Source organism: Hypomesus transpacificus, unplaced genomic scaffold (assembly GCF_021917145.1).
Source record: "Hypomesus transpacificus isolate Combined female unplaced genomic scaffold, fHypTra1 scaffold_91, whole genome shotgun sequence".
Lineage (NCBI taxonomy): Eukaryota > Metazoa > Chordata > Actinopteri > Osmeriformes > Osmeridae > Hypomesus > Hypomesus transpacificus.
Window position 1 is genome coordinate 781,929 of NW_025814042.1, and position 60,948 is coordinate 842,876.

A 60,948-nucleotide genomic window follows, 5' to 3' on the forward strand; every position below is an offset into this window, starting at 1 on the left:
TATACTGTGGAGCTGAGAAATGGTTGTATTGGAATGATAAAATCGATTGTTAGTATCACACAAGAAGACACAAACAATACATTGGTTCAAGTTCAGCTCTTACACACAGCTCTTACACACAGAAGTTGCAAATTTAGCTGCTGAGGCATCAGTTTCACATCTGAAGATTGCAGTGCCAACTGCCACAAAAATAGATGTAAAACCCAGTGATGCTGTACGTAAGGTTGTTTTCATAGGACAATGTAACAAAAAGATGTGCTATGTGTCATTGCAACCAAATAGCATAGAGCTAGACTAAGAGAAACATGATGAAGGTCAATGTTATCTGATTTTGATACAGTTCTTAAACATTCAAACATTTGTAAAATATGTAAATAGTAGAGTGTTTAGTATTTTTTTACCATTACCATAATCTTAATAATATTTGGCAGGCCTTCACTCGTATTGCTTTATTGGTGTATTATAAAATTGCAAAGAGTAATATGTCATATTGTAATTTGCAGATGGGATGATGGTTGTACATAAGGCTATAGAGCTACTGTGTTTGTGTGTTGTAGGTTACCTGTTATACAGTAGCTCCGCCCGTTAGTGACGCGAGTGCAGTGCGACTCGTTAGCAGCGTGACTAGCATCGAGGAGAGAGTTACGCTGCTAGTTAGAGTTTAATGTTGTGCATGAGCCAAGCGGTGTGCGTCAATGAACGAATTGTAAGTATCTGTATGTGTGTTCATCGATGTATGCTGCTTTTTGTTAGTATGATTGTTATTACCGAGTTTCGTTATAACTCGTGAAGAGCGCCAGTTTTGAATGTTGTAACGGACGCGCTGGTTCAGAAGCTATTGATGTTACGTTGTTACTGAAGTGCGCGAGTCGACAGTTTAGACTAGGAGCTCTGAAGGCAGTAGGCTCTGATGTTTATTTGGTCTCTTTAACAAGATGATTTGTGTATTATTCCTTTGTGTATGATATACATTAGTAATTCTATTTCTCTTATTTCTTGTATACCACACCTTACTTTCACTACTCATTAAACATCCATAAGTCCGATCGTTTTTGGATCCATTTGTGTTCTAACCGACACCCAAGGGCGAACACACTCCGACAACAACTCTAAGGCTTACAGTCCCCTTAGCTCTTCCTAACAATGGTTAAAAAAAGTTAACTAACAATTCAAGTTTTGTTTGACAAGTAGGGGTGGAACGGTACATGTATTCGTACCGAACCGTACGGTACGGGCGTCACGGTTTGGCTCGTGAAATTACACGGAGAATACACGGTATAAAAATTAATAAAACTTGCGTGCAAATTAATTAATGTAATGCCGAACTACTGTAAGATATTCGTGTTCTTTACGGTCTGTAGCCCCGCGTTAGCTCTGAAACTGATTTGGCGCCGCCACCTGTGTAGCCGAGCTGTGCCCCTGAGTGAGAGATAGAGATAGCTAGCAGCAGCAGCATCACTAAAGACGTAGCCTATGCAACACTAGTGCTAAATATAAATGTTCGTAGTGTAAGTATAGCGAAAAATAGCCTAAACTTTCCTAGACTTTTAGCTGCGTTACTAATGCTGAGGGCTTGCTGATATTGCTGTCTTACTAGAACGTGCATTTAGTCTAGCAGACGCTTTTATCCAGAGCGTAGTATCTATGAGTTGTTGCTAATGTGTGCTGACGTTGTACACACCCAATAAATTCCAAATTTCCAGGCCACTCTAGTTTCTACTCTGTCACGATCTTCTGTAGCTTCTCAGCAAGGTGAGTGCATGTGTGCTGCTCATACAGGGGCCGTGTCCAGGGCCGGCCCAAGCCTTTATGGGCCTTAAGCAGAATTGATTTGGGGGCCCCCCTGTGACGCAAATATTATTGATTATTCTTAGTAATGCTTTATTATTCGCACACTATTAATCTAATGCACTAACTAGCAATTTTATTAGTTGTGTTCCTTACATCATACCAATACGATAATTATACGGTTTTTAATTTTAACAGAAGCAAACCCACAAGATTGGTCAGGTGTTGATTTGAACTTTAAGTATTCAAAGTCTTAAGGCCGTTATATGCTACTCCGTACTTCACGATTACGGACACATGGGAAGGGCCTACGCATAGTTGGAACGCCCTGAAACGCCCTCTCCGTCGTCTGCGGGGCCTACGGAGACCTCTCCCGTGCACCGTTGAAATTCCTGTCGATCCGTCATGCCGTGCTATATGCGACGGATACCCCTTGGCCGTGATTGGTCCGCTACGACATCATTTCCGACTTCGACAGAAAGGCGTTTTCTCCAAGGTCGTCTTTTTGAAAGACGTCTGTGATGAGAACTTCTTGGAGAGAAATTTTATTGTGAGCTAGTTTATGCTCTACTCTAGCGAATTCAGAAACGTGAGTTTGTTGTCTGTGCACTTACTGCCACAGTTTAGTGACCTAGAGTAGTACATTGTAGTTTTGACTGTACATACAGTTTGTATGGATATTTTTGTTTCCAATTTTATCAGTCTTTTTGTTTATCATTTTTCACATTGGATTATACACTTGATGGAGAAATGAATTCACAAAACCAGGGCCTTGTCTATATCGCAGGGTGTCAAACTCATTTTCACCGAGGGCCACATCAGCATTATGGTTGCCGTCAAAGGGCCAGTTGTAACTACGATGTAACGTCAGTAACGATGTAAAAACATGGTGTTTTTGTTGTAGCTTTTGTGAACATAGGGCCTATTATGCTGCAATTTAAGTCCGCCTTCTAATTCTTGGACAATCTGCTGTTTTTCTTGGAGGATACATTATTTTATTTTTATGCTTTTTTTTCTTCAAAATTTGCTAATTTTTCTCAGTGTTTGGTGACAAAATGGAAGCGCGCATAGCGCAAGAGCAAAACTTTTTTTGCCCTTCATCTGAACGCAGAATAGCTTTTTGAGCTTCATGTAAAATAAACATTGTTGTTTTCCAATTGGTAAAACGTTGTCTAATGAAGGTGATGTCTTCATCATTTCTGGCTCCAAATTGTCGATAAGGGAAGCAGGAACATGCTAGCTTGGCTGAGTACTCTAACCAAGTTCGAGAGCGATACCAACTTGGGTTGAATGCCCGAGGACCTTGGCTGAAAATGCACATGGGGTACGTTCGCAGAACCGGCTGCATTGGAGTGCTGTCATTCAAACCATGCTCGCCTTCACCCAGTTAAACTTTGTGTTTAACACTGATGTGCATACACTGCTTTCTAGAGGCGGGATGTCGTCACTTTGCCGTAACACAATCGAAATGCATGGTGAGAGATGTCGTTTATGGTCAATGCACGCTGTAAAGCAGCGTAGACTTATTTCAATAGCCCATAACTTCCGCGGGCCAAATGTGGCCCACCACGTCATTTTATGTGGCTTGAGTTTGTCTTTAATATAATATTATGTGACTGCACCTGCTGCACTCATCGTCTGACTAGTGACAGCTGGTAAGAGTATCACACGTGTGATGAGAGGTGGGAGATAAACAACGACGATTTCTAACTTACAAAGACGCAACAAAGCAACGTGTTTTTCGACAAAAAAACGCTTTTCCACCTACTGTTCTGGCGGTGAATTGTTTTCAGCACCCCCAGCCTTCGGAGAACCATAAAGGCAACAGAAATGCAAATTAATCCGTCCTATCCGGCGGCCCGCACATCCGTAACGGAGTCTGAGTACCATACTGGCACCTTTACAGTACTAAGTGGTGTACTTGATGCGTGTACTGAATAAACTAGACAATGCATCTATTGTACACAAGTTAACCACTGTAATAGTTCATGGATTAAACAAGCAAAAACTGAAAAAGTGCAAAACATTCAAATCCAAATAACTTAAAGATTTCTTATTTTTTACAAAACTGACTATATTAAATTAAATACTTACAAAATGACAAAAAATAAACAGATAATGCTTCGAGAGTAAAATATAAAGCTGAATAACAATCAACTAAAAATGAAATACAACATAAACTATATCTTCTTATATAAAAGAAATGCAAATGTAAAAAACATTAAATAAATTTAACAGATACTTATAATAATGACATACATTGTGCACAATAATGATTCAAGAATAAAACTATGTCCAGATGTGCAAAAGGTTAGGAAAACTATAACTCACTCAAAATTTTTCTTTTTCCTTAGAATTTGTGTTTCCTGGCTTTTCTGGAGGCAAAGTCATTTATGACATCACTAAAAGATATCTGATGGCCAATTTTATTATTGATACTAATCAGTGCTAGGCCACTTAGTCTTTCTTGAGCCATGGAAGATCTCAAGTAATTCTTGATCAATTTCAGTTTATAAAAGCTTCGCTCTGCAGACGCAACAGTCACAGGGAGAGTGCAGGCTATCCGGAGAGATACCCAAAGATTTGGGTACAACTCACAGATCTCATTTTGAGAGAGGTAAGTGAGAAGCTCAAATGTGGTCATCTTTGCTTGGGGGAGTTCTGGAAGGCTCTCCATCTCTGTAGCAAGAGCACTCCCATCAACATCAGCCTCTTCTCCAGAGTTCAGTTTGTCTTGAAGAAGCTTACACTGAACACTTTGTGTCTGTGCATCAAGCTGGCTAAAACTGAGAAGCACTCCGAAGTTGTCTCTAACTTCCCCTAAAGACAGAAAGCGGTCCTCCAAAGACTGGATGCCACAGTCTACTACAGCATTAAAAAATGATACTTCCATTCTCTTCATTGCATCAGTTTGTGGCTCATCAGCTGCCTCATAGGCAAAGTGCCTTTTTGTGGACCGCAGCCTTTTCTCCTTCAGCACGGCCTCAGTGCCCATTTCTTCACAGATCTCTTTTGGAGAGACCTGTGCATCCTTAAAACCAGTTACCCTGTAACTGACTAAATTTTCTTTATTTTTCTTAATGAGGGCTACTGCGACATCTGAATGCATGTTGGCTGATTGAAGGCGCTTGCTTGTGGTGTTAATTCTGGAGAGTATGTCATACCAGACCACACAGCAAACTTGAAATCTAAATGATCCGATTTCTTCAGCAAGAGAGTGAGCTTTCACTACAGTCATTAGCCTGTTCCCTGACTTCTAACAGAGCTTCTCTGACCTTGCCTGCTTGGTATCTTAGGGGTTCAATACTGCTAACCCGGCTCTCCCATCTTGTTTCACTCCAGGACTTGAGTGTGATGTCCACATGCTTCTGCAAGATAGCCCACCTTTGAGGAGAACCTGAGAAGAGTCTGTAAAGTTTTTCCACATTTCCACAAAAACAAGTGGCATCCATGGATGCTTTAGCAGCATCTGAAACCATTAAATTTAAGGTGTGTGCTCCACAAGGCACATAAAAGGCATGTGGATTTTTAGCTAACAGCCTAGCCTGCACACCTTTATTTTTGCCCTTCATGTTTGCACCATTATCATAAGATTGTCCGCTACAGTCCTTGAAAGGGATGTTCAATTCTTCAAGCCTGTTGAGAATGAGTTTGGACAAGCGTAGACCAGTAGATTCAGGAGCTATGAGAAATCCCAAGAAGTGTTCCATTATTTCTGGTGTTTTGCCAAGACTAACAGTGCGCACGACAACGGACATCTGTTCTTGGTGACCAACATCTGGGGTGCAATCCAATATTATGGCATAATATTTTGAATCTTTGATTTATGCCACCATTGTGTCCAGTATTTTGTCACTGACACAGCTTATCAACTCATTTTGGATTGTTTTCCCCAAGTATGTGATATGCTGTGCTCCACTGTCGATTCGTCTCAAATGATCTTTCAAAACAGGATCAAATTTAGCTATCAGTTCCACTTCTTTTAGAAAGTTCCCATTGTTGTCTTGATGTAATGTATCAACAGATCCCCTAAGTGCCAGATTCCTTTCTGCCAAGGACTGAATAATACTGATTAGGCGTGTGAGAACATCTCTCCAGCGATTCTTTTCTGCCTCCATGAGGGCCATTTCTGTCTCATCAATAGTTTTCCCTTTTGAAAGAAGGAGTGCAAAATCCTTCCATTTCACCATGTTTTTGCAATGTTCAGGGATATTTTCATGCTGTTTCAGAAGTGCACCTATGTTGACCCAATCCTGTTGTCCCTCCGTTGCCAGTTTTGTGGACTTTCTCGAGAACAATTTGCAGCAGAAGCAGTACACAGCATCACTTCTTTTTGAATAAGTGAGCCAGCTTCGCTTGATTTTTTTCCCATTAATTAATTGTCTGTAGGTGTAGTGGTAGTGGAAGCTTCGGCCATCAGGTTTTTTAGGGAATGAGAAGTTTTCCTTTATAGGCAGTGGCCCCCTGCTTACCAGATCAGTCCTTTCTGAATCGGACAGGATAGATGACCACTCAGCTGGGTCAACTGGATGAGCTGCTGATCCATGGTGTAGGCTGGAAGTTGCTAAGGGAGTAGATGTGACATCGATCCCAATGACCACAGAAGTAGAAGGACCTGTAAGGAAATAACATTAATAACTAGAGAGCACACAATTTCTGGGGAAATTGTGAGGGTGTGCTTGCAGCTGCCCCAGCTGCCCATAGTCTCCTGGTGTTTAAATATTTCAAAAAGCATTTAAATGTATGACTGCAGTTCTGACCATTGTGTTCCCTTGATAATAATTTTGTAAAAATTACATGTATCACTCAGATGGAGGAGAGGTAATGCTGGTAAGGAGGAGGCCAAATGTAGCTCATGAAGATGCAGCGCTAGGTAACTTATTAAATTGTAATCAGATATAAACAACTTGTTGGTTGCCCAACAAGAGGAAGACACAGCATCTGCTTCTTCAACTCCTTAATCCTCTCGAGGCAACTGTTGCACCTGGTTATGAGGTTGTAGGCTATGGGACATCTAATATTGCATTTGTCTAATTATGTGTAGGACCGTATTTCTCAAGTGGTAGGACGTTTTGATTAATAAGAGCATCTAAATGTAGCCTATCAACGTCAATATATTAATGTTTTCTGTTATTTTAAAGCAAGCTCAGAGACGTATGAATGTAGAGTTGCTCGCTATATGGAGTAGCCTACCGTATAGCCTACACCGTGAGCTGACCTCGCAATGCCTAGCCTACGTGACGCCGCTTTTTATGACACACTTCAAAGGTGTAAAGATGGTACCATTTAACCCTGTAAGACCCCATGGTTGTAAAATTACAACGGCACTTTGAACGGTCTAATTGCTCTTTTTTTTACATTATGGGTGGCTCTTAAAAGAGCCGTAGTTGTGTGTGCTGTGGCTAGCACAGGAGTCGTCGGAGACCGTCTTGGATGGTTCCTTAAGAACACATTGTTTCCAACGTGATCAAGGTGGACACCGTCGGGTCGGTACATCCCCACGAAACCGTGTCGTATTTGGGGGTGTTGAATGCTCCCCATCCCACGGTCGGCCAGGAAGCTAGACACCGCTGCGTTGACTCGACGTCTTGCCCTGTCGATACCAGAAGCGCTGGTGCTCCTCTGATACCTCCAGATGCAGCGTTCCAGGATATCCGAAAACACCAGCAGAGTGTTTGGGAACATCTCCATGATGGCCCCCAGGTCTCGCTTCATCCGCCTCGTCAGGTCCAGCCCGGTCACTTGGCTGAGGTCGTTTCCCCCGACGTGGAGCACCATTATGTCCGGGCTGGGAAGCATGCCACGCTTCTCACGGAGCTTAGGCACAAGGTCTGCCCACCTCATGCCCCTCACCCCTACCCATTCAATATGGCACTCCAGTGCAAGGTCGGGGTACAGTCCGACCTCCTCCGCGTGCCGCGCAAGCCAGTAGATCAACGAGCTGCCAACAATCCAGACGTGGGGACGACTGGTTTTCCATGGTGTGATATGATCCAACATCCAACATCTGCCTATTATATACTAGCTGGCTTCCCGCTTCTTCTTTTTCAAACGATACAAGGCTAACATCTGCCTGTTTATTTGCTCCCTGTGTATGTGTTGTTTTTATTCACAATATTCCCATTGGTTGGCCTTGAAGACAAATAGCTCTCTATTATTTCTGAGACACTTGCGTCCTATTTTGTAATTTTACTGCCCTGAATGGCATCATTTGAGTAATGATGGCAAGCGCAGGCTTATTGATTAGACTACTTAAAAAACTTTATGTTTCATGATGCAAGATAGAGGAGTCTAGTTAGAAAAGGATTTAGGAGTTGTATTATTACATTAGCCTATTGTATTGATAATTTTCAGAGTAACCTCAAACCTTTCTTTTGTTTCTTTGACCTTACATTTTCTTTGAGGGCTTATGGTCTCGGTTTAACATCAATATTTATAGCGACATCATTATTTATAGCGAAGAAGCCTACCGGACACTGTTAGCTCTCAACGTAGACAAAGAATGCTCCTGCAACAAAGTTGTTACTTAACTTCATTGCCACAGCCTCAACTTTGTCAATGTCAAAACTTTGTCTGTTCATGAAAATACTTCATTTCAGCCTAAACCGCTAGCTAGGATATACATTTCACTGGGTCTTGCAGCGCTGCTTGATTGAATTAGTCGGTTTTGTAGAGATCTTGGGACGAAGACACTTTTTTGGTGTTTTACTGATGCAGAATTCGGTCAAATAAAATCGATAGACGTAGCCTAATGAGTGGGACATAACGTGAAGTAGGCCTAACATTGCGTTTAATTTTATTTGAGTTTTAATAACTTGTCCAGTGCAGTTGGGCAAGTAGCACTAGCCTAAATTTGTCTTCCAGACTTCGAAAATCCACTCTTCCCGGAGAAGGCTTAGCTACATGGCTAGACTGTTGCTACAGATCAGAATCCTTCATATCTTGGACACCCAAAATCAGCGAATCTTGCAGCCAAATCAAGTAGCCTATATATATAGATAGGCCTTATATGGCTACAAACTTCTGCTGGGCGTCTAGTATATGGTCTAGCTGGCTATTTGTTATTAAGACAACTCTTTAATGTGACACATTAGGCTACTTACATGCAGGTTTTAAATTGGCTAAATATACCAGTGTAAAAAATGACCTAATCATCATTGTAAGTTTTTCCCTTCTCGTGATATTCTCAGGCATTAGTAGCCTACTCATTGCATTGATTCATAAGCTTCTTTTAATAAACGTTACTGTACCAGCAGTAGTATAGCTATCTCAGATGGAATCGCGATTCAAATAGTACCATCTGCTAACTGAAAATATGCCCCCCAAAACGTAAATAAGCTTGACATTTATTTAGGGGTAAATCCCTCATTCATAAAAATGTCAGTGGTAGCGATCATTGTCAGTAACAAGGCAGAATGCGATAAGCCCTGTGTGGAGAAGCTGCCCCGGTAGATTGTACTACATACTAGACTGTTCGTCTTGGTACTGTAGCGATTGCGTTGGTTGAATTCGATTTAACGTTACATCCGTTGTACGGTCTAAGCTGAATGAATTATTTTCATGAACCGATTGACAAAGTTTAGGTTGTGGCAATGGATGTGCCGCTGTTTGAATTCCTACTGTAAACAGCTGTGGAGATGTTTTTGTTAGCTAGCGTTAGTAGACTAGGCTACAGCGTTGCAGCGTCGTAAGCAGTAGCAAACCGTGACTCTTAAACTTTGGCCCTCTGACCCCGATTACTCGTCAGAAAAAAACACGATACAGCGCGCACACAGCAGCCTATGTCCTACTGCGCACACAGCATACAGGCCTACATTAAATTGGCTGGTCATTACGCACTATTTGAGCCTGCCGTTGCGGCACTATTTACGGTAATGACGTTGCGTTGGTACATTTAGCCTACAGATTGACCGGTCATTCGGCACAACACTATAACATCTAGGCAAGGCCTACAAAACAGTGGCACCTGCAGCTTGAATAAAATCAGTTGGCACGGCGACCAAAACGTTTTTAAATAACATACATAGCCTACCTTTGATGATCTTTACTTGAAAACGAAGTCCATCCTTCTGTCCTTCTGGATGAATTTGTTGATGGCTGGGTCATGCAACTGATCCTTTGCTTTTAAGTTCATCAGTAATTCCTTCTCGATGGAAATTAAGGCCAAGTCTGACAGTCGGGCCTGCCCAGTCATGTTTCTTGAGTAGGTTTTTATGCGCTTCAGCGCTGAGATTGACCTCTCCACTGAGGCAGTGGACACAGGGATAGTCAGGATGAGGCACGTGAGAGTGAATACTTGTACCATGCTTTCTTTCAGTTCTGTTTTGATTAGAAAATGATGAATGTCAGCTGAGCTCTTACCCGCAAAGTCAGACATGCCTTACATGACGGTGAGTTCGGTGCAGAGTCGGGGCTGGTCGAAATAGGCACCATAGCTATCCATCAAATTTGATATGGCATCGTTGGGAAAACGGGCACTGTAATGCCCGAACTGTTGTGGATCCAGGAGGGCCAGGAACGCAAGCTTTTTGTGGTCACTAAAGCGGTTGGCAATCTGGGTTAGAAGGCTGTCAATGACACTGCGGTAGAGCTCCCTGTACCGTGCACAAACGTCTCCGTGATCCCCACGGCCGCGCAAAGGGCCGACCAAAGCATGTGTTTCTTCATAGACCCTGTCAAACTTGTGTTTCTCATTTTCAATTTTTCTTTGTAGCTCATCCACTTTGGCCAGGCAGAATTGCATATCGAGACCCTTTTTTTGGAGAATTCCAAAGACAACATCCGAGTACGAGAAGATGGCATGGAAGGTTTTTTAACCAAAAACAGAAATCGAAGCTGGCAAGGAGTGTGATGTATCCATCGGCGCGATGGATAGTGTCATCATCAAACTCTGTGTGGTGGTCTACGATGTGCTCAAGATCAGATGATAAGATGGGTTAGCCATGTATCTCTCACCTAAGAGAGATACATGGCTTTTATGTCAACAATTTAGAATTCCAATAAACACTGATATTACCTTTTCTTACAGCTAATATTAATACTATCAGTTCTTCAGCCTAGGGCCTAGGCTACATGTTTTTATAAGACTATTCAATTTCTCAATTAAAATGTGTATTATTATCATTATTATCATTGTCATTATTATTACTAGGCTAGGCTATCCTACCTCTCTCAGTTCCCTGGTCTTCTCGGCCACTGTGCACACCAAACGTGAATTAAAGCACCAGCGAGTAGGGGCTACTCGTGGGAGCCTACGCTGGCAAATGTCATCCAACAACTTGGTGCGCTTTGCTGAGCGGGAGAAAAAGGAAGCCAACCCGGAGAGTTGTGAAAAGAAGACCTTGCACTCTCTTATCTTGGAGGCTCCCTGTGCCATCACAAGATTGAGAACGTGGGCATAACAGTGAATGAAGAGGGCCTGTGGAATGGTTTCCTTCACTTTTGCTTGCACCCCGTTCAAACCAGAAGCCATAACGGCCGCTCCATCATAGCACTGAGCGACCACTTTGTCAACACAGCCACAAACCCGCAAGAACTCCAGCAGCCGTGTTGCTATGGCCTCTGCTCGCTTGTCCTCTGTCACATCTTCATACTTAAAAAAACGTTCTTTCACTCCATCTTCAGTGACATAGCAAAGCACATATGACATCTGAGCCACATTGCTAATGTCTGTTGTTTCATCCAACATGACAGCCACAAAAGTTACCTTCCTCACCTCCTCCTTTATGCTATTTGATATGACATTAGCAATGGAGCTGATCAGGTCATTCTGAATCTTTGATGAAGTACCACTGAAAACCGTTAATGTGGCGAGGTGAGTGCGCAGGTCGCTGTCATATTCTGACACTAAATCCAGCAACTCCAGATAATTCACCTTGTTTGCTGACAATGCTCCTTCATCGTGACCTTGGAATGGCAACTCCTGCTTGCCCAGAAACACCACGCAGTTAATGAGGCGTTTCAAAATATCCCGGTTCCTCCTTACATTCGCATTGTGAGCAATGCCATCGCGCCGTTGTTGCTCATCCAGCTGGAGCTCTATCCTAGTGTCGCCAAATGTTTTAAGGCGAATAGTAGCTTTCAGATGACTTGACGCATTCTGATGGCGATGGGCTGACTTGGATAAACTTCCTAAATCAGAAAATCCATCTTTGGCCCAGGACCCACTCTCTGCGCCAAACAGCAAACAATCCCAACAGTAAAGCTTTTGCTCCTTGGTTGATCCTGTCATCCACGGGTATCGCATATAATTGCTGGAGTTGAAATGCCTCTCGAATGATTTAGTTTTCTGCACAACACTTAGTTCAGGAGTAGGTCTTCCTTTGGAGATTAACCCCAATTTATCATTAAAAGATAACCTAGAAAATGGCACATGATGTAACAAATGTGACACAATGTCCTCCACAGTAGCGGGAACGTTAGCGGTTGCGGCTTCCATTGTGAAGTGATTCGTGAATAACTAGCTAAAACGAACAGGCTAACGTTCTTTTAGCTAGTCTATTGGCTTGGGATCGCTTTCCCACAGTGGGCGGAACTTGTCATAAAATTAGCGATAACAAAGCCCACCTATTTAAAGGGAAGATATGATTGGTCAATTTTACTGTCAATGGAAATTAGTCTTTCATTGGATTTCTATCAAGCGGCCCTCTGTAAAATTCATAGCGGGACCACCAATCACAGAGCTGCATTTTCCTCCCAACAACGGAGGCAGCAAAATTCTGATAGGGTGACAATACTGGATTTTTTCATTTAACTCTTCACATTCCAACACAAACTGAATAGGCAGAATTGAAGGGTTTATTTCAGAAACATTGTTTTTAGATTGTCAAATTATGAATTGATAAAATAAAATAATATCAGATTACTTTTAAAATATATATTTTTTGAATATATTTGGCACTCTCTGAGGGCCTAGAGGGCCCTGACGGTTCCCCACTGGTCGTGAGCAATACTGGTTTGAAACCACTGGTAATGATAATTTCACCCACAAATCATTTACTTGTAATCTAATGTCATAATATATCCGTGTGAGGAATGTTTATTTTAACGATTGAAAACAGATGCATCATAGACAGCTGTAGTATGTGTTTCCCGGCCAACAGAGGCTAATGTCATGATGCTAATGCTTCAGTGAAATAGTAGACTGTTTCCGAAAGTAGATGTACTTCCTTAATAATATTAGCTTATATTGTACATTACACATTACAACTGTGTGTCATATTACAAAGTAAAATGAGCAAATAGTTATCACCCAGGCCTCTTTGCTTGTGGCGTTTCTGCAGCTGCCTTGCAGTAAAGCAGTTAGCCTAGCCATCTCCCATAAGTTAACAAGCTGCTAAAACTAATGTTCTGCTAGAGATAGTCACGCGAGCTTTCGTGGCGTCAGTGACTGTGGCTAGCAAGTTAGCCACCATTAGCTTCACCTTTTGCCACAAATTCTTAATGTCTACTTAAACCGTGCAACGGAACGTAAATCCCAATACAAGCAACTCAATCGCTACCAAGACGAAACTTTTGACACTTTTGACACATGGTTGTCTATGTAGTCCAAATATTGACTGAGTTTTAGGGGTGTGAAGAGAAACAATAATAATAATAATATATATGTGAGATTACAATGGTTTGTGCTCGCCGAAAGGCAAGCACACCCCAATTATGATTAGAAATATCAATCTTATGATGTTACACAGTTTACTCAGAAAATACAAAGGCTGCTCTGCTGTTAACTTACCTGCCACATCTGCTGAGGTTGAAACAGAGATGGAAGGAACAGTAGGAGGGGATGCAGGTGCTGATAAGTGCTCCTCACCTAAAATAATTTTAATAATAATAAAAGCTAGCCATGTTAGATGTCATATTAGAAGGTAATGCCATTGTCTGTCAAAAACTAAACAAATCTCACATAGTCATGGTTAATCCATATAAATATATATTGATCTAGGATTGTTGAAAACGGACCTGCTGTATCATCATCTACTGTAGCACTAGCACTTGAGGCAGGTGGCGTTGGTTGTGACCCAGCTCCGAAATATTTCAACAGTGCTCCTAGGGAAAATTAATGAGTACATAAAAAAGATTTTACACAGCAGCAAGCCATCTGTACACTTGAAACCACAACTCTTCATCTATAACGAGCTAATTAAGACATAATGATATTGGAATAATATAACAATGTCCCCAAAAGGGTAGGATATATGCAAACTACTCTAGGCAGCTTACGCGTTAGCTTACAACGTAGCCTAGCTAACAAAGTTCAATGTCAATCGACATTCATTTTGAAATGGATTTTGCTACTATGCATTCTCCTAGGTAAACCCACCTAAGTGAATGCATACTAGCAAAATAAATGCACATTTTAATGGGGGGATCTAGCTATTGTTATATTTTGGAAACTAGCTATTCTAAGTGTTACACTAAAATGATAGCTAGCTAGCTAACGTTGAAGGCTTGTTTGTCGCATCTATCACTAGACAGTGAATGTTTATGGTTAAATACTGTAATTAATCATGTAAACATACCTTGATCTTTTTGTTTTTTCTCTTCCTCTGTTTTCTTTTTCCTTTTCTCTGCACCAGAGAAATATGTCCTTTTTTGTGACATGGCTTAAGTTTTTGCCGTGTCAGATTGCGATTGCCGACTGCGACTGTTCTTTGCTTTTCTCGAACAATCAACAACGTCATATTGCTCGTATGAGTGCTGACAAAGGCAGGCCCCCAAGATAATTTCGTTGTATATGTTTTGTTGTATATGTAAGGGACCAGGGCCGGCGTTGCTGCTACTGTATCCCTGCCTGTGTTTGCGCTGTTGCTCAGCTAGTAGCCTATCGTGTCGTGGTGTAGGAGGATTGATCGACAAGCGCATCATACATTTAACTAAGACTTTCATGTACAGTAGTTAGTCTGGAGCCCTGCTTCTGCATTTTGTTTTGCTTTTCCCCCCATTGTACCGAACTCGTACTGAACCGTGATGTCTGAACCGCGATACGAACCGAACCGTGACTTCAGTGTACCGTTCTACCCCTATTGACAAGTGTGTACTACTTTAAAGCACATTTACATTTATGCATTTAGCAGACGCTTTTATCCAAAGCGACTTCCAAGAGAGAGCTTTACAAAAGAGCATAGGTCACTGATCATAACAACGAGGTAGTCCCAAGCATTGCAAGCAGCCAAAACATGAAGCATACATTGTGAAAAAACTAAACAAGTGCCAAAAAGGGAAGATCCATAAGAGCATGCAGTTATACAAGTTACAAATTAAAACAACATGAACCACAAATTGTTTATTTATTTAAATGTAATGTAATGAAGCCTTTGATTACATTCTCACTGTGTAAGTTAAATAAACATTTAGGGTATAATTTCTCAAGTGGTAAATAAATACAAGTTTATTCAAGCCTAGCATGCGGATGGTTGGGATTTTTTGTTGTGGTAATGAGCTCAAATTTGTTTCAATGTTCAGTGGGGAGAAACAAAAACTATCACAGAATTCTGATATATATAGTCTATATTTAAACATTATTTTATGATTCTTATATTTCCATAGCAATCAACATAATCACTTACGATTTCCAATACAGAAAACAATCATGTAAGACTCCTAAAGGATTCTTATAGAAGTGAAAGCAAGTCATTTAAAATCCTATAGGATTCATAGCTTTAATTTGGATTTCCAGTAGAGAGAAACATTTTCAAAAATACTTCTATTAGATTCTTATAGAGGTGACAGAGGTCAATTCTTATAGGAATTTTAGAATCCTATTGGACTCTATCGGAAAATTGCTATGTCCTATAGGACGTTTTGACTAGGGAAACAACAACTGAAATCCCTCGCATGGCTGTTGTAACCGAACTATTTTCCGCAAGTCTTTGCGTTTTTTGACATGCCGCACTTCATGCTGGGTACCCAAGGCGCTGACGCTGATTATCTCGCTGTGCTCCGACTGCGTGACATGATGAGATGCTAGTGACGCGCTAAGGTCTCAGTCTCCTGCATTTAACAAGTTCTGCCCGATTAGCAAGCTATTTTTCCTAATGTTTTGTTAGCGATGGTAATGCAAGCTAGCTAAAACAATGATGGTTAGCTTGGCTAAACTGGTTTTCATAGCAACAGAAATCAACAAATCAGATCAGTCGAACTTTATGCAGAAAGGGGGGGATAGCGGGAACATTAAAAGTATAGGGTACAGTAAAAGTGAAATGGAACGCATCTTTCTGCCTTGAAGCTGCGTGCACATCATCATCAAGACCTCATGTATATGTCAAGATAACATCCAAGCTAACAATTTCGCCAAATCTGACTGCAGCTTTGTATACCTTCCCATATGTACTGTGTTATGGTTGTTTGAGTTAAACAACTTGCTTAATGAATTAAATGTCTGTCAAATTTCAAATCCAACTATAAATGTATAAAAGAGAGTTCCAATCAAATCTGAATTATTTTTAAACCTTGAGGTTTAAAAGACAACCTTTGCCTAAACTGACATGCACCAACTCAGAGAACTGAGTTTCAACATCCATTTACACATGTAGTCTCTATGTTTGACTCTACTCTTAAGGCATAACTATGTTTAACTTATGTCCATACCTCTCTGTCACCAACTGTTTCTAGAGTGGGGGGTAGGGGCTTCGCAGGGTGTCTACAGGTGTGTAAACAAGTTAAATTTCAGACTTAAGACCTTCTAATACCACTTCTAAATGAAACTACAGAGGGTACAATTTCTGGGGAAATTGTAGGGTGTGCTTACTTGCGTCAGTTGCACAGGGGTTTTTTTTATGACATTTTTACAACTGATATTTCGGTATATTTTATATAAAAATGCATAGGGCCTACTTATTATTTAGAAAGATTACATAGATTTAAAAGCATCTCTTTTTTGCTAGTCAGAACTGCTCTTTTTCAGAGCTCCTATCAAATTGGGAGCCTATCAATTCGACGTGTGAGCGTATTCTTATGTTTTCTGATTGATTGTTTACAACTCAAAATACAAGTGAAGTGTAGACTGAAATATGATGTCTTCTCATTTCCCCTGCAAGAGGCATCCTCAAAGCTGAATCAACGAATACATTTGGCAGACCGGTGTAAAAATTTACTTAATCTCTTTGATTTATACGTCCTTTTAAGTTTTCCCTTCTTGTGATATTTCCAGGCATTTAATCTACTAACATTGCATTCTTTCATGAGTAAAGAACCCCCTTGGAAGATTATTCTACGACGTTACCGGCAGTGAAGATGGAATCGCGATTCAAACAGTACCATCTGCTAACTGAAAATATGCCCCCAAAAACGTAAATAAGCTTGACATTTATTTAGTGGAAAATCGCTCATTCATAAAAAGCTCACTGGTAGCGATCATTGTCAGTAACAACGCAAAATGCGATATAGCCCTGCCCCTGTCTGGAGAAGCTGCCCCCGTAAATTCTACTACAGTACAGTACTAGCCTACTGCTGTGTGTGTTCCTCTTGGTAGTGATTGCGTTGGTTGAATCCGATTTAACGTTCCGTTGTACGGTTTAGGCTGAAATGAATTATTTTTATGAACAGATTGACAAAGTTTAGGCTGTGGCAATGAAGTTCAGGTTAGTAGTCGGATAGTTTCACCTATTGAAAGACTTTTGATTTAAGTTAGGGGAGTGCCGAACGTGTTCTGTCGCTGTTTGACTTCCTAAACAGCTGTGTGGATGTTTTTGTAGTGTGTCTCGCGTAGGCTACAGCATTGCAGTGAGCAACACTGGTTTGAAACCACAGGTAGTGATAATTTCACCAACAAATCGTTTTCTTGTAATGTAATGTCATAATAAATCCTACATCAAAAATGTATTTGTGAGGAATGTTTATTTTAACGATTGAAAACAGATGCATCATAGACCACTGTAGTATGTGTTGCCCGGGCAACAGAGGCTAATGTCATGATGCTAATGCTTCAGTGAAATAGTAGACTACCGTTTCGGAAAGTAGATGTGGGCCTACTTTCTTAATAATATCAGCTAATATTGTACATTACATTTCACAATTGTGTTTCACATCACAAAGTAAAATGAGTAAATAGTTATCACCCTGGCCTCTTTGCTTGTGGCGTTTCTGCAGCTGCCTTAGTAAAGCTATAGTTAGCCTAGCTATCCCCCAACAGATGCGAAACGAATGATCTGCTACAGGTAGTCACGCGTGTTTTCGTGAGGTTAGTGACGTTAGTAACGTCAGTGACTGTGGCTAGCAAATTAGCCACCGTTAGCTTCACCTTTCGCCACAAAAACTTAACTTGAGCCTAAAGCATGCAACGGAACGTAAATCCTAATAGAAGCAACTCAATCGCTACCAAGATGAAATTTTTGACACCTAGATTGTATAAGTAGGCCAAATATTGACTGAGTTTTAGGGAGGCGAAAAATAAACATTAATAATAATTATATATGTGAGAGAACAAAGGTTGTGCTCTCGCCGAAGGCTTGAGCACACCCAATTAAAGACCAAACTTACGATGGAAATACAAATCAAAAGTGGAAATATACAGTAATCTTCCCAAACACTGATGTCTGGTCAATATGAACAGTATGGTAAAATTACAACAATCGGTTGAGTTTAAGAACATTAACTAAATGTGTGTAATGCGAAAGGATAACACAAAAATGTAATTGCTGTCCTGAATTATATTTTTTATTAAACAATGGTGGAGCAGAAACTAGCAATTCCATGAATCCCATGGAAACAAAGGCAAATGTGGTAGAAGAACTGATGTGGAGCACAAGTCATCCAAGAAGCAGTACTTCTCTTGAGTGGTTTTTATTCAGATGACTTATTGGATTCAGGTCAAAAGTCTATCACTTGAACTGGTTTCATTATTTAAGACACTAAAAGTCAGCAGCTTGGCATGCTGGGACATGGAAAGGATTAAACATTTAGACTTTCATCAAAGTAAAAAATGCTGGTTTGTCCTTTTCCATCAATGTCCTCAAAAAAGCAGTCTGCAGAGCTACTGTGTCTGTGGGGTGACTGTCTGTCTCTGGAGGGCTGGAAGGCAGGGGCAAGCAGGGCCTGCAGGCAGGCAGTAGGGCAGGCCAGCTGGATAAAGCTGTCCTGGGGTCAGGGCTGAAGAGAAGCTGTCCAGTTAGAGGGGGGTAAGTCCAGAAAAGGATCTGTTTTTCTCTCAGCATCTGCTGTTGAACTCTGTTGAGCAGGCCTCTGCATGACCCTCCAGACCTGTAAAAGTGAAGAAAGGATCCCAGTGTTTCCCCTAGGATTTTTTTTTAGCAGTGGGGGCAGGTCAGGTCCCCCCCCCCCCCCCCGCCAAAACAAAGTGCTAACCCTATATTTCGGAGCAGCTTAAGTAATAGTCTAATAGCTAATGTAATATTGCACATATTTTCGTCCTATTTCCCCTAAATAAATACAATTTGCATACTTAGTCACCTTACAGTATGTTCTAAATGGCATAAATGCTGCCAATGAATAATTGACGTAACAACTTATTGTAAATGCAGTGGCCTAGCCTACAGATTAAGGTAGGCCACTCGGAAGCATGTACACTGTCTGCTTCATTTGATCTTGATAGGCTAAGCATTCTGTAGCAAATAATAACAATATACCCACTATTTATTCATTAAAACTAGGCTACTTAAGCATAATAATGCACCTAAAATACAAACGTGAGCAAGGGCAGCAATCGCTATCGAATCAACAGACGTGCAATTTCGCTAGCAGTTGAAGAATACAAACAAGGAAAATCACCAGTTAACTTGATTTAAATTTGCAAGAACTATAGACTAATACAATAACAGGCTTAAATGAACTGGCAACATAAATTATACGACTTTCAGTTCTCAAGGATGCACACGCGCAATCTCAACTGCGCTGTGAAGCGCGTCTGTGCTATTCTCCGACATGCGCTCTAATGATCACGGCAGATAGACGGCCTAAAATTTTGTACCGTTCTAATTCTGATACCGTGGCGGCAGAAATTTAACCGTAGCGGGCCGACACGATAAAATCAACATAGGGGAAACACTGGATCCATGTCAGTTGTGAAAAATTAAGCTTTTTACATCTACACTTGACATAAACTACAGTTTTGACTGTGAAATGCAGTGGCATTACTTGAACTGGAATCCAAATGTGTCGACCTGATGGAGGCCCGGCCCTGCAAAGTCACTCAAAACGTGGGTTTGATACCAGGCTCTGGCAAGAGTATTTAGCTCTAAACTGATCATTATATATACACATCTGACAAAAGACCAGCTCAACCTTTGCCTGTAAACAGTGATTCTGACTGTCAGAGACCTTTAAATAGGCTGACCGAGTGAAACTAGCCTGGCTAACGTAGGTCGCTTTTGTGGAAGGCTGGTTTTAGGACTTCCCAGGTTGCTTCGTAAGAATAAGGCTCAGGAGAGGTTGGGTTCAGTTCAAAATGCAAAAGCTCTTTATTGTATCAAACAAGGCTGGGGAAACATTCGCTAGACCATCTCAGCCGAGATCAGTCCAAGGCGAGGTCTGTCTCCTCTGACCATGAATCCAGCAGATATATATATACAGAGTATAACACGTCATACAGATAATTGTTGTCAGCCTGCTGACAATCAGTGTTGGGAAATATTCCCCAGATGGAAGTGTGTTGTGTGTTTATTTTTCTCGTTGCTAGGCCCCGACGGTCAGTTTCTACAAGCGGACCATTTGAGTCAGCGTGACCTAGCGTCCTGTACACAACTCCGAGAACATTTAGTTAAAGATAACGTTCCCGAGGACACAGAAGGGGGGCCAAATAAGGGAATGTTCTGGGCATCTCTTGCACAGGAAAATTATTTAGCTAGTTCTTTGTTCAAGTGGCCATCTGACCCAGCCTGGTGTTATTCCAGGAGCTGCTAGTAACGACTTTGTGTCCTGACATGGCCTCTGCTTAAGCTGTGTATTAAAGTAACCTCATCATAGTATGTTATGTTTAAATACAGATTTCTGGAGACCACCACACTTTCTCAGTCAAATGACGAATGAAATAGGCATGTTTTGAAAGATCCTATATACTGGCTATCTTCAGCTGGCTCTTCGTCGACAAAATGCAGCTCTCCCTGACGTTTTAGGAGTAGAATTGAGTGAAATACAATATGCGTTCACACTGCAGCAAGTGATGCGAGCGACAACATGTTTTCCATTAATTTTCTATGGAGCCAGGTGAATCGCTTCCGTGGTGCATTGTGGGTAGCGACGCGATCGAGTTGAGATTTTCTCAATTTTATGCAAATGAGGAGCGATTCTCGCTAGCGATGGCCAATCACAGTGTTTTCTTGTTTCTTGTAACGAAGGGGATGGTAAACATTTCTAGCTTTCAGTTTTTAAGATGGAGAAGCTAATTGCCTGTGTGGCTGCATATCCAGTCCTGTACGATACGTCCCTTTATTTGTACTAAGACATTAATAAAAAGAATGAGGTCTGGCGCAGGTTTTCAGTTAGCCTATGGTACTATTTGAATCGCGATTCCATCTGAGATAGCTACTGCTGGTAACGTCGTTGTTAAAATAAGCTTCAAAGGGGGTTCTTTATTAATGAATGAATGCAATATGAGTAAGCTAAATGCCTGAAAATATCACGAGAAGGGCAAAACTTACAGAGACTAGGTCCATTTTTACACCGGTCTGCCAAATGTATTCGTTTTGATTCAACTATGAGGTTGCTGATCACCATTCCCTCTTGCAGGGGAAGTAACAACTTTGTTGCACGAGCATTCTTTGTTAGCTACAAACGTCTGCTGGGCGTCTAGCTGGCTAATTGTTACTAAGTAACAACTTTGTTGCAGGAGCATTCTTTGTGCATTGCGAGCTAACAGTGTCCGGTAGGCTTCTTCGCTATAAATGATGATGTCGCTATAAATAATGATGTAAACCGAGACCACCAAGCCCTTAAAGAAAATGTTAGGTCAAAGAAACAAAAGAAAGGTTTGAGGTTACTCTGAAAATTATTAATAAAATAGGCTAATGTAATAATAAAACTGCTAAATCCTTCTCTAACTAGGCTCCTCTATCTTGCATAATGAAACAAAACGTTTTTTAAGTAATCAATAAACTTGTGCTTGCCCTCATTACTCAAATGATGCCGATCAGGGTGGTAAAATTACAAAATGGGACACGAGTGTCTCAGAAATAATATAGAGCTATTTGTCTTCTAGGCCAACCAATGAGAATATTGTGAATAAAAACAACACGGACACAGGCGGCAAATAAACAGGCAGATGTTAGCCTTGCATTGTTTGAAAAGCGGGAAGCCAGCTAGAGGCAGATGTTGGATCATATCACACCATGGAAAACCAAAGTCGTCCCCACGTCTGGATCGTTGGCAGCTCGTTGGTATACTGGCTTGTGCGACACGCGGATGAGGTCGGACTGTACCCCGACCTTGCACTGGAGTGCCATATTGAATGGGTAAGGGTGAGGGGCATGAGGTGGGCAGACCTTGTGCCTAAGCTCCGTGAGAAGCGTGGCATGCTTCCCAGCCCGGACATAATGGTGCTCCACGTCGGGGGAAACGACCTCAGCCAAGTGACTGGGCTACACCTGACGAGGCGGATGAAGCGAGACCTGGGGGCCATCATGGAGATGTTCCCAAACACTCTGCTGGTGTTTTTGGATATCCTGGAACGCTGCGTCTGGAGGTATCAGAGGAGCACCAGCGCTTCTGGTATTGACAGGGCAAGACGTCGAGTCAACGCAGCGATGTCTAGCTTCCTGGCAGACCGTGGGATGGGGAGCATTCAACACCCCCAAATACGACACGGTTTCGTGTGGATGTACCGACCCGACGGTGTCCACCTTGATCACGTTGGAAATAATGTGTTCTTCGGAAACATCCAAGACGGTCTCCGGCAACTCCTGTGCTAGCCACAGCACACACAACAACAACTCTTTTAAGAGGGAGTCAGGTGGCTGAGCGGTGGAGAATAGGGCTAGTAATCAGAAGGTCGCCAGTTCGATTCCCGGCTGAGCCAAATGACGTTGTGTCCTTGGGCAAGGCACTTCACCCTACTTGCCTCGGGGGAATGTCCCTGTACTTACTGTAAGTCGCTCTGGATAAGAGCGTCTGCTAAATGACTAAATGTAAATGTAAGAGCCACCCAAAATGTAAAAAAATGAACAATTAGACCGTTCAAAGTGCCATTGTAATTTTACAACCATGGGGTCTTACAGGGTTAAATGGTACCATCTTTACATATTTGAAGTGTGTCATATAAAGCGGCGTCACGTAGGCTACATTGTGAGCTCAGCTCCACATTCATACGTCTCTGAGCTTGCTTTAAAAAAACAGAAAACATTAATATATTGACGTTGATACATTAGGATGCTTTTATGAATCAATATGTCCTACCACTTGAGAAACACTGTCCTACACATAATTAGACAAATGCAATATTAGACGTCCCATAGCCTACAACCTCATGACCAGGTGCAACAGGTGCCTCGAGAGGATTAAGGAGTTGAAGAAGCAGATGCTGTGTGTTCCTCTTGTTGGGCAACCAACAAGTTCTTTATATCTGATTACAATTTACTAAGTTACCTACTGATTGCTACATCTTCATGAGCTACATTTGGCCTCCTTCTCTTCCAACCAACTAGTATCACCTCTCCTCCATCTGAGTGATACATGTAATTCTTACAAAATTTTTACAAAATTATTATCAAGGGAACACAATGGTCGTCACCCGGAATCCAGTCTCCATGACGGCCAACAGCAAGTTTCCCGGTCCCATCCAACGTCTATAAAGGCGAACAATGGGTTTTGGTGTTTCAAAACCCATTGACACTGTACGACTATGTTTAGCTTGTGTTCTGCTCCTCTCTCCTACCAACCGTCTCTGGAGGAGGGGATCCCTCTCTGAATTGCTCCTCCCAAGGTTTCTTCCATTTTTTCTCCCGTTGGGAGTTTTTCTGGAAGTTCTTCCTTGAGGGTTTAGGTTGGTTGAGGGGCAGTTCTATGGGCGCATGTGAAGCCCTCTGTGACATGCTTGCGTGTAAAAAGGGCTATACAATTAAATTTGATTTGAGAACTGCAGTCATACACTTAAATGCTTTTTTAAATATGTAAACACCAGGAGACTATGGGCAGGTGGGGCAGCCGCAAGCACACCCTCACAATTTCCCCAGAAACTGTATGCTCTCTAGTTATGTCTATGATGACAACTTTAGAGAACTACATTCTACATTAGTCTGTTTGAAACGCCCCCCAGCGTGGTGAACTGTGGGAAGGCGAGCAATGGCAAGCGATTTGCGTCGCTGCAGTGTGAACGCACCATAAGTCAAAACAATGTACCCCCGGGACACAGTCTCACTCCACTTGCAAGTTTTCCACAAATCACAAAAACAATCGGAGCATCTGGCTAAACGCACAATTCCCACATCTCCTAAAGGCTGCCCTCCTCGAAATTTTTGGTGTCGACCGAACTGTAAAATGGTGAACTTATGAACATGACGCGACCAAAACATTGCTGCCGCCTAAGCTTATGCGGTCTCCCTGGCGCATAGGCTTATTACAAAGACTTTCACAACCCAATCAAAATTCTGAGCCGACAGGTCTGAGGGGAATCGCTTGTTCTCCTAAAAGGTGCCCTCCTCTACCTTTTTGATGAATTTGCAGAGATGCTAAATGATTCACTAATAACACAGAGGGAAAAAGCTTGCTACTTTTCGAGTTCGGTTTTCCGTCACTGCAAACTCACGATCTAAAGGTCTCAAAGTACTCAAACCTTCACCATAATTCAAGAGTAGTGTTCTTTCCCGAACCCAATAATTGATTCTAGCTAAATATGTGTAAAAATAGGACTTACCGAACGTGGCTGCCTCCAACAGGACTATCAGGCAATTCTAGTTGAAAACAACAATGACCAACATATTTGTGATGGGGAGCTGCGACTGGAAGCAAAATGAAACAGGAGCTAAAGACCAAGGGTGGGGCTTGGTCAGCACACCATTTCCTGAAAGGATGTGTGTGCTTCTCGTCAAGCTCTCGCATGTGTCAAGTAGGGTGACCACCTGTCCCTCTTTGTATCGCACAGCATTTTCAATATGCGACGTGCGGGACAAAGGGTAAAAATGCTCTGCGACAACACAAAGCGGGACAGGGGGTCACCCTAGTGTCAAGGGGCAGGATGAGTCTGTGAGAATTTCGAGCGTGCGCGTTGTGCGCAATTCAATTGAATTCAATCATTATATTGACATACCAAGGTGAAATTGTTCATGGTACTTCAGAGTGATGTCGTCTTGAACCCTAATAGGGTTGAAAAACAATCAGTCAAAATTATATTAGATTTATTGACACAAAGACTTTGAGGCAATGTGGACATTTACATAAATACACCCATTTCAGCCATTTCGAATTGCATTTCTTATTCAATTTGACCCTTTATCAAAACATGTATTCTACACATATGTAACAAATTTCAAGTCGATTGAATCTATGGTTCATGAGGAGAAGGGTTTTGAAGGTTGTACCAAATTTGGACAGTACAGTCAAATCTATCATGGCGGATTTCAACGGTCCTTGAGGCTTTTTTGTTCCCCATGAAAAATCAGGCATTTCGGAGTAATGGGACGCTGGGGAAATCGCGTAGACTTTGGGCGTGTTTTATAGCACCACCTATGGGCTTAGATGGGCCATTAGCCGTCTGGAAGTAATGAGTGACGTGTTGTATCATAAGGCCAAATTGAAAAAAATCGGGTCCAGGACTTTTTGAGTTATCGGGCCATTAAGCAGAGAAATATAATAAGAATAAGAATACTAACAAAAACAACAGGTTTCCTCCTTCCGGAAGAACCCTAATGAGACTTTCTGACACCAAAACACTCAATCACGATGTGATGTGCTCAGTTATGTTATGTCTGACATGGATCTCTCTGTCGTTAGTCGAGCCAACCACTGGACAAACTGTGGCACATACCTCTACCTCTGCTGCCCCTTCTCTACTACGAATGGCCTCAGCCTCGGCCTGTCCCAGCACGGCCCACACTTAATTTGTCCATGGTAACTATTTCAATATTATTATTGGGTAACACTTTATTTTGATGGTTCGTCTGTTGAAACCCTATAGGTTATCAGTAACTACTCAATAGCATGTCAACAATGTATCCGTTTACATTCAACAAAACGGTTTCAAGAGATCGTAGTTATGCATTCAACTAACTGTCTGTAGATTATTAGGTGCATTTCAAGTGTTGATCTACAAGTTTGACTGTGTGTCTTCTCACTTTCAAAGCTTGTTTTCAACAGGTCCATAAACCAATATTCAACTAACTGTCTGTAGATTGTGTGTTGCATTTTGATAGTCCATCTGTTGGCACACTACAAGCTTTAAGTAGCTACTCAATAGCATGTCAACAATGTATCAGTTGACATTCAACAGTTTCAACAGACAAGTACCATGCATTCAACTTACTGTCTGTTGACTATCAGGTGCATTCCAAGTGTTGATCTACAGATTTTACAAAATGTCTGCTGACTTTCAAGGTTTTTTAACCAACATTCAACTATCAGATTCAAGACCCTGGTACTGACCTTCCGAGCAATGAACGGGACTGCACCCGACTACATCAAGTCTCTCCTTCAGCCTTACACCCCCACCCGTCACCTACGGTCTTCCTCAGACAACCGCCTGGTGGTCCAACCGCTCAAGACCGCCCGGTCCCAACACAAGCTCTTCTCCTGCCTGGCCCCCCAATGGTGGAACCAGCTCCCCACCTCCATCAGAGACTGATTGTCTCCCCACCTTCAAGAAAAGGCTCAAGACGCACTTGTTCCGGGAGTACAACGCGAATTAGAAATGCTTGATTGGACCGGATGTTAGTATCCTACAAGATCACAATGACTCTTATTGAGAGACTGGTTGCTCTTGTAGGTTAGTTATAACAAAGTTAACTCTTGTACTCGCTGTGAAATATTTTACTGTTGATTGTTCTTCTACAGGTACAGTCCTGCACTTTTTGGGGTCCATGTTGTTTTAATTTGTAACTTGTATAACTGCATGCTCTTATGGGTCTTCCCTTGGCACTTGTTTAGTTTTTCACAATGTATGCTTCATGTTTTGGCTGCTTGCAATGTTTGGGACTACCTCGTTGTTATGATCAGTGACCTATGCTCTTTTGTAAAGATCTCTCTTGGAAGTCGGTTTGGATAAAAGTGTCTGCTAAATGCATAAATGTAATTGTCAGTTAACTGATATGTTTACTATCAGTTGATAATGAATTGATTCTCAACTAAAGATAATGTGCTTCTCTTCTTGATTATTTACAAGCTATTGATAGGCATTCTTCACTAAATGTTTGTAGATGTGTTTTAGGATCATCCAATTAAAGTGAAAAAAAGTGAGGTGTAGTAGAATGCCTTTATACATCTTTTGATAATATGTTTACTATCTTTTGGTAATGTATCCAGTGTTTCCCACAGATTAGAAATCTAATTGTGGCGGGGAGGGGTGGGGGTTGTCAGACCGGGGGGGGGGGGGGGGGGGGGGGGGGGGGGTCGTAATAATTCCTTCGTTAATAATTTGTTACAGTTAATTTGTTAGTAATTTGTTACATTAAATATTAATCCAAAATGATTCACACCTTCACAAAATTAACAACAACTAACATATCATTTCTGCATTATGCATGTAGCAACACTAGTGCTAAACAACTATTTAACTGGTCGGCTCCATGACGCCGGGTAAGCTAGCTCTTGAGACTTCTCACCAAAAGAACGAAGGGGAAACTTCGAGTACTGTAAGTCGCTCTGGATAAGAGCGTCTGCTAAATGACTAAATGTAAATGTGAGTAAGGTACCTAGCGAAAAGTAGCCTCAACTTTCCTCGACTTTTAGCTACGGCACTAATGCTGAAGGCTCGCTGATAGCTGTCAGTCTTACTAGAACGGCATATGTATGCATTGTTGCTAACGTGTGCTGATGTTGTGACTGTGCATATGTGAGAAAGACGCATGAGTGACAGAGAGACCGAGGGAGAGCAGGGGAAAGGAAATGCAGCTGAACGAATAAACCTGCATGTTTTAGATGTTTCCCTGCTCCAACACACCTGATTCAAATGAATGGTCATTAAAAGGCTTTTGCAGAGCTGGATAACGACCCATTCATTTGAATCAGGTGTGTTGGAGCAGGGAAACATCTAAAACATGCAGGACAGGGGGTCCCGAGGACCAGGGTTGGGAACCACTGCTGTAGTGTGTCAACAGACGGACCATCGAAATAAAGTGTTACCCATTATTGCACTAACTTACCCCACTTGTCTTACATTAGTATAGGTCTTGTCTTAGGTTAGTTAGGTCTATAATGTTAGTATAGGTCAGGGGTGTCGAACTCCGGTCCTCGAGGGCCGTTGTCCTGCATGTTTTAGATGTTTCCCTGAACCAGCTGACCTGATTAGAATGAATGGTCGTTATAACATTCCATTTAATTGAATCAGGTGTGTTGGAGCAGGGAAACATCTAAAACATGCAGGACAGCGGCCCTTGAGGACCAGAGTTTGACACCCCTGGTATAGGTCATTATGTGTATTAGAGGTGTATATTGTATATTGCATACCATTTTGTATATTTAGGAGGTGTATAGTTATATTATTTCTATTCTATTTCAGCTCATCATATAATCCATTTTATCTTATCATGTAATCCATGTTCTTATGCCAAGTTGCTTGCGTTGTCTTGTCCCAAGAATTTCAGTGCCCAGTCTGACCTTGTGTTGTTCTGTGCACCTGACAATAAAAACGTGAAACTTAGTTGCGATGTACATATCTCAGATGTACTTTGTCGCCGTACGTTTTTGATAACACTTTCTAACATAAATCGCCACCGGTAGACGTTCTTTACGTGCACTCGCCATCAAGTCACTGTCAATCTCGTCTGCAGACCCATTCAAAAATCCACACGGTGTGACGGCGATGTATGGTTAAACCTTCTCCTGGTAATCCTTATTTGGCCCTATCCGCCCACCATGTGTGACCCGTCTGCAAAGCTGACACACACGCTACACCTACCATTATGTGCATAATTATCTACCAGCAAAAAGAGATTGGATTAAGCAATAGAGAGAGTCAATATCGGTGTTGCTTTTCCACACTGGTGAGAGATTTAAAACTATTATAGAATTTCTCAATACTAACATGCTAGCTTGCAAGTAGTGAGTACTAACGTTAGCCATGTTTATGTTCATTATGATAGTGTTGTGTGTTCTTGCTTAATGGGACATGGGGTAATTCTTGCAAAAAATATATTGTGGACTAACGCCCCATTTGTTTTGAATAGAAGCTAAAATTACGTTGGCCCTGAAGTGCAAAACACACTCACTAATATGAGTACATCCCCAAATGACAACACTCCCCCAAAATACAAGTCAACTCCCCCCAAATAGGATGACTTTCTCACCTCCCCCTAATACAAAGACACACTCCCCCAAATGGCAAACAACATTACATTGACTCAAAACGACATTACATTAACTCAACAAGGAAAGGGTAGGGACAACACTTTCGGTGCTGATTGGTTGCACAGTAACTAACAGGAAATAAGAAATTGATCAACAGAAGTATGAAATGCTAGCCTGGCTGCCAGCCCAACTTCTCCCCGCCCACAATAAAATTTGGTCGGGAAGTTGGGTCTGGAGGGTCTCGTATTTGGGACAACTACAGAAAACCAGAATCGGGACGGACCAATGAAATTGCCAGGGCGGGCTTTATCCAAAGTGATGGAGAAGGTCGTAGCAATACAGCTGACTGACCACTTGGAGGTCAACCAGCTCCTCCACCCACAGCAGTTTGGTTTTAGATCAAGGCACTCAACCGAAATAGCAAACTGCTGCTTCATTGAAAACTTAAAGAAGTCCATGGATAGGGGTGAGGTGGTAGGAGCAGTATTTCTCGATCTTAAAAAAGCCTTTGAAATGGTCAGTCACCACCTACTTTTATCCAAAATGTCACTGTTTAACATCTCTCCTGAGGCAGTGGGTTGGTTAGCCTCATTTCTTCAGGGGAGGGAACAGTGTGTTAAAGTGGCCAGAGACAAATCCTCATTGCTAAACATCCGTATGGGCATACCTCAGGGTTCTATATTGGGACCAATGTTGTTTAGTCTCTTTATAAATGACTTGCCTTTGATCTGTCCTGGTGTCCGCTGCCAACTTTATGCAGATGATACAGTTTTTTATGGATCTGCCAAGACGCCGGAGCAGGCTGCAGAGGTTTTGTCTGCTTGCATGGCTGAGGTTAGTCAGTGGCTCACTCAAAATAAGTTGGTTTTAAATTTTACAAAAACAGTTGCTTTGTGTTTTTCAATTAAAAAACACAATTTAGAACAAAAATTTCAAATACATTTGCAAAATGATAAAATACAATCTGTAACTCAATTCAAGTATCTTGGGTTGGTCCTCGACCCCAACTAAAATTTGATAAACATATTGAGAAAATATCAAAAACAATAAAACGAAACGTTAATCGTTTCAAATTAATTCGACATTACATTCCGCACCAGGCGGCCCTGCTGTACATGCATGCTATGATCTTCTCTCATATTTCATACTGCATGACAGCATGGGCCCAGGCAGCCCCCTCAGCTACAAAGCACATTGGTTCACTTTATAACCAAGCAATGATAATTATGGATAGAAAACCAATTCGCTTTTATCACTGCCACATTCTTAGGAAATTTAATTTATTACGTTTTGAAAGCTTCAGTGATTTATGTTTTCTCAAATTGTTATTTAAGTGTACCATTAAGTTGGCTCCTGAACCCCTGAGTATATTTACTCAGAGATTAAATAGCGGTAGAGTGACAAGGGGCTCATTGAACCAAAATTGTAAAATCCCACAGCGCAGAACATCTTTTGGTACATCAGCCTTTTCTTTCAGGGCTTGTAAACTCTGGAACTCACTGCCCACAGAGATTAAGATCATTTCTGAGTTTAAAATGTTCACCATTAGGCTTAAGGCATGGCTGAAAGCAAACCAAAACTGTACCCATGTAAATGTCTGAGCGTGAATGAGTTTCAATTAGTACAATTGCATTGTGTACCCTTCGAATTAGTTCTTAGAATGCGTGTGTTCTGAATTTGTATTTTTCTAATCTGTATTTTTAAAATTGTATATTGTTTTTATTATGTGCTATTGTAGAAAGGCCCATCCAGGGACGGGAGTTGAAAATTAGCTTTTGCTATAATCTCTATGTGCATCACATCAGCTGCAAACTTTGCTCTGTAGCTATGTTTAACTGCATTGTCCCTGTCAAATAAACTAATAAATAAAATAATTATACGATGATGGACAGATGATCAACAGTAACGTAATCAACAACGTCACGAAAGAGCGCTTGCGTTGAATTCGTTTTCAACAAACAACATATTACGTTGCTCTGATTGGTTGTAGGTCTATCCAATTGAGCGAAGAGGCATTTGTTTTACGAGTTCGGTTGAAACACGCCCCGTAGTCACAGCCCAACGGAGAGTTTTCAGACTAATATTCTGACTAGAATTATGAGTATGACAACATCAGGCTAATGAAATGCCATAATGACAGAGTTACGTGGACCAGGATAGTTGTTTGGCTATTGATTTTTACGTTTAACATGCAATTGCATAAGTACTTGCTACATGCTTCGATGGCCAAACAACTGTCCTGGTGCATGTACCTGTCATTATTGCATTTCGTACTTCTGTCGATCAATGGAGAGTGTTTTCATTTGGGGGATCTACTCATATTAGTGGGTGTGTTTTGTTCTTCTGGGCCACCATATAAAATAGCTACCTTGGCAAAACTTGCCTACACCAGCTTTAAGGATTGTCATTATTGTAGATTTAACTAAATTCTTCATAATGAGACAAATTAATTTTAGATTGTCAAAACTTGTACACAATGCCCGAGGCAGATCATTTGTTGAATTCTCTAGACAAAGCTTCTAAGAGATCAAACTGGTCAACCTGCAAGAATCACTTTAATAACATGGTTACGAGCAAGATAATATAGACAGATTATGTCTAGTAAGAACCGGTTCAGTTTAATAAATTGAAATGTTTTCATATTTTTCAGCGTGCCCATAGACTGGCATTTTCATCTTCTGCTCTTTACAACCACATTTCTCTATTTTTAAGCTTTTTGAACATACCTCCAGCACATGGGTAAATGTGTCTATAAAGGTAATTTGTCTTTAATCATCATTATGTACAATGATTATACAATATTTGTTGTGAAATTCATGCACATTTGTTTATAACATAAAGACAATTCATGAAGAGCAATTGTTTCTCAAATTAGTGGCAATATCATTGTTCCTATGGATGAAAATGTAGAAACGTCTGGATTTTCTTGGAGCAATTGGCAGACAAAGTCAGGGGTTTAATCCTCGACTGTGTCCTTCTTGCTGGTCTCCTGACCCTCAAAAATAGGATACTTGCTTTCCACTTCTGCCCAGGTTTTAGTATTGTTGGCCAAGTCACGCACAATGCCTGGTAATTTATTGACCTAGGAGGCAGAGAAATTCATTTTAATAACATTCCATCCGCTTTTTGTATTTCAATGTGTGGATTATAAAACCCTTAAAAATTGGTAATAGGAAGTCTATATTTTTTTTGTCAGAGATTGTATTATACCTCTGCTCTAATTTGTCTCATTGAATCCCGGTCCCTCAGGGTGGCGGTATGAGGAGTTTTATTCACTGTGTCAAAATCAATGGTGATGCCAAAAGCTACTCCAATTTCGTCTGTCCTGGCATAACGCCTACCGATGGATCCTGATGAGTCATCCACTTTGTAGGACACAGCGTTTTTTGTCATGGCTTCAGCTTCAGAAAGAGACAGAGAGAGTGTGCACATGCAGTCAACTCATATATAACACTAGTCTGCCAAAAATAGAATGAATATACTGACAGCAAACATTTTTACTTTAAAGGCTACGCTCTAGACATTCCTCTTCCCACTGGTCTAACGTGATTCTAGCTTTGACTGGCAGTTAAGTATGCAAAAGTTGTAAATCAATTTAATTGACTTTTTCCCCTCATTTTATTTTTCATGTTCTTATGTCCCACTTTCTTTGACCCCAAAAAAGTATTTTGTACAATTTTGTCTAGTACGTACATAGTTCACGAACGAAAGGCATGAATTCCGGGTTTTGGCTCAAAGGAAGGATGGAGCATTTGTATGGAGCTACAGTAGCAGGGAAGCTGAAAAACTGAAGGAGAGAGTAGAGGGAGGTAAATATAAAGAGATGGTCATGATTTTAACTACATCAGCAATTATTAGCCATACTCCTACCGTTCTCTGTTCGTCTCCCTCTCTGACTTTGAATGTGTGTTCAAAGATGGAGTACATGATTCTTCCGATGCCAAAAGAGGGCTCAATTACATTGGGAACGACTTCTTCAACTGTTAAGAGACAAGCAAATTTCAGTACAGCCCGAAGGATTATGGATCTATCATCACACAAAGATCAGGCTACATTCTCACCATGCAGGGTCTTCTGGAACCTCTTTACACTGACCATGTCCTTGGTGAGTTTGAAAGACTTGCCAGCTGTCTCAATGGTGAACTCTCTATAGAGAAGTAGATGGTTTCATGCCATTAGCAATCCTGTATATGTTACACAGTGGCTTTACTATTACACATAAAATATACCCCCACGTCATGCAGCTCAAAATTCACCCATTTTCTGTGAGCAACTGCTCCTGCTCTGTGATGTAGCACTCGTCACAAATAGCCAGGTACTCCATAGCTAGCTTAGCATCTTTCTTGTAGGCCTTGCCAATGGCCCCTTTGTTTGTCTCAAACTGGACCACATTTATAACTTTGTGCAAAATGGTTAAGGAGAAGGACTGCAAACTTTGAACACAGTTCACCAAAAAATACCTGAAAAAGAATCTTCATCGGTAAAGACATCAAAATTAATGCATTTCCCTGGTAGTTAAATCGGTTTCTATTTAAGGAAATACCGGGTAACAAAAGTAATCTCAACTACAGGGGGTAAAATTTCTGGAGAAATTGTGAGGTGTGCTTCCGTTGCAGATGGGTGCGTTTTTTAAACTTAAATTGTTCAAGTAATATTCCGGTAATTTAAATGCATACTTATTATTTATGAAGGTTACATAGATTTACATTTGTTGCTGCTCATTTACACTTTAAAATAATAAGTGTATAATGAAACTGTGTTCTCTTCTCACTTCCCTGAGATTATTCTCATACCCTGCAAGAGGGGATGGTGATAGTCTGTTTGGTCCGTGGCGGTCTCACAGTTGAAACAGTTGCATGAAAACTAAGAAATTGGGCAATCCTGTGTAAAAAAACCCAGTCCTAACCTATGTGACTTAATCTTCCCCTGAAGTTTTTCCCTTCTAGTGATATTTTTAAGCATTTACTCATTTTGCATTCATTCATTAAGAACCTACTTTGAAACAAGCTGATTCTAACACTGTTTTCACTGGCAGTATCTCAGCTGGAATCCCTATTCCATATGCAAACTGAAAATATGCCTCCAACAACGTAAATAAGCTTGAAATTTATTTTTGGAAAACTGGTTAATAAGTTTACTGGAAGCGATACTTGACAGCAACTACATCCCTGGTCTGAAGACTTGGCGCTCATCTGATAACATCTGCTATCCATGTTTTAAGTAGGGAAAAGCACATTCTAATTTGTCAACTTCTCTCATACTCCCTTTATATCAGCCTCTCTCAATCCTGATCCTTGGGTCTGCTGTAACCCTGCAGGTTTTAAGATGTTTATCTGCTCCAAATGACTAGGTTGTGAACAAAAGTTGGAAGCAACATAGATAGCCTACAACTAATAAACCCTACAAATCCCCCCACCTGTCACTAAGGTCAGTCACTGCTGGGGGTTGTTTGAAAGCGCCGGAATTATTTTTTTCTTCTTTATGTTCAGTACGTTATTAGTACTGGTACTGTATATTTGAGTCCACACATTCGTAGATATGGGCCTACGTTTCAACGATATGGAAGCGGATGAGCGAAAACAAAGCACAATTTTTCCTTATCTGTCCATATCTTTTTAGTGCTGCAGATGGGAGAGAAATTCCTGTGGAAAGCTAACTACCTAGATAGAGCGTAGGGCAGTTTTGTAACACTGAATGTACTAGCTAGTCTAAAAAGGGCACTCGTAAGACATAAATCCCTACCTACAGTACTGGGAAATGTTAGCCGTTTTCACTGCCCTGTAGAGAAGACATTCATGAACAGATTGACAACGTTTAGGCTGTGGCATTGAAGTTCAAGTTAGTAGTCAGATAGTTTCACCAATTGTAAAACAAATCTGGGACTTAAAACCACATGGTAATGATCATTTCACAAACAAATTGTTTACTTGTAATCTGTCATAATAAATCCTAAAGCAAATTTGTGAGGAATGTTTATTTTAACGATTGAAAACACATGTATCCCAGACAGCTGTCGTATGTTTTGGGAAACCAAGGCAAATGACATGATGCTATGCCTCAGTGAAATAGCAGACTACTGTTTACGAAAGTATATGTACTAGCTTAATATCAGCGTATATCATAATTACTAGTGGTGGGCCGTTATCGGCGTTAACGTGCTGCGTTAACGTGAGACTTATCGGGCGATAAAAACATATTGCCGTTAATCTATTCTCAAAGTTGGGTTGGTAGCAGTAACTGAACACAACAATATCCAACACTGAGAATAGCTCAATGGACTGGGTCAGTGACCTGCAAAGTATAAGGTTGCAGGTATGAATCCAGCCGCAGTCTTTTAGCCTGTCTTAAATTTGAATATCTGTTTAGTTAAACAGGATGACATCATTATGAAATACCATGCGCAATTTCATGCATTCCACTTTGAAATGTCAACCGCTTCTTAACCTTTGTCCCAAAGCTGACCAAAGCTAATACTCTGCCCTTTCTACTCATACATTCTCAACAGTTGGTGTGTAGCAGAGAGGATAGAGAGGCTGCCTTGTAACCTTATGCTCATGAGTTCAAATCCCCATTCAGCCTATTGTAGTTTGCCCAACATGAAGTAGTTTTGCTCTGTTGTTGTCCAACTCTTGACCTTGTACAATGTAAATTTGTAAAATATTTTGCCATTTTGCGGAGGAACCCGCATCGCTGCTTGCAGCTATATTTATACATTATTATTATAATGTAATTGCGACAATTACATGTAGCCTACAATATAGCGAGGTACCTGACTTCACCACTCGCAAATTCGCCTTTCATCAACCCCCAAAGTTCGCCTGGTACAGATCTGTTGCTGCTGGTGAGTGCTTTCTACACAGCTTTCTGTTTGAAAGCTAAAGTGCAAGAACGTTTCGGCATGCTGCTTCAGATTTCTACACAATGTAAACACGTGCAGCTTAAATTTTAGGCTACATTAGGCTAAGTTTGACCTCCTTGTGTATTCTTTGTTTGTCTATGGCCGCACTGCAGCTACAATACACTAAATCTCTCTAATCAAAGGGGCGCTTGATTGCATAACAGATTTTACCTTGTTATAGTTGAAAATTGACAGTTGTGTGTAAAATAGACATACAGTGAACCTCAAAGTCCATTGAAACCTGTTTCCTATCAAAATGTAACTTCTCACTACAATTTAGAAACAGCAACTTGCAAACGCTAGCTTTTGGAACAGTGCAACTTGTAACACCACAAGTTGCAGCATTGACTTTGTCACGTCCCAAAATTTACATTTACCCGCCCTCGGGTTTTCTGGTCCAGGAACATAAACTGAAGTTACGTAAATCTCCGACACTTTTTTGCTAACTGCGTGCTGCTCTGTACTTCCACAGGAATTACAAATAAGAAAGTTGATACGTTTTCTAGATATTGAAAATGTAGCGCGGTAAATGCAGTGTTCCAGGCTGTAGCGGGAATCCTGACACTTTTCACCATCTGCCCAAAGAACAAGACACTAGACAGGCATGTCTGATGTTTATCTATGGGAATATCCCTATTAAGTACGAGGCTAAAGTATTAATTTGCTCGGGCCATTTTACCAAGGACATTTTCGAAAACTGGGGACAATTTAAAGAAGGATTTGCTAAACCGCTGTTGTTGAAAAGAGGTGCCGTTTCAACCGTATGCTCATCACAAACGCAAGCTGTCAGTATGATTTTGTCGCTAACAGTTAGCCTATAAGGAATGCTAACGTCTCATGCATGTAGCATAGGTAGAATGCTAAATATGTTTCTAAACACATCAATATACCTTTCTTAGCAAATGACTCTAGCTAGACTAGCTATAATCAGCATTAAAAGGGAAGCTTTCAAAAAAATTGCAATAGACTATTAGTGTTCTGGCTAACGCCTGTCAAGATTATCTATTTGAAAGAACTGGAGAAAGGCAGCTGCTAGATTCAGGATATGTTAGCATTGCTAATAACTTACCGACAAAATTATACTACAGCTTGCGGTTGTGATGAACATAAGGTATACATAACGCACCTCTTTTCAGCAACAGCGTATCCTGCTTTACATTGTTCAAGGTTTTCAAAACCGTCCTTGGTGAAATGGTTTGTGCAAATGTGTCGAGGGTCGAACTGCACAGGGATCTTCTACGCTACGGTATAGACAAACATCAGCCATGACCGTCTAGACCATAGACATAATAAAGAGTAGACGCCGCATTGGCTGCTGGGCGCGAGAAATGCAGCCGCCATCTTGGAAAGGTCAAGTTCCTCGTTGCTTAGCATCAGAATAGACAAGATGCCAGTACTGTGCGGCATATTCCTGCTCAAATCGGCAGACAATCGCAAACAGGGCTCGGGGGATTACCTTTCACAAGTGAGATTTAACATTACCATACTATTGGTTGTATTTTGTGAAAATAATAACCATGTCCTGTATCATAGCTACATTTACATTTAGTCATTTAGCAGACGCTCTTATCCAGAGCGACTTACAGTAAGTACAGGGACATTCCCCCCCTCTGAGGCAAGTAGGGTGAAGTGCCTTGCCCAAGGACACAATGTCATTTGGCATTGCGGGGAATCGATCCGGCAACCTTCTGATTACATAATCAACTTTGATTGATAATTAACTTTGATTATTATATTAAACATAATCAATGAAAATATAGGCTACTATATTGTTTTAAATATGGCTAGCTGTGCAACAAGCAAGATTCAAAACTCGTATGAGGTTGGTTTACATGCAATTTTTAGGAAGTGAAATAGTTTTGAGGTGGAAATGACGTCAGATTTTGCGCTTTCCCTACCGTTTCTCTTCTCCACCTTTTCACCTCAGCACTGCCTCTCAGGATCGTGACTTTTGCTCTGTAACGGTAAACCATCTGCTGCAGTCATCCAATTTAGCTGCTAGTAATCTCTGTGCGTACTTATGTTTTACTTGTGCCGTTAATACCGTACTTAATTGATTTGAATAAAAAAATCCAGTAATTCCGTCATGATTGAAAACATTTTCGTCTAGTTTGATAGCTAGCTAAATCTCATATGGTCGATGCCTCAGCTAGGGTGGCTAATTTGCAGCTGGCGTCGGTGAAATAGGAACATAGAGTATGTTGCCTCAGCTAAAGATTCGTAGCAAGTACTGTTCAAATTATACATACAAATGTGTAGGTTTTTGCCAGCTCCAAATTTAGGATGAACTATTAGCTAACTCTGCTGTGGGTCAGCGCAAATGCTATTTTTATAGCTAAGTATTAACATTGGAGTGAACTAGTGTTGCACCTTTCCAAGATGGCTGCCCCACGGCTCGTCAGCGCCAGTAGCGGTGGATGCATCGTCTACTCTTTATTATGTCTATGGTCTAGACAATGTTAGCTAGACTCTAGCTCATCTGCTTTTTATAAACGCTGATTTGCAAGGAATGCAAGAACAGCTAGATAGCGGAAACACCTTGACTGTAGCCTACAGTCTAGGTGTTTCCGCTATCTGGCTGTTGTGTAGGCATGTAAACTTGTTTAGCTTGCTAACAAGAGCAGGGTATAATGTGTGATGATTTAGCCTAGTTTAATGGCAATAGGGCTAACGTTATTTCATGTTCCTGACTTTCATTCAAATAAATAACCTGTGTTGTCATGTAAACTACAATTCAAGATGCATGTTTGTCCAGATCAATTTTTCAGCAAGATAGCTAGAGCTAACTGAAGCTGAGTTGAATCACAATAGTTTGTTTGCTAAGCTGTAGTGCTAACGTTACCCACCTAAGGCGATCCTGTTTGCTTCGACAACAGAAGTGGAAACGACTAACGTAATAATTTCTAATGAAATCTCGTCAATCTGTTAAAAACAGTGTTGTGTAGACTCAATAGACTTATTTATGTTTTTATTTCATGTCTCCACCTTCATTCAGTAAATGCTGTGGGGTCTTTGCTCCGCAGCATCACTCGTTGTAAACCAACCAGAATAGGAGCATAAAGGATATGAGATATCTAAATTAAATCCCTGATGAACTGCACGTATACTTTGTCCTTGATAACAGTGAGAATAAGGAAATATCTTATAAGTATCAGCATCTGTCCAGAAGACTGTTTAAGTTTGTTGTCAAGTTCGTTCATTTTCTCAAAATGTATTCATTACAATTCCTTAGAATGAGCATAAGTCTATTAATTCCTAAATATATTAAACATAATCAATGAAAATATAGGCTACGGTGAAATTGCAGCTGGCGTCGGTGAAATAGGAACATAGAGTATGTTGCCTCAGCTAAAGATTCGTAGCAAGTACTGTTCAAATTATACATACAAATGTGTAGGTTTTTGCCAGCTCCAAATTTAGGATGAACTATTAGCTAACTCTGCTGTGGGTCAGCGCAAATGCTATTTTTATAGCTAAGTATTAACATTGGAGTGAACTAGTGTTGCACAGTAAACCTGTACTAAAAGAGACACTCTTACATAGCTTCAGTGTTCCTGTGCATACATAGGAGACAATCGCTGTTGTTCTGGTGCAGACAGGAGAACCTAGCAGAACGCCATCTCTGTAGCACTCCATCCAGTCCAGAACCCGGGGTCCTGAAGTCTCGACTCTTACGATACTCAAACGATGCGATGTTAATATACCTTTCTGATCTAACGAGTCTGGCTAACTGTCGTGACCTCTCAGGTGGGCTATGGCTGCGATGGAGAGCTGGAGAGATGGTTGTTCTGCTAGGTTCTCCCGTCTCTGCACAGGAAATGCAGATCTTTTGCAGTGATCGTTAATGAGTCTAATGACGAATCATGGTCTGAATTATGATGGCCCATGCTACACCCCATCACCATGCCTTTATTGGCTAGATAACATATAGATGATCATATAGATCACCTTGGCTAGATAACCATGTTTCATGTCTTTGACCTTTTTTGTTTTTGAGGCTGCAAAGTTTGTTGCAATGTTTTTATTTTAGTATACCATATTTTCTGGTTTGAGCAAATAAACAAAATATTTCCGTGTTGAAATCAAACTTTTGAGTTGTCATTACTAATAAGTGTGTTTTAGTGAAAAACTATCCAAGTACTAATACAGTAATTAGTTAATTGTAATATTTAGCTACAGAGATTCAGTGCACTGATCATGTTAAGCAAAGACAACTACAATGTTTAAAGTTTTGCAAGGGGAGGGGCTCGGAATTCTGCCCTGCAAGGAATGGAGAGACTTTTAGATTTAATGGCTGCCAGGAACAGGATAATTTCTCTTAACAAGTCTTCCTTATATAAGAATTATCTACTTATTATGAGATTCTCAATGTACTTAAAACAAGAATTGTCATCTGGTTTTCATCCTCTCTCGACTTATTTTGAGCAAATTTGCCTTAACCTGGTTTGTACTCAAGTTCTTATTTACTGAAAAAATTAAATAAATATCTTAAAATGAGTCAACAAATCTTAACAAGAATGCTCAAAACAAGTGGTCCAAGCCTATATTGAGATTTTGAGCAGTCTTTATGGATTTTTTTTTCTTGTTTCAAGAAATCTTTTTCTTATTTCAAGAAATCTTTTTCTTATTTCAAGAAATCTTAACAAATGTGATTATCTTGCTGCACTGGCAGATAATTGTGCTTGTTAAAAGAACATTTTGCTCATTATTTGATATTTTTTTTACAAGTCATTTTCTGCAGTGTAGCATTTTTTCCCTGGAAAATTTCATTGGATGTATCATGTGGCATAGAACAGCACCCGGGCAATTTTCAGCCCCCAACCAATGTTATATACCCTATTCAGAGACCTTAAGGAACAGTGTGAAATATCCCCAAAAAAGTCAATCACACCTATATTAAACGCCGCCCTCGAATAAATGCTGCCTCGAATAAACACTGCCACAAAAATGATCATTGTGTTATAAACACCGCAGCGATTAATCAAAGAAATACGGTATTCTTGGGCCTATCAGAATGGAATGCTTGGAATGTTGGGTAACTGGATTTGAGTAAGCTACACCTTTGGAAGGAACTGTTGAGTTACCAGTTCAACAAAAAAAAGAAATCCTGTGCACAATGCAGTACCCAACATTAACCTATTTAGTCTGTAGATGTAAAGGGAACGAAACTTAGGCTATTCTAAATTATCTGTCAGGCTAGTTGTAGTAGATAGTGTTTAATTTCTAGTGTTAAATAATAATTATATTTGGTCACATTTTTTCAGTAACCATTCTATCATTTGGATAAAATAAATGTATTTAGTTTAGTCTTGGCCAATACATTTTGATTTAACACTATACAGAAGACATGACAATTATCTCCTTGGAAAATACATTTTCTCTTAATGCACAGTATATCTTCCAATCATAATTCATTAATTTGGAAAATGAAGGAAAACTTGAGAACCTTAACATCACCTTTTTTCCCCTATGGCAGATTCTGAATTGCATGTACATTATTGCTCCTGAAATAGCGAAGAGGAAACACTGATCTTGTGCAACTTGTGTAATAAGAGTTCGAAAGGATATGGGTTCTTTGAGGGGTTTCTCTGCAGCTAGAGGGACCTTGGTAGCCCGTGCATGGCATTTAAGATCATAGCATGAGCGATCAGCACAGCCCACAATCTCAATCCAGCCCTGCAATTAACACAGTTATGGGAGAATAGGTCAACATCTTACCACAAGGTCAACACAAGACCTAAATACTGGACTTCTACAGAGTGACCTACGTAAGACGTTTTGGTCTCTGCATCCCAGCAATCACAAGCATAATGGGCCATCTCGTTGTCCATATGCTGGCGGAAGCGAAGCTTGTCTTTTGCCACGCCAACTTTTATCAGGTAAAGGTAGATTCTGCCAATGAAGTATCCCAGGACGGAGTTATTGATGATTTCCTAAAATAGATGGAGAGAATACTTTTAAAGAGACTTGCTGCACAACAACATAGACCTAGGTTAAATAGTGTTTTATATCCTTTCAGCATTTCTTGAAGTCTACTTTGTCCTCTGAGGTTTAAATTGTGCCAGATCTCTGTAAAAACATGCATTATTGTGTTTCAACATTGAGCTCTGTGGTTGTAAGGCTCAGTGTATCATGAGCAGCGCTTGACTAACTCCTTTGCTCTCCAGCCACTCTTTTGCTCTCTACCCACCTGTCATATTAGCTTATCTTGTTCACACCATTAGTCACTGGAGTGCAAGCGCAAGGCAATAGGCTTAACCCAAATGAATAAGAATTAAACACTGTGTAGGTAAAGCTCTTGGGAGTTGTAGGGTAGTAGCTCGAAGTGTCACTCACATTGCAATGAGTTTCTCAGATATCTTTTGAGAAGACTACAATAAAACGTAAAAATAAACACATATATAGAATGCCACCCTCAAATGGCTGGTACGAGTGACTGTGTTACACGCCACAGCCGAATTCTACATGCAATTTGTGGGTGCTAATGCTAAACCCTGATAATGAGGACGACCCATAGATTATTAGGAAGGGAAAGGATTTTTCCTTAACACTTCTACTAAAGAGTTGGTACAAAGTTTAAGGTAACATTTCAAAAATCTTTTATATATATATATATATATATATATATATATACACACACATATATATACATATATATATATACACACACACACACACACCAATGACCCCACTGTATGTATATATATATATGTGCACACACACACACCTCCCTGAGTCACCACCTTACCGTGGTGGAGGGGTTTGCGTGTCCTAGTGATCCTGGAAGCTGTTGTCGGGGGCTTTATGCCCCTGGTAAGGTCACCCAAGGCAAACAGGTTCCAGGCGAAGGACCAGACAAAGCGTGGCTCAAAAACCTACCATGAAGAAAAATAACAATGGTTCTCAGTTGCCCCTGCCCGGAAGCGGGTCACCGGGGGCCCCCCCCTGGAGCCAGGCCCGGGGGTGGGGCTCGATGGCGAGCGCCTGGTGGCCGGGCCTTTTCCCACGGAGCCCGGTCGTGCACAGCCCGAAGAGACAACGTGAGACCCTCTTCCAGTGGGCTCACCATCCGCAGGAGGGGTCATGGGGATCGGGTGCATTGTGAGACGGACAGCGGCCGAAGGCGGGGGCCTTGGCGGTCCGATCCTCGGCTGCAGAAGCTAGCTTTAGGGACGTGTAACGTCACCTCGCTGGCGGGAAAGGAGCCTGAGCTGGTGCGCGAGGTAGAGAGATTCCGGCTAGATATAGTCGGCCTCGTCTCGACGCACAGCATAGGCTCCGGAACCAGTCTCCTTGAGAGGGGCTGGACTCTTTTCTACTCTGGAGTTGCCCTTGGTGAGAGGTGTCGAGCTGGGGTGGGAATACTTGTTTCCCCTCGGTTCGGCACCTGTACATTGGGGCTCACCCCGGTGGACGAAAGGGTAGCCTCCCTCCGCTTTCGGGTGGGGGGACGGGTCCTCACTGTTTGTGCTTACGCACCAAACGGCAGCTCAGAGTACCCACCCTTTCTGGAGTCTCTGGGGGGGGTGCTGGAAAGCGCTCCTCCTGGGGATTCCCTCGTCCTCCTGGGGGACTTCAATGCTCATGTGGGCAATGACAGTGCGACCTGGAGGGGCGTGATTGGAAGGAACGGCACCCCCAATCTGAACCCGAGCGGTGTTTTGTTGTTGGACTTCTGTGCTAGACACGGCTTGTCCATAACGAACACCATGTTCAAGCATAAGGGTGTCCATATATGCACCTGGCACCAGGACACCCGAGGTCTCAGTTCGAATTGTTCATTGAGTCCGAATGGGCCATGTTCCGGGCCTCCATTGTTGAAGCAGCTGACCGGAGCTGCGGCCGCAAGGCGGTCGAAGCATGTCGTGGCGGTAACCCTCGAACCCGGTGGTGGACTCCGGAGGTGAGGGATGCCGTCAAGCTGAAGGAGGCCTATCGGACTTTATTGGCAGGTAGGACTCCAGAGGCAGCTGATGTGTACCGGCAGGCCAAGCGGAACGCGGCTTTGGCTGTCGCGGAGGCAAAAACCCGGGCATGGAAGGAGTTTGGCGAGGCTATGGCGAATGAATTCCAAACGGCTTCAAAAAAAGTTCTGGACCACCATCCGGCGACTCAGGAGGGGGAAGCAGTGCTCTGTCAACACTGTATACGGTGGGGATGGTGCGCTGCTGACCTCGACGGGGGACGTCCTGGATTGGTGGAAGGAATACTTCGAAGACCTCCTTAATTCCACCAACACGCTTTCCGACGTGGAGGAAGAGTCTGGGGACATCGGGGGGGGGGGGGCCTTCTATCCCGGGGGCTGAGGTCGCCGAGGTGTTTGAAAAGCTCCGCGGTGGCAGGGCCCCTGGGGTGGATGAGGTCCGCCCGGTGATGTGGTCCTGTTGGCTTCATCGGGCCGCGACCTTCAGCTCTCACTGGAGCGGTTCGCAACCGAATGTGAAGCGGCTGGGATGCGAATCAGCACCTCCAAATCTGAGGCCATGGTTATCGACCGGAAAAGGGTGGAGTGCCATCTCCGGGTCGGGGAGGAGATCTTGTCCCAAGCGGAGGATGTTCAAGTATCTCGGGGTCTTGTTCACGAGTGAGGGAAGAATGGAGTGCGAGATCGACAGGCGGATCGGTGCGGCGTCCGCAGTGATGCGGGCTGTGCATCGGTCCGTCGGGGTGAAGAAGGAGCAGAGTCGAAAGGCGAAGCTCTCTATTTACCAGTCGATGCTCGGTCATCCGGGAGGGGCTCAGAGTAGAACTCCTCCGCGTTAAGAGGAGCCAGCTGAGGTGGCTCGGGCATCTGATAAGAATGCCTCCTGGACGCCTCCCTGGTGAGGTGTTCTGGGCACGTCCCACTGGGAAGAGGCCCCGGGAAGACCCAGGACACGCTGGAGGGACTATGTCTCTCGGCTGGCCTGGGAACGCCTCGGGGTCCCCCAGGAAGAGCTGGTGGAAGTGGCCGGGGAGAGGGAAGCCTGGGCCTCCCTGCTTAGATCGCTGCCCCCGCGACCCGACCCCCGGACAAGCGGTAGATGACGGATATATATATATATATATTTTTTTTTTAAGAAATAACTGTACATTTTTATCTATGAAAATATGTCCAAAGTTTCATAAATCTTTTTGAACATACCTTTAAACCTTCACTAAAATACATAAGATCAAAAGCAATAAGTGCTTTTGTTGTTTTCCAGTTAAGTTCAGTTTTTCTTAGACAGTGAGAAAAATCCAGTCCGTCTTGGGCTTGAACAATTGCATTGAAGTCTGGTTGAATGTCTAAGGTAGATATGCGAAGGACAGCTGACTATCAGGGTCTGCAGCTTAACTAACAAACCATCAGCGGCCCGCACCCAATCTGCATCAGTCAAGTTCTTGTATTGGTCCGTGTGTTTAGTCCCGTAGTGCCAATTCAAATTGTAATCCTTCAACACAGCGATCTATTTCTCCACAAACTAAGCACACAGCTTTGCCTTCAGTAAAAAGATACTTAGACTTGAATGTCCATGTCTTGTTAAACCTTTCATTTTTTAACCTTGAGAGGACATTTGAGGGTTAACCAACAGCTAACTCGCTGTCTACTGTCAGTGAGGCTGCGTAAGCACACATACGTAAATCGCCTAATCACTATGGTCTTTCAAGACTACAGATTTCCTACCGCACAACATATTTACTTTTAATTTACCTCACATGGGCCACACTGGGACAGCCAAAGGGCCGGGTGTGGACCGTGGGCCGTACAAAAGCCCAGGTCTGGTCTAGTGCCATATGTACCTATTACAAACTCAACCTTAATAATAAAAGAGCTTTGCATTACTGTGACAGAAGTATAATACAACCTCCCCAGAGCCAGAGACGTAGCATATATCACAAAAATTGTGATGTAGAATTCCACATATGGAAATTGTACATGATTTCACTGTTTGAATAGTATCCATAATAATTTTTTCCAGATATCTGGATAGTATACATGTTTTAAATGCTGCTGCAGTTCCGTTATGTAATTAGCCTGCAGTGTTTCCCATTTGTGGCCGGGAGGGGTTCAAAATAATTCCTTCGTTAATAATTCGTTACACAGGACTTTATTATATTAAATATTAATCCAACATGAATCATACCATCACAAAATCAACAACTATGGCAGGTAGCAACGCTAGTCCTAAATAACTTAATTTAACTGGTCGGCTCCATGACGCCGGTTAAGTAGTTAGCTCCTGAGACTTCTAACCAAAAGAATGAAGGGGAACCTTCAATTAAGACATGTTCGTAGGTACCTAGCGAAAAGTAGCCTGAACTTTCCTAGATCTTTAGCTACGGCACTAATGCTGTAGGCTCGCTGATATAGCTGTCTGTCTTACTAGAACGGCGTATGTATGCATCGTTGCTAACGTGTGCTGACGTTGTGACTGTATGTATGTGAGAAAGACACGTGACAGAGAAACAGAGGGAAAGCAGGGAAAGGAAATGCAGCTGAACAAATACGCTGCGTGTTTTACCCTAAATAGTGTTAAAAACTTTAACGAAATGCAATATGTGGCGGCCGGTGTTGATTCTGTGGCGCACCGCCACAAATTAGTCTGTGTGGGAAACACTGAGCCTGACATGAACCCTAAACATTCTGACAAGAACAGGGCTTGAAATTGCAACCATTTTGGTTGCATATGTTCCCAAAACGGTGTCTGTGCAAACTCAGAATATATTTGAGAGCATTTGTGCGAGTGCAAATCGTTATGGTGCGACTTGTTTTAATTTCTTTACAAAACGCTTGCTAATTAGCCTATTGCACAGTATGTGCCTGCTGTGTGCTGATAAGAGTGACCAGTCCACCTTTCTATCCAACGTTACATAACCATTTCAACTAAATCTTAAAGCACATTTTAGATTGGCTAACATTAGCCAGTCAGTCACTCCTTGTCACCACGCTCTGTTGTCATGTGACCGAGAGATAACAAGCGCGCAAAATAAATACGCCAACATTTTTTGTTGTGGTGCTTCTTATTATTCGGTGGGTGCTCCTAAATGTTTGCTGGTGCACTTAACTTTTTAAAGCTGGGAGCACCAGTGCCACCAAATAAAGTTAATTTCAAGCCGTGAAGAATTGTTACTGTTAAGCTATTAGAATAAATAAGAGTTAGGCCTCAATAAAGAAAACACCTGCATGATAAATCTATTGAGCATAATGATTTCCCCTAGCCTGACGTTGTCATACTCATAATTCTAGTCAGAATATGAGTCTGAGAACTCTCCATTGGGCTTTGACTACGGGGCGTGTTTCAAACGAGCCTGGAAAACAAATGCCTCTTCGCTCAATTGGATAGATCTACAACCAATTAGAGCAACAGAGTATAGGACGTATGTTAAGTGCCGCATAGTTGTTGTCAATAGAACTAAACTGCAAGCAGACTTGAAGTACAGTGCCCTCCAAAAGTATTGGAACAGTGAGGCGAATTCCTTTATTTTTGCTGTAGACTGAAAACATTTGGGCTTGACATCAAATAATGAACGTGAGACCAGAGATCAACGTTTCAGCTTTTATTTCCAGGTATTTACATCAGGATCTGATGCACAACTAAGAAAATATCACATTTTGTTTGAATCCACCCATTTGTCATGTGAGCAAAAGTATTGGAACAGATATACTTAAAACATATTTAAGTGAATAAGACTTAATATTTAGTTGCAAATCCTTTGCTTTCAATAACTGCAGCAAGTCTGTGACCCATTGACGTCACCAAACTTTTGCATTCTTCCTTTTTGATGCTTTCCCAGGCTTTCACTGCAGCCTCTTTCAGTTGTTGTTTGTTTTGTGGGGTTCCTCCCTTCAGTCTCCTCTTAAGCAGGTAAAATGCATGCTCTATAGGGTTTAAGTCTGGAGATTGACTTGGCCAGTCTAATACCTTCCATTTCTTGCCCCTGATGAACTCCTTTGTTGTTTTGGCAGTGTGTTTTGGGTCGTTATCTTGCTGCATGATGAAGGCTCTGCCAATCAGTTTGGTTGCATCTTTCCTTAAATTGGCAGACAAAATGTTTCTGTAGACTTCCGAGTTCATTTTGCTGCTGCCATCATGTGTTACATCCTCAATGAAGATTAATGAGCCCGTCCTAGAAGAAGCCATGCAAGCCCAAGCCATGACATTACCTCCACCGTGTTTCACAGATGAGCTTGTGTGTTTGGGATCATGAGCAGTTCCTTTCTTTCTCCAAACTTTAGCCTTTCCATCACTTTGGTAAAAGTTAATCTTTGTCTCATCAGTCCATAAAACTTTGTCCCAGAATTTTTGAGGTTCATCTCTGTACTTTTTGGCAAATTCCAGCCTGGCCTTCCTATTCTTCTTGCTAATGAGTGGTTTGCATCTTCTGGTGTAGCCCTTGTACTTTTGTTCATGAAGTCTTCTGCGAACAGTAGATAGTGATACCTTCACTCCTGCCATCTGGAGGTTGTTGCTGATCTCACTAACAGTTGTTTTAGGGTCTTTCTTTACAGCTCTCACAATGTTTCTGTCATCAACTGCTGATGTTTTCCTTGGTCTACCTGTTCGACGTCTGTTACTTAGTACAGCAGTAGTTTTCTTCTTCTTCAGGACATTCCAAATGGTTGTACTGGCTATGGCCAATGTTTCTGCAATGGCTCTGATTGATTTTCCATCTTCTCTAAGACTCACAATTGCTTGTTTTTCACCCAAAGACAGCGCTCCGGTTTTCATGTTGTTTTCACCTCTGAATACAGTCTGCATAGACAAAACCTATCTTACCCAATCTGAACCTGAGTGTAGACATTCAGTGGTATTTATTGATTGAATAATGTATGTAATAGGACACACCTGGGCAACAAAACACACCTGTCAGTCATATGTTCCAATACTTTTGCTCACGTGACAAATGGGTGGGTTCGAACAAAAAGGCGATATTTTCTAATTTGTGCATCAGATCCTGATGTAAATACCTGGAAATAAAAGCTGAAACGTTGATCTCTGGTTTCACATTCATCGTTTGATGTCAAGCCCAAATGTTTTCAGTCTACAGCAAAAATAAAGGAATTGGCCTCACTGTTCCAATACTTTTGGAGGGCACTGTATGCTTGAAGAATGAATACAAACGATTTTTGCCGGTGTTGTAAAATTAATTTAAGGGTAGGGGGAGTACTTGTTCACACGGTCAACCTTTTTGAGCGAAACAATAAATGGCAATGCATATACGAACAAGTTCTCCGTTTATGATTACAACTCCACAAAAAAAAAGGAGAAACCACAATGGCCACTGGGTTTTCATTGTGTCCCATCTTCTTCGCGACCATCGGGGCCAGCTGATAAATTAAACTTTTACCGAATCCCGTAGGAAGGACGGCAAAAACATATTTTCCATCGACAAATGCCTTGATTGCGTCTCTCTGTTACTCTTTCAAAATTAATGCGCTGTCGATGTCTTCTAAAACAGACTATGGCAGAATCATAACATCCCAGATCTCCAGCGGTAGCCATGTTTGTTCAAAAAGAATTCAACTTAAGCGCTCTTTTGTGACGTGGGTGATTACGTTACTGTTGATCATCTGTCCATCATCGTATAAAGCCCGCCCTGGCAATTTCATTGGTTCGCCCAGATTCTGGTTTTCTGTAGTTGGTCCCCAATACGAGACCCTCCAGACCCAACTTCCCAACCAAATTGTTTTGGGGGCGGGGAGAAGTTGGGCTGGCAGCCAGGTTAGATTTCCCCCCCAATGCTGCAACTTGAGACGTAGACCCCAAGCTATAAACCGAGTGCAATAACGCTAAGCCTATTACTGTGTTAAATAAAACGATGCATTGGACAAAATTATATTAAATAAAAGCAAAAAACACATGGACAAATATAGCATGTTAACTTGAAAGTGATTCATCATTGGAACCAGAATACTACAGGACACAGCACGCAATCACACAAATGAAAACAATAATTAAATAGGCAATTATGCTACACCGGGACCGCCGTATTGACTGCGAGTAATCAAGGCTGTTGTTTAAATTGTGTTTAGCTAAAACTTAGTCTCATAGGTAGAGCTTAAGGGAGGGCAGTTAGATAACTAGTATACACTGGTCAAAGAGCAGCTAGCCAGTGAGTCAGTTTCGGTTTCAGGGTATTCGAGACGCCTTTTGTTTGACAGTAATTGGGGGCGTTGTATTTGTCTCTGCCTCGTCTGGCAGCCTCTGCGCACAAAGACTTGGTAGAACAAAGACAGGGAATCTACCTGCGGGAGTCCACCGAGGAAGGGCGACGGGGCCCGGATCACCTCTTCTGATAAGCATCACCCTATTTAAATTATATTCTACCAAGAACATATTCATAGCTAGCATGTGTTTTCTTCAAATTCCTGTTCATTACACTACCCGTAGACGTAGATGTGTCACAAAGTATATACGGTCAACTTCTAACCTTCACAACCTATCCAGATTTGTAACCACAGTGAGTTAACTCCCTGTCACGTGACAAAGGACACAGTGAAAGGAAGGGAGTGATTGACAGGTAATATTAACTAAAATTATTATCTAAAATCTTCATTAAGAATCAGAATAGATTTTATTTGCCATGAACGTTTGCACAAACGAGGAATTTACTTTGGCAGGGAGGTGCATACATTAAACATATAGGAATATTGAAACTTAAATATGTGGACTAACAATACAAAAGGAGCAAAGTCTAGCTAATACTAAGGGGGGTCTAGCTAATACTAAGGGGAATAAAAAATAAAATATAGGTAGCCATAATTTACAATCTAACCTAAAAATATAGATTGTGCAAGAGAAAAGTTAAGAATGTAAAGATTACGTTAGTAATTAGTAAAAGATTATGTAACGTTGGAACGGTCACTATCAGCTCACAGTAGGCACTTACTGTGTAGTAATTAGCGAGCATTTTGTAGAGAAACGAACAATTGCACCACAACAACTATTTGCACTCGCTCAAATGCTCCCAGATATATTTTGAGGTCATACAGAATACGTTTCAGGAGAGTGAGACTGGTAGCAATTTTGAGCCTTGACAAGATACATTTGTCAAGTAGCCTATATAATACAAATTTAATAAGAAATTCGCCTCTCCATGTAGTCCTTTTGTACAGACTATTTATTCATTGAATTTCAGAAAATGTGCTACATTGTGATATGCATCATTATTGGGATATGAAAGGACCTATATCAGAATATGAGATTTGTCATATTGTACAGCCCTAGACTACAGCCACCTAGGCTTTGAGTGCTACCGGAGCATCCAGGCACCGCTCAGGTTTCTTCCCCCATGCCGTCAGGCTTCTCAATCAACAACATTAAACTTAAATTAAAAGTTTAAATATCCACCAGCACTCAACACTATATTGTAATATTTGCTATTTTTACTGTTCTATTTTGTTTTGCAATTTACTGCCATTTCACTGCCCTCTGTTGGTTGGCTGTGGCAAACTTTGACATACCGACAGTGACACTGACTAATTATCCCATTGTCTGTTTATAGTAACATTAATTATTAAAAGTTTACTGACCTGCTCTACAGCATCCCCCAGTTTCATAATGTGGGCAGACTGGCCGCTGGTCTGGGCCTTTGAAGAGTATAGCATTATGTCAAGGTCAGCCACATTGGGGAACTTCGGGTGGATCTTCTCAGTTGGATCCACAAAGTGCTCAATCTCAGCCATGGTAAACTCTCTGTGGGTAAGATATTATAGGATCAGCTGGTTACTTCCGCAATCTTTAACCTTTACATAATATTTTCGATGATCAACTTCCAAAACTGCATACCAAGACACATCAACCAGAGAAAATTATGACTTAAAATTGTCAGATATACCCTCCACTTGTTACTGAGTCACTGCATCCCTCACCTGACACGTATGAGTCCAGAACGGGGTGAGATCTCATTCCTAAATGAGTTTCCAATCTGAGCAGCAGCAAATGGAAGCTTGCCCTGGTTAAACTCCAAAAGTCGCTTGAAGTTGAGGAAAATTCCCTGTGCAGTTTCAGGCCTCAGATAGCTGCAAGTATTCAGTCACTATTTAGAGAAAAACTAAAAGGTACTGAAAGGTGTAAAGTTATGCAGCATCAAACTTGCACCTTACCCAGTCATGTTCCCTCCTGGCCCAATAGATGTCTGGAACATGAGGTTAAAGGAGATGGGGGGGGTTAGGTCATTTCCTGTGGTGGGGGATTTGACATTGTACTTCACAAAGAGGTCTGTCAGTTCTAGTTGGGTGTAGTTGTCCATCTGAAAAGAGAATTGTACTTCTTTGTCAATAAATTGGACTTCCTACACACACGTAGTCGGTTGTATATTTGCAGGCGATATTGGTGTTAGTTGCAAACCTGAGTGATGACATCTTCCATTTCAGACTTTTTTGAATCTTGACACTTTTTGTCAGACATCAGTTTCTGGATATGGGCTGAGTTTGGTGATGGGGAAAAAAACACTTGATTAGATTTAAATCTACCTTTTAACGCTCCACTGGGAACTGGTGGCAGATATGGAAGAATCAACTTTGATTATATTCGAATGAACAGTGACAAGCCCCTGCCAATCCTTAAAATTAGTTAGGTTTTTTTGTAAAGGAGAAGGAGCTTTTGGACGAGGCTTTCAATGCAAAAGAAAATGATTTTTTTCTGAAAAGCGCAGATTTTCAGTACTCTCTGGAACGGCGCTGGGCATATAATTTATTCGGTGCATGTCACTACCAAAGCTACGAAAACACAAATTGTCCCTACCAAAAATTGCAGAGTGAAACATAATTTTGTAATACATATAGCTCAAAAAAAAAAAATTCTGCTCAAACTTGGTTGCATGCTACTGTGCGCTCAAGTGAACTATTGATGTCCCTAGCAAAGCTCAAATCAAACCTATGCTCCTGTTTCATATCACCACCATTGTTTATGCATCAAGGGCACTGCACCATCTATAATTCTAGATATTTGTGTGCTCCACCAATTTTATCATGGGCATTATGCACTGTAGTGCAAGTAATCTGTATGTGTGTTTCACTGACATCTTAATCACTGACTGCATCATGGGCACTGTGCACTAGTGTGACCGAATTTTTATGACCTTGTCAAGACGACGGACAATGTGTGATGACGGATGATGACACGTTGAGAAAGAGGGGGCTTGTTTGTTCCAACTGCAGAGGCTGACCTGTGTCAGCCAGGACAATACAAAAAATTAATTTATTCTACATACATCCAATTATTTATCAGTTTAAAAATAGCTTACCTTTGAGAAGGTGGTCAGCTCGGAAGCACTCTCCATTTTTTACATCTTTTACCATGTAGTCAGCAAACTTATCCACATGCCCTGAAGTCCTGTTATAATAAAAAAAAATACATTTGACGCCACTGATTCTTATTTAATGTTTTTACAATAATTAGGCTGTTGAGATGCCACTGGGCTATGAACTTAAAGCTCCCATGCCTTAATTGCAGTTTGATATGTGTCTGTCAATTTAAACCCATAGATCAGGACAGTCCAGCTGTCTCCCGGAACCACTAGGAATTCCCAACCCATTTCAGAACAATGTAATTACTATGCCCTCTAACAACATTAACCAGCATTTGACTCTAGCATGAATCATTGTTTTTAAAATCAATACAATCCCTGCAATTCACACATCGTGGAAAAAAGGAGACAACATTTTGTGGTACGATCCACACAACACATCTGACGTTTTTGTGGTTTAACTGGCTAGAAGGGTGTTTATGAAGAGTGGTCAGATGCGTGCATGATGCAAGATTAAACCCAGGAGAAGGCAAATGACAGAGGAAGCAATACTAACGAGTGGAAAAAATGACAGGTGACATTGGGTGAGCTACAGTGCATTCAGAAAGTTTTCACTTTGTTGTTACAGCCGTATTTCATAATTGATTAAATTCAATATTTCTCAATTCTACACAACACCCTGTAATGATATTTTGAAAAAAAAGTGTTGAAAATTTTGCAAATCTATTAAAAACAAAAATAATCACATGTACATAGGTATTCACAGCCGTTGCCATGACGCTCAATTTTGCTCAACTGCATCCTGTTTCCACTGATCATCCTTGAGATGCTTCTACAACTGGATTGAAGTCCAGCTGCGGTAAATTCAGTTGATTGGACATGATTTGGAAAGGCACACATCGATCTAAATAAAGTTGCACAGTTCACAGTGCATGTCAGAGCACAGGCACAGATCTGGGGAAGGGTACAGAAAAATGTCTGCAGCACTCTGAAGGTCCCAAGGAGCACAGTAGCCTCCATCCTGCGTAAATGGAAGAAGTCTGGAATCACCAGGGGCTTCGTATAAACGTTGCGTACGCACAAAAAGCTTGCGTACGCTGGTTTTCACGCACACTTTGTGATGCATAAAGATATACTTGACGTGAGAATGTGCGGGCCGTCACAGAAAGTGTTGTCTGGCTCTGAAACATGGCGAATTCTAACTGAAGTGCCAAAACTCACTAAACATTACAAAATAAAGTTTCCACTACTATGTTTATGACGTTGACTATTCAAAAAACATAAAAATAAAAGTTTGATCATTAATGTGGATGATCACATCAAAATGCCAAAACCCAAAACAGGAAATGTTATATAGCTTTGTGTTTAATCCGCCACCACTTAACTTCTGTTAAACTTGAGGGTGTCAAACGAACGACAAAATCACTCAGGAAATGCATGTCACTCTAACCCTATAGCTGCCATGCTGTTACAATGCGCCACCACTCGTTTCTTAATTTAAAGTTTTACATCAGACCATTTCTTCTTAATTTCTGCCATGGTGCGGTTCTCCGAACCCACAGCATTTTTGGCCGTATAATACTGATTTTATTTGTAATGTACTTTACATTGAGCTAAATCTCAAAGTGCAACAGGTTAAAAACAAGAAAGGGCGTAAATAGTGAGTTTTCCACTCCGCCAACTTTCTTTTGTCGCTAATACCTGATAACAAGCCGCCAAACATGACACATTTTCTCGCCTCCATCTCTGTTGTCAGAACCTCAATCTCAGTCTGTGATTTTTTTTTGCGTGATTAGTCATTTTACCGTATTTCTTCAAATAAACCCTGCGGCGTTTATTAAATAATGTTCATTTTTGGTGCGGCGTTTATTCAAAGAAATACGGTAATTCAGACAAAGAAAGGAGCTCATTTATAGTCCATCCGCATATTCATTTATGGGAGGAGGCAAGGCGGGGTCAGTGGCTTGTTCAATCTCACGTTGATTGTGATTTATAAAGGAAAGTTGAGCAGGATCTGGCGTACGACCGGTTTTATACATGTGAATATTTCTGTGCGTAGGTACTTTGAGTTTTGGCCGTACGCCATCTTCTGGTATGAAAGCTGCGCAATCCATTTTGCATGAGGCCCCAGGACTCTTCCTCGAGTTAGCCGTCCGGCCAAACTGAGCGATCGGGGGAGAAGGGCCTTAGTAAGAGAGGTGACCAAGAATCCCATGGTCAATCTGACAGAGCTCCAGCGTTGCTCTGTGAACAGAGAACCTTCCATAAGGACAACCATCTCTGCAGCAATCCACCAATCAGGCCTGTATGGTAGAGTGGCCAGACGGAAGCCACTCCTTAGTAAAAAGGCACATGACAGCCTGCCTGGAGTTTTCCAAAAGGCACCTGAAGGACTCTCAGACCATGAGAAAACAAAATTCTCTCGTCTGATAAAACGAAGATTTAACTCTTTGGCCTGAATGTCAAGCGTCATGTCTGGTGGAAACCAGGCACTGTTCATCATCTGGCCAATACCATACCTACAGTGAAGCATGGTGGTGGCAGCATCATGCTGTGGGGATGTTTTTCAGCGACAGGAACTGTGAGACTAGTCAGGATCGAGGGAAAGATGAATGTAGCAATGTACAGAGACATCCTTGATGAAAATCTGCTCTGAAGCACTCTGAACCTCAGACTGGGGCAAAGGTTCATGTTCCAACGACCCTGAGCACACAGCCAAGATAAAAGGAGTGGCTTTGGGACAACTCTGTAAATGTCTTTGAGTGGCCCAGCCAGAGCCCAGACTTGAACCTGATTGAACACCTCTGGAGAAATCTGAAAATGGCTGTGCACCGACACTTCCCATCCAACCTGATGGAGCTTGATACGTCCTGCAAAGAAGATGGGAGAAACTGACCAAAAATAGGTGTGCCAAGCTTGTTGCATTCTAATCAAAAAGACTTGAGGCTGTAATTGCTGCCAAAGGTGTTTCAACAAAGTATTGCGCAAAGGCTGTGAATATTTAAGTATATGTTGGCGGCCGCCTCCATAAATTTTGGTGCTGCCTCCAGCTCTCGACAACTCCAACGGGTGTCTTCTTGGAAAACCCTATACTGTCAAACAAGCATTGCTCTCGGCTAATTTGTGTTGTTTGTAACTGCAATTACGGCATCACGCCATTTGGTGGCACTATCAAAATTAGCACAGTGCTCCGGGAAAGGCTATGCCTAAAATGCCAATGAGGAAGAAAAGAGCTGCGATTTTCAACAAGGGATTTCCCCCAACAGAGTCTTTTATCCATCCTGTAGAAAAGGAGTTTGTCAACAGGACCCTGATATTTTGTGGCTGTTCAACAGGTTAAATATGGTTTATTTAGCATCCAAACACGTCTAGTGTCTTAAGGTTTCCTAAATAAACAAATACATCCCATCAGTGAATACAGTTTTGTTATACAGCTTAGTTTTAGTTATGAATGCTGGTGAGCTAGATAGCTACGTTTTTTTTCACGTTTAAGCTTTGCAGATATTGCTTGTCGAGTAAGTGATTTAAGTAAGGTGAGTTTGCGAGGAAGATGGTTATGAAAGCAGGTAAAACAGTGCAGATATCATCTTGTCATTACAGGCAGTTAAAAAGTAGCAAGTCATGTTACTATGCGGCAACTTTCTCACAGGGCTCTCAAGTCTCATGCATTCATCGTGAGACTCATTTTAGCCATTTCTCATGTTCTTACACAACACCTAGTATTTCTCACGCATTTCAACCATTTCTCATGCTGGGAAATAAAGGAGGACTTGTCCCGCTATATAGCCTACAATTAATGGACGAGGGGCAGATTTCTGCTGAGTTGATAGCTGCCTCCAGTTATACAGAGTAGGGCTGCTCGATTATGCCAAAATGATCATCACGATTATTTTGATCAATATTGAGATCACGATTAATTGTTGATTTTAACCTAATCAAATGTTATTGTCACAATGCATTGTACCTGCAAAATGGATGTGAATAAGGCCCCGTCCACACTAGCCCGGGTAAATACAAATACGCATATTCAAATTGAAAACAATCTCCATCAACACACTAGCGTTTTCATATCATTTTCCAAATACTTGCCGTCCACACTAACAGGTACATGACAATCGTTGTCATGGTTACGCCACTCCTGCCCCTCCTTTCCGCCAGGGTGCCCTGTTTACATACTCTTTTGGCAATACTATTTGGTGTTTTAAAATTGTCCCACCAGCTAGCTGTTCAGCCAGGTCTTACCCAGAATCGCCGCTCTGTTTGGTTTAAACCGTCTTCTCTGCCTTGTCCCCCTATCGTTCAGGCACACCGAGTACAACGCTCGCCTTCTGCGTAGGAGTAACGCGTATCTATTAAGTGATAATACTTGTACCTGAAGTACACTAACTAAACTGGTAAATAAATTAGAGATGGAGCAGCATATTTCTTTCACCTTCCATGCTCATCCTGACATTATAGCTATAGAGCGAAAGCTACCCCCAATGCCATGGCAACTGAATGTCATTGTATCTGAAAAGCTCCATGGACGCCGTCCACACTACTACGTGAACCCGGCGTTTTCAAATGTCTCCGGCTAGGGGAGCGTATTCGAAAAGCTCAGTTTTCAGTGTCCGAATACGCCGTATTAGTGTGGACGGGAGTTGCAAACGCAGACATATGTTTGCGTTTCGAAATTTACTCGGGCTAGTGTGGACGGGGCCCCTGTCCTCTGTAACCGTCTACATCAAGAAACTAAGCTGCGTGGTGCAGGGAACATCTCGTGATCAGACTTTAAGACTTGAACGCAGCAAGTTGCAGCCTACAGATAGGAGAAAAAGTGTATCATAGCCCATTACATAACGTGACAAATTTTCCGACTTATAACTCCTCCCCGAATGCAAGCGGCAACTCTCGCTGGTCGTTTCATGCAGCCGCAGCCGATGTTGAACGCAGCTATTGGTTTACAGAGCGCTAGATTGGCTTTGCAAAAAATAACTTTGATACAAAACGTTCTATTAACAGAATGACGCATTTTAAATATCGCTCAATCACATGAATTTGATCGTGGGAAGCCGAAATTGTGATCGTGATTAAAATTCGAGTAATCGTGCAGACCTAATACAGAGTTAAAAACCAGCCCATCAGAAACATCACCACCAGCTTGGATGTTTTGAGGGTGGCCAATTGATGGACCAGACCAGGAATGCATGAAATGGTTTTCCCTAATGAAAAACTGTTTAAATGTTCTGGCTCTGGTTGTGAACTGTGTAGATAAAAACAATGGCTTTCATGTCATTTATGTTGAAGTTATAAAAAAAAAAGCTTTAACGTAAGTAATTTTCTTCAATCAATACTAGAACAATGTTGCTTGTGAAAAGTGCTTGCTGAAGCCAGTTGAAGACACAGTAAACATGCTTGTGTGTGCACATGATCAGGATGATACCACCTCCTCCACCTCATTTTGAGCCAGGAAAAACCATGGTATTGTGTGTAAAATAATTTAAAAAAAAGAATTGAATCAATTTTGGAATAAGGCTGTAACATACCAATATGTGGAAAAAGTGAAGAGCTGTAAATACTTTCCGGATGCACTGTACATACATTCCAGTCTTGAAACTCAAAATCCAACTAGAATATTCAGTGGTTCATCACAATATATTCCTTTACGCACTACATTTATGCTTGATGAACCTATGATTTTGTATATATATTTAAGTGTGTAGCTGAGTGGGATTTTAGAATTACTTTGGGTGAAATAATAAATATCTAAAATGGCAGAGAGTAATGCAGAATGTGGGCTGAGAAACACCCACTTGAGGACTGGCTCTGGGGTCAACATGGTGCAGTCAATCTCTAGGATCTGCTCCTCCTGGATGAAGTGTTCCCTCCAAGCCTGCAGGATGTTATTCTTCAGAGCACAGCCCACAGGGCCAAAGTCATACAGTCCACTAACACCTGGTCAGGATAATTGTTGTGTCACTGAATTAGTCTGCTTTATAAATATAATATGAATATAATTTATCAATAATTATACATTATACTATTGACATTAATCGGTCTGTTCAGATTCCTTATTGTTAGTTGGTTCCTACCTCCATAGATAGCAAATGCCTGATCATAGAAAAATCGCCTCTTCAAGGTATCTTCCATCTTGGTTCTGTCTACTATGTCATTGTTGGGCTGCAAGGCCAGTTCCTGTAAAATGAATGATAAAGCATGCTTAGACATGCAGTAAAGGTCAGCCGTTTTCAAGGTATTACTGTGGTTTCAAGGTACGGTGTGAAGTGACAGGACAAGACACACCTTAACCTCAAGAGTTTTCTTCCTTGATTTTAATTCAGACACAGCTTTTGTGACATCTACGTCAGGGGCATTCTCCTGTTTCATTTTCCGCACCAATTCACCCTGAAAGACACGAAGTCAGCCGTACAAGCAACGGCTCAGCAGTGAGAAGCATTTTAGGGCATCTGAATTACATACTATTACATCAACTTGGTCAACTTAATCTTCTTAAGTCTGCTAATATTGCAGTAAAAAGCACCGTAACTGTCTTCTTAGCCAGGTCACACACTTCAAATGACAAAGAGAATCTGCAAGCGTAGCTAGTGAAACGTGGCAAAAAATTTGAGACAGCTAGCCTTAGCTCTAGCTGCTAGACGTTCAGACCTTTCTAGCAAACTTAGCCAGGTAGCAGGCTGCGTAGCACTTAGCTTGTGTAGTGACAGCCATGCATTCATTCATTCATTGTCAAAACTGAATTTGATAAAACCATTTTCATTGTGAAGAAGTCTACTATGGTAGTGCGTTTCAGACCTTTAGTTCCTTTTAGACGTGCAGCACAGGACTGGCCTTGCCGACTACTATACTCGACAAATAATGCGATGTAACTTGGTGGAGCTAGTCTACCGGTTGCAAGCCAGGCTAGTTGTGATGATTATAAACATTTAAGGATTGAGAAAGTGATGGAGAAATCTGTGAAAAATAGCTAATCAGGATAACTTAAGTAGACAGGAGAAAGACAATTCAGCCACATAACATGTGAAGTTGTACACGTCCGCAAGACTGCAGTGGTATTAGCTAGGCTACCTGTTCTTTGACTGCAAGCCTCAGTGGGGCAAGCACTTCTTCAATATTGCCATCCATGTTTTGTCCTTCAAAGTCTTGCAACCAAAGACTTTTCTTTTTCTTACACAAGCAACCCGACAAGGAGAAATCCCTGTACGCGACTCGAGAACGACAGGTGAGCGTTAAAACCTGGACCCTCGGCACCAACGACAAAGTCTCAGTGCTGGTCCTCAGCAGTGCTAATGATGCGCTACGAAGCATGGACAGTGACTGGGTGGTGTATGAAGAGAATGATGAAATCAAAGGAAATAAGTAAATGTCACTCCCGCCTCTGGTCGGCACTTTCACTATCTTTGCCAAAACACTGAAATCGCAGATTCGTTCAATATTGATTGCGACTGTAGACTGGATTATGCATTAATCTAAAAATCTAAAATCTATTACTATAATTCCAGGAATCTGTCTGTCAAAATGTTTGTGTAAAATATATATTTTTCATAATTAGAAAAACGTTATGCATTCTATTATTTTGAAACTTTTGAATCTTTTTTTTGCACTTGAACCTTGAACCTTTTTGCATTAGAATGTCTTTCTTTACGTTTTAAAGTTTTTTTGTTGATTGA

The 60,948-nt window shown here is 41.5% G+C and overlaps 1 protein-coding gene across 1 annotated transcript; it reads right to left on the reverse strand.

Annotated features, from left to right (window-relative positions):
• Positions 1-31,707: 31,707 nt before the first annotated feature.
• On the reverse strand, positions 31,708-60,610 carry gars1 (glycyl-tRNA synthetase 1). The gene is made up of 17 exons (XM_047018119.1): positions 60,347-60,610; positions 59,564-59,665; positions 59,353-59,455; positions 59,074-59,215; positions 53,279-53,367; positions 52,381-52,457; positions 52,137-52,282; positions 51,903-52,052; positions 51,564-51,726; positions 41,836-42,000; positions 41,636-41,743; positions 33,426-33,571; positions 33,231-33,316; positions 33,040-33,149; positions 32,863-32,956; positions 32,380-32,570; positions 31,708-32,251 (listed from the first exon to the last, which is right to left on the reverse strand). Exons 1-17 carry the CDS (start codon positions 60,584-60,586, stop codon positions 32,126-32,128), a joined length of 2,238 nt encoding a protein of 745 aa, XP_046874075.1. The 5' UTR covers positions 60,587-60,610; the 3' UTR covers positions 31,708-32,125.
• Between the last annotated feature and the right edge of the window lie 338 nt (positions 60,611-60,948).

Excerpts from the sequence above, each read along its gene's own strand:
- gars1 (XM_047018119.1), bottom strand. The coding sequence starts at position 60,586 with ATGCTTCGTAGCGCATCATTAGCACTGCTGAGGACCAGCACTGAGACT. Across the intron at positions 41,744-41,835 it reads CAGAGACCAAAACGTCTTAC|GGCTGGATTGAGATTGTGGG; the intron begins GTAGGTCACTCT and ends TGTTAATTGCAG. Across the intron at positions 33,150-33,230 it reads GTTCCAGAAGACCCTGCATG|TTGAAGAAGTCGTTCCCAAT; the intron begins GTGAGAATGTAG and ends GTCTCTTAACAG.